Source organism: Opisthocomus hoazin, chromosome 18, assembly GCF_030867145.1.
Source record: "Opisthocomus hoazin isolate bOpiHoa1 chromosome 18, bOpiHoa1.hap1, whole genome shotgun sequence".
In the NCBI taxonomy this organism is placed as follows: domain Eukaryota; kingdom Metazoa; phylum Chordata; class Aves; order Opisthocomiformes; family Opisthocomidae; genus Opisthocomus; species Opisthocomus hoazin.
In genome coordinates, this window is record NC_134431.1 from 17,446,490 (window position 1) to 17,504,730 (window position 58,241).

A 58,241-nucleotide genomic window follows, 5' to 3' on the forward strand; every position below is an offset into this window, starting at 1 on the left:
TGATGGTGGGCAAGGCAAGGAGCCGGAGCCGAGCAGACTCTGCCTGTGCAGAGTCCTCGGGGCTGCTGCCTGGGAAAGAGGTGGCGGAGGCACACGGTTTAATGCACACCTGGATGAACAGAGACCAAAGAGGCACAAAAATGGTCATATCTGTGGTTGCAAGAGTGGGACTGGTTGCAAACCATTGCTTCCCGGGCAGGAGAGGAGCAGCGTGGTGAGGGCAGAGCGGCCAGCGATGCCCTGCAAGGACTCACGCGGCTGGATGCACACACGTTTATTGATAAATACACCGGACACACACTACAAGAAAAATCGAGCGGAGCCACAACTGGACACAAACTGCAAACCTTCACGTTGGCGTGGGGAGCGGCAGGGACCTCCCACCCTACTGGCTGAATGAAGATGTAAACTCTGGGTGATGCCTTCACTACCACGGGGCTTCTCCAGACTGCTACACAGCCAAGCGCCGGCAATGCGTTCTCTGCAACTCGTTGCCTTTTCCCGTGGCCACCTCCCTGCATCCTGAGCGAAAACCATGGGCTGGTTTGGGGGGGAATGTGCTTTCTCCAGAGCCCTGTCAGAGGGCAAACCACAAGGAAGGAGCAGCTTGGCAAGAGCTGGCCTGGAGGGTCTTGTGCAGAAAGGATGGTGGGAAGGGTTTCCTCAGGAGAGGGCGTTGAGGAGCCGTCTGTAGATGAAGCCCAGCTTCTCCCGCAGGGCCAGGAAGGTGGGACGCTCCTCTGTGTTGCCGCTCCAGCACTCCAACATGATGCTGTAGATCTCAGGAGGGCAGGAGCTGGGCCGGGGAAGGCGGTAGCCCCTGGTGATTTGCCGTACCGTTTCTTGGTTTGTCATTCCTGCAAAGAAGCAGAAGATGCCCCTCACTCTAACGTCCTCAGAGGATGCCTTGAAAGTACATCTGCAAAGGACCAAGATGTCAGCTGCTGCTTCTGTGAAATGGTGTCTCTCTGCCACGAGGCTTGCAGAGTAAAGGCTGTGGGAGATCATCACGCCCATGCCACCTTCCCACCCCCAGCTCCTGCATCTACTCTGCAAGCACTGCAAATCCCTCTAAGCAGTCCCCAGAGTGGACAATAACTTGCTTATGCTCTTGGAGCTGCTTCCATATCCATTGTGGAAGGGACAATATGACAATTCACGACAAGTTGGCTTTTGGGGACCATGGGCAAGCTGCCCAGCGTGTGGCCAGAGGAGCACTGGAAGGGGCTGTCAGCCCTACCTTCGTACGGGATCTGTCCATATGTGAAGACTTCATAGAGCAGGATCCCGTAGGACCAGACATCAGACTTGAGGGAGTAGGTGCGGTAGTTGGCTGCCTCGGGGGCTGTCCACTTCACCGGGATTTTGGTGCTGCTGCTGGTGGAATAAATGTCATCCTGAAAAGCAATGGGAGATGGGTCATGAGGGATGGTGTGATGAATACAGCTGCTGTTTTGGGGGCTCTGCTGGGGCTGTGGGATGGGAAAAGAGACAGCAGGGGAATGCCTACAGCATGGGGCAGCTTGGTGGCCTGGGGTGATGGGAGGGACCACAGCATCCCGCTGACTGACCTTGAGGAGACGGGCAAGTCCAAAATCGGCGATTTTGCAGGTGAGTTCTTCTCCCACCAGGATGTTTCTGGCTGCCAGGTCCCGGTGGACAATGTGCTTCTCCTCCAGGTACCTCATCCCGTCCGCCACTTGACAGGCGATGTTGAGCAGGTGGGAGGTGCCCAGGGACTTCCCTTCAGGACCTGTTAACCCAGACAATCCAAGCGTTGGGGGCAATCTAGCAATGTCTGGTTTGGGTGTTCTGGTTTGGAAGGAGGTCCTGCACTGGCAACATGGGATCAAGGGAACGCAAAAACCCTCAAATCAGAGGTCCTGCCTAACCATCCTGGCTGTGCTGAGTGGGAAGTTCAGCACAGCCATGTGCTCCTCAGGAATGGGACTGGGGTCAGCTCTGAAGAGTGCTCTGTGCTGCAATGAGGACGCAGAAGTCCATGGCTCATTCGAAGATAAAGGTGACCTTCTGCTATGCAAATCTCCAGACGGGCCTCTCAACCTGTCCTACCTACAAGCTCCAGCTCCTCCGGCACCAACTGGAGCCCCAGACAAAAACGAGGTCAGTGTCGGGGAGGAGGGGGGTGTACCCAGTAGAAAAACAGGTCTCGGTGGGAGCTGTTTGTCTTGTTTCACTTCCAGACTGATTACTGGGTCAGGAAAAGTAAGGCCAAGAAAAATAAACTGACAGGTGATGAGTAGACCATGGCCTGTTACCAGCTCTGCACATGAACAAAACCATGCTGCTGGCCCAGAGGTAGGCTTGGCCATTTCATTCCTGACAAAGGCAGAGTTGCCCAAACATAGCAGTGGGGTTTCTGTGCACTGGTTGGAGCTGGAAGACCATGGGTGGTTGAAGAAGGAGGGATGAAGGTCCCTACCAACACGCTTGGGCTCCTGGGGACTGATATGGGCCCAGCCTACATGGACACCAAAAGGATTGTGCCAGACTGTGTCTTTGGGTCTCAAGACCATCTCCACCAAGCGCCCATGGGTTGCTCTGCATTGCCACTGGTCTATACAGGATTGAAACCAGGCTTGCGCTCTCTTAGTGTCCCTTGGGTTCGCGTGGCCGTTCTGGGGCACAGAAAGCACCCACGGAGCAGCACTGCCCCAGAAGCCCACTCCCTGTGGTGTCGGCACGGGTACTCACTGTTGAGGTAGCTGTGGAGGTTGCCTTTCCGCATGAGCTCAGTGATGATGTACACAGGCTCATCCAGCGAGCAGACGGCATGCAGCTGGATCAGCTTCTCATGCCTCAGGCGCTTCAGGTTCTGAATCTCCTTGGTGAAGTCTTCTGCCTTCATGTCAGCTGAGGCAGAAAGCCAACACAGCCATTGTGAGCTACTTTGTCATGTGGATGTTGGGAGCTCAGCACCTCCAACTGCGATGAGGACCTTTCTTCTCCTCACAGTTCATCCCTTCTCTCAGAGTTCATGTCTGCACACCCTGTGTCTCAGATCCAAACACCCAAGAGATGTTTTCCATGGGGCTTTGGATCCCAGTTTCAGGATCACAGTCCCATCAGGGCTTGACTTTATCACAAACCCATTGAACTTGATTTGCCTTGATCTACAACAAATCTATTTGACTTGACGTGACTTATCACAAACCCACTGGACAGAGCCATTTTATAAAGGTGCAGCCCAAGCTTCGGTGGGTCTACAGTAGTCCAGTGGCTAGTTGCCAGGTCCTACCACAGTTTGCTCGGTAAGACCGACACAGTGACCAAGAGGACTAAGATACAAAGGGGGGTGAACGATGCAGCAGCAAACAAGAGACCCAGTTGGCCACTGGCAACATCTGCTCCCCTACCTACCTTTTATGATCTTGATGGCCACCGGCACCGTGTTCCTCCACAGTCCTTCCCACACCTCTCCGAAGTAGCCCTCACCCAGCTTCCTCCGCAGGGTGAACTCCCAGCGTGGGCGCTCCCAGCCGTCCCTCTCGGGGGGGGTCTGTGAAGTGGGCATGGCACGCTCGGACCAGCTGGCCAGGCAGGTCCTGCTGGTGGACCCTGCACCAGCTCTTGGTGCCCACCAAGGCCCAGTGGCCACGGAGGAGTGAGCAGATCACGGTGCTCCACCACCCGCGTTGCACTGGTGTTGCAGCCTGGGCATTGCTTTTCCCTCTGCTAAGTGTTCCCTGGGGACACAGAGCATGTGGGGCATCCACGGCATCACCCCTGCTGGGAGCCAGCGGGTGCGAGGGGGGAGACTATTGGAGACTACACGAAATATCAGGAATTCAGGTCCTCATTCTCTCCTCATCAGACCTCAAAGGTGGCTTTTCTCCATCTCCACCAATAAATAAAAATGAGTTAATTAATGTTATTGCATATTATGGCTGATTTAGACTTCAGCTCATTAAGCATTTCTTTTATCTTACACCTTTCAATTTCACTCTCAAATTATTCATATGTTTAATTGGTATTTCTAAGTTATAATCAGTGGATGGAATTCTAATCAGGAAATGAGTCGTCAATTTGGGATTAATACTCTAACTGGATTTATGAGTGCCACACTAATCGGCATGAAAACTACATAAAAGCAATGTGGTCTTCTTATGCTCCAAGAAAAAAATTGGAAGCGCAGGTATTTCCAGACCCAGTATTGAAGGGATTTATAACAACACAGTTTTTAGTCTTTGAGATGGAGAAGAGATTTCAGAAAAGCCTGTGCATTTTGGCTTGTCAAAAATATGTATAAATTCTGTGCCCAGCTTTAACATGGCTGATAAAAGGTGATGCTGGCAACTATACTGGTAGTGTCTTTTAAATTTAGCTTAATAAAGCTCACATCCCAAATAGACAAACAAATTACTCCTATTCTTCCCAAATTTCCCTTTCCTTTTCTCCACCCTGGACATCTCTGGGAGCTTGGCCGTGCCGTGGGCGTACGCACCGCGGGGCTGCAGGGCTGCAGCAAGGGGCTCTGGATGACCTTCCAGTGCTCGGTGTAGAAGGCGAGGAGCTCCTCCATGTCGGGGAAGGGCTGTCCCTTCTGTATGTAGAGGCTGCCCCTGGGGCTCTTGCAGATTCGGAAGTGGCTGACCTTCGCGTGGTTGCGCACTGTGGGGAAGCCCAGGCGGGGGAAAACTCAGCTCGTGCAGTCGCCGGCTCCTTCCCACCTCCCTGCTGACCCTCACCCTCTCTCCCTCCCAAGCACCCGGTCTATTAATTCACCCTAAAGCAACCCAACTCACCCCCGGGGCACCACATCCCACTCCCCATCAGCCCCTCGGTCCCACCTCCCGGCTCAGGACGCTGCTGGCCGCGGATGAGTGAGGCTCGTTTGGACGGGAGGGGGGATGCTTTATTAGCAGGGATAATTCCCCACGCAAACGAACCACTCGGAGAGCGGCGGAGCTCATTGCTGCTCGAGGTGGACGAACCAGCGGCAGCCGGACGGCACGCCGCAGCCGGGGGGCCGATGGGCGGGATGCGGGGCTCACCATGAATTTCTCGGGGTTATTTTTACGCAGATCAGACCAGATGGTCTGAAACCCCCTGAACTCAGGTTTCTGTATGCAGGAGCAGCCCAGGCGCCGGTAATCCGGAGCGGCAGCATGTTTTCAGACAACGCTCAGATGACAAAAGCCGCTGGAATGAAATCCTGGGAGTTCGTGCCATCATTAAGCTGCCGTGAATTGCTTATGGCTTTCATACCCCGGACGGGAGCAACGTGCTTTCCTTTGCCGCAGTAATCCAGCAATCCATGCCTGCGTCTATTAGCTTTCCCCATGCTTTCAGAAAGCAGTCCATTCACTTTAAGGAGACGCTGTGAAGTGCTTTAAAAGTATTTCCATGTTTTTCACCCTGTGCTGGCCAAGCCCTGAGCTGCCCCGAAGGAACATCGCGCTTCCTTTCCCCGTGCTCATTTTCTCCGGATAATTGCCACAAAATTACCTGAGAGAGAGTACTCGCCCTTGCTGCTCTCGCTGTCGCGGACGAGGAAGGAGCCGTGCTGGTTGGGAGGCGAGAGGAGGAGCTGCTCGGCTTCGCTTCGGCTGATCTTGCTGAAGTACCAGCTGCGGGGGCAGAGCAGAGGGGTTAGCGTGGTGTGAAGAGGTGCGCGGATCCAGCCCAGGGGCTCTGCACCTTCGGCGTCGGAGCAGCTCGCTCCCACCGTTTGCTCACCCCCGGCAGCCCCCGAGGCTCGGAGCCTGTGACCGTGGCTGCCACGCACTCCATCGCCAGCCCGCGTCGGGGCTGCTTCCTTGGCTTGGTTTTGTAGACACTTGTTGCATTTCATTGCGACTTGCTGACTGCAAACCGTTTCCTCCAGCAGTGTCTGGTCACTGCTGTATCGACCTGGCCAGGTCTCAGCTCCGTCCGAAAATCATAGAATCCCAGCATGGTCGGGGTTGGAAGGGCCCTCTGTGGGTCCCCCAGCCCAACCCCCTGCCCAAGCAGGGTCACCCAGAGCAGGCTGCACAGCACCGCGGCCAGGCGGGGCTGGAATATCTCCAGAGAAGGAGACTCCACAGCCTCCCTGGGCAGCCTGGGCCAGGGCTCTGGCACCCTCAGAGGGAAGAAGTTCTTCCTCGGGTTCAGCTGGAGCTTCCTCTGCTTCAGTTTGTGCCCATTGCCCCTTGTCCTGTCGCTGGGCACCACTGGAAAGAGTCTGGCCCCGTCCTCCTGACCCCCACCCTGCAGATATTTATAGATGCGGTGCAAGGGGGAGGAGAGCACCGGGGCTGCCAGCCTGCGGTGAATGAAGCACCAAGCCCCTGGTGCTGTGTGGAAGATGCTCTGCTGGGGTTGCACCAGCGTGTCGTGCCACGAGAGCAACAGCTCCGGGCACAGGATCGCTTTGCACTTCCTGACCTGCAGCTCCCGGACACGACCAGCTCTGAGAGCCTGTGAGCAAATCACACGAACGAAAACATCCATGGGGGAATGGCCCTTTGCTGCTCCAGACATGGCAGCGCTGCTTGGGGACATCAGCAGCACCAAGCCAGGAGGGAGGACCCAGCCAAACCCCTCTTCCGTGTCCGATCAGCGCTGAGATTCGTCACCAAATCTCCAGCAAGAGAAGGCTGGCTGGGGCCCGACTCAGCAGGACACACGGGAGCGTGAGGAAGAGCCTGCTTCCTCCAGCCTAATACAGCCGGGACGCGAGAAGCTGACACTTTTGTCATCAACTGGGATTGCCGGCGTCTGAGAAGCCGTGTGGGAAATTATATACGTGACGGGGTTACACAGCCGAGCAAATTAGCACCCAGCCCCGACCTGCGGCTCCGCAGGGTCTGCACGCTCGCGGCTCGCTCCGGCTGCGAAGCCGCTCACGCTGGCTGCCATCCTCCCTCCCGCGCCGCGGCATCCCCCTCGCCTCCGTCCTCGGGCCGTGCACACACGAACGCACGCCTGCACGCTCAGCTGTAGCCTGCCCAGCTGGTCTGTGTGGTGGGACTAAAGCAGCAAGCCGGCCCCGCGGTCCTCGCCGGTGTGGTCCCAGCACGGTCCGAACCAGACTGGATTTGCTTATAAATACCTGCAGGGTGGGGGTCAGGAGGACGGGGCCAGACTCTTTCCAGTGGTGCCCAGCGACAGGACAAGGGGCAACGGGCACAAACTGAAGCAGAGGAAGCTCCAGCTGAACACGAGGAAGAACTTCTTCCCTCTGAGGGTGACGGAGCCCTGGCCCAGGCTGCCCAGGGAGGCTGGGGAGTCTCCTTCTCTGGAGATATTCCAGCCCCGCCTGGCCGTGGTGCTGTGCAGCCTGCTCTGGGTGACCCTGCTTGGGCAGGGGGTTGGGCTGGGTGACCCACAAAGGTCCCTTCCAACCCCGACCATGCTGGGATTCTGTGACTCTGTGCCTTTCTCCGAAGCAGACGCAGGGAGGGGATCGAGGGAGGGTCTTTCCCATCCCATCGGCTGCAGTCCCTGCTCCTGCACATCAGAGCCCCTTCCCAAGCCCCCCTGGCTCCTTTCCTTCACCCCTGCTCCTGGGGGAGCACAGGGCGAGCCTGCAGGGCAATTACCCTGATTACCCTGATTACACACACCCCATCCTGTGCTCCCCATCACTCAGCGTGACTCAGGGGCTGGCACAGAGCAGGGAGCAGTGCTGTCTCGGGGCGCCTTGCCCAGCGTGTTGGGACCAGGCTGCCTTATGCAATGATGAGCCTGGGCTTTCCCCAGCTGAGACAGGGCTGAGGCATCCACCCAAGCTCCACGTCAGGTGGGAGAGGCGCTGACAAGGAGGGACCCCCCCGCTCTGGGTGAGTGGGAGCCGGATGGCAGCAGCAGCGGCACGGCTTGGCCCTGCAGAGCTCCGGCTTCCCCGCACGTCCCAACCCAAACTGCTTCTCCCTGCACTCCCCGGCTCTTTGGAGCTGGCAGGGCTCAGGCACAAGCTTCCCCGGCTCCCTCTCTCCCCTTCATCCCAGAGAGAGTGGGAGAGGAGCTGTTGCAAGCAGGAGCCCGTTTGCTCGGCACCATGAGTGCACCCGTGCACACCATCGCACCCCATCCCAGCTGGGAGCCACCCCATCCTGCGCGAGGGTGATGCTCCCGGGAACGGGGACCAGCATCTCTGCTCCCCCAGCGCGTCCCCCAGCCCTTGCTTGCTGTGCCCAATACCCACACCCCGCTGCTGCGAGCTGCAGGAGCTTCTCAGCAGCGATGCCCAGGGGAGGGAAGGTCCCCGCTCGGTCCCACCACCGCTGATGGCAAAAGCAGGGGATGAGGAGCTCGTGCTCCACTCCGTAGCACACAGCGAGCGCTGCCTTTCCCTGCGTAGGGACACGATTCCCTGGTCCAGCCTCCATCCCCCTGCGGGTCTGGAGCATGGGATACTTACGGCCGGTGAGCGGAGGTGCCCTGGCTGAGGTTGGCCACGTAGGCAGCAGGAACGTAGCCCGTTGCCGGCTCCCCCAGCAGCCGCCGGGCTAAGACATACTCTCCTTCTTCTCTGAGGACACGCAGTTTGTCCCCTGCGCTTACGCTCAGTTCCTCCGCGCTGCGGGCTGCGAAAGCGTATAAAGCGATACAGAGAGAGGACTTGGGGATGAAGGAAACGGAGTTCGGCTCCGAGTGCAGCGAAACGGAATCGGAACCAAGATACCCCAGGGAGCAGCTCTCCGGCACGGAGCGAGGACGGAGTTTGTTCCAGAAGGACGTCAGGAAGGTCAAACGCTTTCGGACAAACTGCTCCATCGCCGGCGACGCGGTGGATGCGGTGGTCTACGCCGCCGCGCTTCTCGAGGCCGGAGGAAGGGGAGATCCCGGGCTCATCCCGCTGTCCTGTGTCCCTCGCACGCGTCTGGGCGCTCGCCGGCCCTTCCCGGCGAACTTCCTATTTCTGAAAGTGAAACTGGTTGATCTGGTGGGACGAGTCTGCAGGTGGGATGAGTCTGCGGGCGGGAGTCCCACGCTCAGACCCGCGGGCACATCTGGGAGACGGGCACAGCTGGAGCCGCTCTCGAAGAAGGAGAACAGCTTGTTGGTTTTTTTTAAATTATTATTTTAAAGCGCGCTCTCCTGCTTGTTGCCAGAGCACCGGTAAACACAGCACTTTGCTCTTCAAGCAGCTCTTGTGACAAGTGGCTGACTCCAGCTAATAGTCTTGATCTCACTTGTGTGGGAGGGTGTTTTTTTTTTCCACAGGAAACTAATTGCATGCACAGATGTGGGAGAGTTAAAACAGAATTAAGGAAATAACCTTAGAAGAGACCTGAAGTGGTTTGGATGTTTGCTGGGTGGATACTGTGGGGTTTATAACACAAGATCCTTTTTCCTTTTGGTCTGCAATGACCTCCCAGGGTTACCCCCACTAAAGCATTTGCCACCTCCCATTCAAGGTCCTGTGCAGCCTGCTCTGGGTGACCCTGCTTCGGCAGAGGGTTGGACTGGGTGACCCACAGAGGTCCCTGCCAACCCCTGCCATTCTGTGATTCTGTAATTCCTCGTCGTAGAGGATCTCTAGGGAATCCACTTCACAGATCCACCGGGATCCGGCGCTTGCTCAGCCTCCGGCAGGGATGGATCCCTCGCAGCATCAGGAGATGCTCGGCTGGTGCAGGGTCTGTATCTGCCCCTGGGGGCCTGTGTGGCAGCCAGAGCCGAGCCCTGGCACACAGCCCCCGGCTCCTGCTGCCGTCAGCACAGCCCATGCTCCTCAGTCCCGGCCACGCTCGGATGCAGAAACACTCCAACCCCTCTGCTAAACCCCAGCAACCACGGGCATCGGCCAAAGGACGGAGATTTCCACCTCACATCTTGCACGTGCTCTCTCATCTGCCTGAAGATCGCTGCTCCGGTGAGGAACCCCAGCGCCAGCCCCCCCAGCCCCTGCCTGGCCTTTGTCACTTAACTGTTCCGTCTAATTAGTGGGAGTTTTGTGCCTGGGAACTCCACTCCTGGCCTCGAGCCCATTATTTCGATCCTCCTCTGCTTGTAATTGGTCTGGGTAGCTCATTTTGGGAGTGCAGTTGGGTTTTAAAAGAGAATGTTTAAGATAAAAAAAGGAAAGTTTATTTTCAGGGTCTAGGCTGCGGACTGAGACTGCATGGTGTATAAAGAACAAACCGGACCCGTCCCTGGGTCAGCAGCTCTGGGCTTGCCGTGCCCTGCGTCCTGGGTGCCCCACGATGCCGAAACAGCCTCCAAAAGCTGGATCTCAATATCTGGATTTGGGGGTCAGCTCTTCCCCCACCCTCTCCCACACAGAGAAGCCCAGGGCAGAGGTAAGGAGTACACAGCACTCCGTGAGCGTGCCCTGCGCGTTGCTGCACAGATGGGAACTAGGAAAAAAAGGCATCTTTAACAAATAGTCTGTTCCCTACTTACCAAAGTAGCCCCTGAATATATGGGTAATTCCCCCAGGATCTTCCCCCACCCGCCCAGCCCGCGGCCTCGCTCTTGGTGGGACGCAGGGATGTGCAATTTCTCTGCGTATTTTTCCCACTTCGGCACGGGGAGGGGAACGGACGACGGAGCGTGGCAGGGTTTGCAAGACGTGGGGAAGGGACATCCCCTCTGCTGTCTTTCTGCGGCACTTCTGACAGGTCTGCTCCTCACCTCACGCTCCGTCAGGAGGGAAATGGGCTGCTTGGTTATGCATTTAGAGATTATCTGATCAGATCAGGCGCGGAACATTTACGCCTTGCTGTTTTGAATGGGGACTTGGTAAACCTGTGGTTTGCAGGAGACTGGAGACCGATTACCTTTGCTGACCTTTGCCAGATTAGATTCTCTAGTGGTACAAGCGATAGACAAGTCCAGCTGATTTATAACACGCCAGGCTTTGGATCTTGATTTGCACCTAAATGAAAGAGCACTTCGAAATGACAAACATCCCTGAGGTCTAAACACTGCCTCCGAGCTGAACGTACCAGACATGCATCGCACACATCACTCATCGCTGCAAACCCGGGTCTGCGCAGGACACGCACGCACAGCTCCCAGTCCCACGCCAGGAAACAGCTGATAAATCACAACCCTTTTTTCTAGTATCTTTTTTATTTTTCTGTTAAGTTCCAGGAGCATCCCTGCTGCCTTGAATCCCTCTGGTAATCTATCATCACACCTAAAAATACAAAAAATAAAAGGGGGGAGAAGAAAAGAACAAGCACGTTCACAAAGGTTTCTGGTCCTTGCACTGTGGGAAGGGAGATGGGAGGACGCAGGAAAAGTGAGAAAGATAAGGAAGGCACAGATATCTAACGGATCAAGTATTTTCTCTTCAGTCCCTGTGACCAGCTGACAAGGCTGTGTTAAACACCAATCTGTCCGCAGATTTGAGGCTGTGGTGGCTACACAGGGACTTTGGTTCTAGCACCACTGAAAAGCACCTCCGAAGAGCAACCAAACCAGCAGCCCTGGTCAGCAGAGCCGGTTACACAGTCCTGGTTCGGTTGCGGAGCACCTGGGAGTGCTGAACACAAACAGCACTCTGCATTCATCCCGGTGTCAAACACTGCACGTCGTGTTCTCCTGCACTAATTGACAGCAACCAGCAGCTCCCCTCCACTAATGAGAGCGCCCATTACATCTAATTAGCGGAGGTTCTGTTCCAGGTCCTGTTACGTTTACACTCGAAATACATCTTCCAGCAAAGAGCCTTTTGGGGAGAAAAAATAAAGAAACAGAAGAGAAACATAAATCCAATTAAACCCCTAGAGGGGCAGAAAGTTGGAGAATGTGGGTCACGCCGAGGAAAATGTTTCTGAGCACCGGGCACGTAACAGTAGGACCCTCGCGGGGTCACGCAACCGAGGGTGAGCCCCTCGCTCCCCAACGACTGGCAAAGCACAGCGGCTGATCCCGGCATCCCATCCCGAAGCACCCGAAGAGCCGGGAGACTTCCCGGGGCCTTGGGCTCACCTCCTCGCTGCTGGCAGGGACGGCAGCCCCAGCCCAAACTGCGCTTGCCAGGGGCCTGAGGTTCCTCTTGCTCTTTTTCTTGGCAGGAGAAAACGGCTGGGCGTTTGTTTTGGCTTTTATGTTTATTTAATTGGTGTTTTTTTTAGATTTCTCCAGATGCTTCCTGGCACCACAGTGCATTTGAGAAAGGTTTTGCCTCTTAATGAGTTGTTTTGGTTGGGTGCCCATGGGACATTTCAGAGAAGGGGTGGCGGATGACGACAGCGTTGCGTGGGAAGAGGAGCAGAGCAGAACAGTGGCATCGAAGCAGCTTCAATTATTCTCCATTTCCTGGGGACCAAGGAAGAAAGCGGCATCTCGGCAGACTGCTGGTCTGTCACCATCTCAGAGGACAGAGCCATCCCTGGAGGCCAGCGGTCCAGGGGCTGAGGGGCTCGCGGACAGTCAGTGCGGAGGGTTCACTGCAGGCAGAAGCACAGTCCTCCTGGGACAGGGAGCGGTACAGGAGGTGCGAGAGGAGGCAGAGCATCGTGGGGTCTCGTGGCTGCTGTTTCTGAGCCTTGTAGGAGTGGGTTGGACTGGCAGGTGGAGAGCAGGAGTGCAGGTAACAGGGCACCTGAAATGGCACAGGAAAGCAGAAAAGCTCTACAGGAGGCAGCTGGAGGCAGAGCAGGCTGTTTGCACGGTGTCTGGCGGGTCTGGGGTACCCGTGACTGCAGCATGAAAACAGCAACAGCCCTTTAAAACCACAGAAATGCTGCTCAGGGAACCTGTAAACGCTCGACTGCTCTTCAAGGATCTGCATATGATGGCAAGGAAAATCTATAGGGACCGACACACCAAATCAGACTGCAAAACAGTGTCTACAGGCTTCTCCTTCCATGTTCTGCTGAAGTTATCAGCACAGCTCAGCCTTTGCTTGCCCTCTCCTGTAATCTAAGTTCCAGAGGATGCTCCTTCTAGTAGACTGCCTGGCAGAAAAACGCTTCTGCATAACTCTTCTGCTCCTGTCCCCAGACTAATCATCTGCAACACGTAAAAACCATTAAACACCTCCTCCAGACTGGCAGGTGCCAGCGAGTTGTTCATCCTCTCTTTCAAGGCTGCAGGGATCTCCGTGGGAAGCAGGCTAAGGGAGCTCAGTCTGCGCTCTCCGTGCCCCGAAACCCAGGGGACTTGAGGTCTGGCAGCTTTCTGCCAGCACCCTGCCACAGCCGAGCAGCAGCAGGAGTCCCCAGGCTGGCAGGAGCTGGCAGCGACTTTGAACACGCACTGGAACATCCTCGCTGCCTCGCCTGGAGCTGAGCAAACAGAGGACAGGTGCTTTCAGAAGAGAGGTGCACGGTGACTCAGTCGTTGAGGGGGAAATCGCTGTCAACACGTAGGCAAATGATGGATTGCTCCATCTCCCCAGATGTCCTGGTTACCTCGAGGAGGAACCAGTCCATCTACTCCATCACTGCGCTTCGTGGTATCTCTCCCCACAAATGTGCTTTGGAGGCTGCTGGATTTGGGGTTGGGATATTAAGTGTTGCTAGAAGAAACCTACCCGGAGTCCCAGGAGAACAGGCCTGAGAGACCTCACCCAGTCCACCTAGTCCATCCTATACTTATGTCTTTCCCCATCTTTGCCAAACCAGTTCTTAACCGACCTCCAGGAATGGATACGCCACAACGTTCCCAGACAACCCACTCCAGTGAGTCACTAATCGTTACTGGTAGAAATGAGTGTCTAACCTGCTGCAGTTAAGCCTATTACCTCTTGTCCCATTCATCACCGGATTGCTCCACTCCTTTCTGCAACAGTCTCTTCTGTATGTGAAGACAGCTCAGGTGTCCGACCGCACACTCAGCAGCACCACATCGATCCACCTCTTGGACCCCAGCCCAGAAAAAACACACTGACCTTATACGAACCGGCAACATGGTCATCTTTTTCTCCATTTGTCTCCAGTCTTCCTCCCCTGTCCGTGCGTGCTGGCGTTCCTGTGGTGCCACCTCAGCTGGCTCTCTAGTGCATTTACCTGGTGGGGATGAGAAAGCAGCAGCTCCAAGAGGAGTCTGCACCATTGCACAGATAATCTTTAACCTGTCCCAAAGACAAGAAGAAAGTGCCAGCTCAAGCTGCCTTCACTGAAGAACAAACTTGGGTTTTACCCTCCAGTTGTAGAGGTCTGAGCTCACAGAGCTCAGCTTCATCTCTTCTTTCCCTGCTCTACCTCTTCTCTACCTGCCCCTGCTTCCCTCCGATCACATGCTGTTCTTGGCTCTGGAGGACAGAGAAGTCCCAGATGCTGCCCATAGCAAACAGCTAAACCCTGCTCCTGGGCTGACCCCATGGAAGACAAACGTTGGGGCACAAAGTTTTACCTGTGTCCGCAGGGAAGCAACTGTCTTCTCCAGTCCAGCCACAAGGGACTCGAGACTCTCTCTGGAGGAAGGGCTTGGAGCAGGCGCTTCATTTCTGGGGAGAGGGATAAAAAGTGAAAGGGATTATGCAAACGTCAGCTTCCTGGATGAGAGAATCATTCTGCCTTCTCCAACACCAGCCTCCAAGTAAGCATCAAACAGATGGGCCCAACTCCCAGATTCACCTGCCAAGAGGTGTCAACCAAACAGCCACCCAGCCCAGATACTTCAATATCACAGTCGGGCTCTGCACTAAAGTGTTGGAGGACCTTGATCCAGCTCAGCATCTATTGAAGCTCCTGACCTCCAGACCTCTGCAGAACACTGATTTCAAAGGCCTGAATGGACTGAGTTATTAAAAACTTGTCTTATGCTTCATAAAACGGAGGTAAAAGAAGTGGCGACAGCACACCTGGGGAAGGCAGGCTTATGCTCGGCAGTGTTTTCTTCTGGGTAGCTGAAGCCAGGAGACCTCTTGCTTCGGAAACGCTGAGAAAGAGCCCTGAATTGCCCACGTGTCTGGCAGTCTTTGGAAGGAAGGGAAAATCTGCAGTGAGCATTCGTGTTTAAAGCAGAATCATGGGGATTGCAGCCAGCGCATGGCAGCGCTGCCCTCCTTCACCACCCACCCTTGACACATCTCTTATGCCGGAGGGGAGGAGGCAACAAAGGTGTGTAACAGGGCATGCAACATGCGTGGATTCCATGGTCTCAGCTGGACATCTGTAGCCAGAATATAGCACAAAGGGACCAGGTAGGATCTGTGGTTTAATGGCAGAGTTTTACAGACTCCCAGATGAATCTGTAAAGTGGTATGTGGTGGGGATCACCATCCCTACGTCCTGTTTCAGTCTCTCCCTCTCAAGCATGAGCGATTGGCTGCTGCCAGAGACAAGAAGCCCTCAGCTAGAAGGACCTTTGGGCAGATTCAGTGGAGCTAACAGGCTTCCTAGAGAGCTGGTCGATGCCCCAGGCCTGTCAGTGTTTAGGAGGCATTTGGACAATGCTCTTCATAATTTGCTGTAACTTTCGGTCAGCCCTGAAGTGGTCAGGCAGTTGGACTAAATGATCGCTGTAGGTCCCTTCCAACTGAAATATTCTATTCTGCTCTGTTCTGTTCTACTCTATCCTGCTCTTTGCATCCATTTGCTGACACACGGTTCTCATGGTGTACCACGAAACCAGCTCCTGGCATTTCCTATAAGCTGACGGCATGTGACAAATGCCAGCCAGCGCCATCCCCACGTCAGTCAGTGCTCGAGCAGCCTCCTTCCCTACCCTCACAGCAGTCCTGCCACAAGCGGAGGTCCACCGCAGGAATCTCTTCGCAGCCGACCATGCCCTGTGGGTACGATGCCACTCGGAAGACATCTCTCTGGAGCTGCTGGATGTGGTCACTGTTGTCACAGACGACACGAGCAAGGGACGTCTGTCTGATCTGAGTCAGCTGCGCCGGCGTGAAGACTCCAGGATTCTCATACCAAAATCTGCAGTGGGTTGTAATCATAGCATGACTCAGGAGTAGGAGAGGAGGATGGGGAGTAAAGCTGGGAGAGGGAGAAGAGTTCCCCTATGTCTCTGTAGCAGCACCCACACCGTTCAAAAAGAGCTTTTATTCTGGTGCTAGGGGTTGCGAAGACAGACTGCCCTTTTCTGAACCCGTGAACCCCCGTGAGCTGCTGGCTGGAGCTGCAGGGTGCCACCACTGCAGGTACAGCCCCGGGCAGGGGAATGCCAAGGCTCAGACAGCTCGGCAGTAGCAGGCTGGGAGATGGGTGAACAGTGCTCCCACCCTAAGTGCATCACCAGGCAAAGACGTGCCTTATTCACACAAGCAGGAATTAGAAGGGAAGTCCTGCAGACATTTTCTAGCATTTTCAGGAGACATTGGGCATGTTCTCAATGGCGCCCAGTGTCCTGCAGTGAAACGAGAGTCGTTAAATCAGGAAAGGACACATTGACAGTAATTGTGGCAAGTGCTTTTGCAAATGCACTGGACAGAGGAGACCCTTCCTCACATCGTAAGACAAGAAATAATAAAAAATTACAAGTTCTGTTCCTCCCTGTAGGGAGCAAATCCCTCCAAACAGAACACCAAAGACTCTGGGATGACTCTGATAATACCTGTCTCCATCCCTCAGCCTTCTGAACTGCGTTGTTAACAGGCACATCAGTGTTGGTCCAACTCTGGTACCAGGGACAAGATCCTCCACCATCAGTGCTGGAAACAGGTCAATATTTTTGGTAGTTCCATATAAACTGCAAGATAAAAGATATTAAAAAAAAAAAAAAGTTAAAAGACTATCAAAGACTGGAGATAAAATAAATCTGATCACATTATAGGAGCTTGTATGCAAGGAACTCATCTTGACAATATTTATAATGGTCTTATCTAAAAGACAATGGGATAAAGGCCTGCCTTGGAAAGAGGCAGCCAGTGCAGATAGGATGCAGTTTAGTCTCACTGGAAAATAGCTCCAAGGCTCAACATGCTCCCAAACTACACCACAGTAGTGCCTGATGACATTCCACTCAGAACCAGACTGATCACTTGGACAGATCTCATTTGTCTTACCCCGTTCTCAAACCACAGATATTTCCCTATCTTAACATCTGTGGGTAGAAACATCTGGGAAGGTTATTTGATGGGTGTCCTGCGAGGAGCAGAAACTTTTCACTGACTGATCTCCAGTGATTTTGATGCTTCCAAGTCCAGGCTACAGTACCTCCTGAGCTTTTCCCTGATCTCCAAGTTCTTTATCTCATTTCTGAGGTCCTCAAACTCCTGTGCAGATGAGAGGTTGCAGAAGACCCTGAAGTCGTTGTAAGGTGGGATGCCATGGTCTCGCCCTCTCTGGATGTTGATAGCGGCCAAGTCCAGTGAGACAGAGTGTGCCATGGAGAAGAGTTTCTCCGTCAGCTCCATGTTGAGGAGTTCGGAGGGGACCCGCATTTTCCCGGGAACCCCAAACAGCCCACGGAGGAGCGGGTCAATCCCACCCTCCTGCGTGATCCTGAAAGGGGAAAAGAAGGCCTTGTGCAGGGGGACGTGGCCTTGGTGGATGGGCTGGAAGGTTTCATTCAGCCGGTACAGGATGGGGTTGATCAAGGTGTGCCCAAAGCGGAAGGCGGCAGTGGCAAAGGCGTTGAGAATCCCCGCATTGATGTTGGGGTTGTAGCCTTTGTACTCACCCAGCATCTTCATCCCAGCTTCCCCAAGGACCTTGGGGAGCCACTGGGCATAGGTGATATGCTGCATCTGGGCACCCACAATCTTCCGTGCTTCGTGGTAAAGAAGGTCTCCATCCCAGTGGGGATTGAGGGCCAACAGCTCTGTCGCAATGCGGTTGTGCTCCCTGAACCAAAGCGTGTGCATGGCCGTGAGACCCAGCTGCTCATTGGCACGGTGGTCTCCTGCCAGGAAGCACGGCACAGGGCTCTCATTCTCATCTCTCATGCACTCCGTGGGTGGCCCCACAGCAAAGGGAAGGAGATGCTTCCCCGAGCTGGGCACAACTTGCCCTTGCTTCAGCAGCCCATTTTGGCCGCTCAGATCCCGCAGCTCCCGTGATTCCTGCTCTGTGCTGCCGTAAACATTGGAGGCATCGATGTAAGACGTCAAGTGGTTGATCTGCTCCCTGGCATAGACGGAGTTCATCAGCAGGGAGGTCATCCCGCTGCCACACACGGGGCTCGAGCGGACAAAAAACATGCAGCGCCCATTCCTCACACGAGGGTCATTGGCAGGGACCATGACGGAGAAGCAAGGTGGGTCATTGCTGCACACCTCGCTGCAGGGTGCTCCATCTGAGAAGCGGGACATGCTGATGGCTGCCACTGTCTGGTCCATGTCGTGGTCCAGAAACTGGCCCCACTGCATGAGCATGTGTGTGAACTGGTCATCAGGGGTGATGGTCTCAGTCCCCACCATGGCAGTGGAGACGAGACGAGGTAAAGGAAGGGGCAGGTCCCTGGCATCTTCTGCCAAGGAAAACCCCCGGGGGAGGTTAAATCCATTCTGGTAGGCAGGTTTGAGGAGCCTCTGGAAGGCTGTGAGAGATGCACCCCACATCGGGTGCTGGAGGTTGTTGCAAGAGCCATCATGGGTCCTGTACTTCTTGTGGAAGCAGATATCGGAGCAGTTCGGTGTGCGGCGGTGGGCAGAGCAGCCCGACAGGTTGGCGATCATGTTCAGGTAGTGAGGGGACACCAAGTCATTGTACCGATAGCCTGCGAAGGTAAAGGCAAAGCACCAGGTCAGACCACGGCCGCTGGAGCCATCTGGTTCCTACCATCCCATGTCATGGATCTGTGTGAAACCACTGCTGGGATCGTCAGGGTAAGCACGGGAAGGCCAGGCCTCCCATCCTGGCATTGCTATGTAATTTGTGGAAGATTCAATGAAGTACAGGATCGTATCAGGCCCACAGAGAAGAAAATAAGGGGAAAAGAGTTTAGTACAAACTGTGTGGAGGCGGAAACCAGAGATGTTGTGACTGGTACACCAAACTATGAGGGTGGTCTTGGTCTCCATCCTGGGTTTATTTTATGTCTCTCTGGGTTATTAGTGCAACCTCGAGCACCATCGACCATCCAAACCCTACGTGACGAGCAGCAGGGAAGCTGTGGGTGACTGCCAGGGCGCTACGCCATGCGAGAGCGCTGAATAATGCTGCACTGTGCAGATGCTGACAGGGCAATGAGGAGGAGAGGCTGGCGGTCCGACCAGCCCAGACGAGACCTGCAGCGAGACTCCTCGCAGCCTGGAATACATCCAGGCAGGCAAAAAATATTTACGGGCCCCAAACGTACACGCCTGCTACATGGTGACTCACACGTATAGGTAGAAACATGCAGTGTATGGGAATGTCCGTTGTGTACAAAGGAATCCCCACAGCAAGCTTTGGCGTCCAGCTGCTGGATGCCTGGACCTCACAAGGTATTTCTGGTGTTGCATTGGCTTTGTTGCTTGCTCTCCTGCCCTGATAAAAAGCACCCGAGTGCTGGAACTCATTTGAGTTTGTAGCTAAGAGGTCAAAGCAGTAGAGAAACAGAGGAGAAAGTCAGGAGCGACATCCCCCTTCCTCTGTTGCAGCACCCAACTCCAGTTTTCAGTATTATTCTCACTGCCACTTGGAGGGCAGGAAACATCTCTGACCACGCTGCTGAGGGGCTGAACCTCAGATCCACAAAGGCACTCCTTTGTGAGCTAGACAGCTAAATATTTTTAAAGATTAAGGCTTTCATAGCCAGCCAAGAAATCTTCAGCAAAATGGGGAATGGAACCATTTTCTTGAGCACGAGGTTGGTACGGTGACCTCAAGAGCAGCCCTCCAGCTGTTATGAAAACCGTGAGATGTGAGAGAGCATTGCAACCCAGACAACACATTGCTTGGCATACCTAAACTTTCTGGCTGTCTACACGTAGTTGTTTTAATTTAATCCTACGCACAAAGTTAAGAACGGAAATAATTTCTCTCCTACCTGTGACGTTCATATCCACGATGAGACCTTGTTGCACGTGTTCCTGAATCAGCTGCAAGGTCCTTTCAAAGATCTCGCCTGCCCTGGCTGTTTCAAGGGTGTAGGGGTCACGGGGGTAACGGAAGAGAGCCAGCAAGTCATTGGGGGTCTTGGGGCGTCTGTTTGAAGGAGTTAGAAGAGATGCAGGAACATTAAAACCAATAGTCTCTGCCCAGAGCAATGAGACTCTGCAGGCAGCAAGAGTCAGGCTCTAAGCCTGGTCTGGTGCTCGACCCCCAGAACTGGTGCACAAGACCAATGTGGCTCGCCTGCACGTTGCAGATGATTAAAGTAAGGGTCTTTTTCCCCAGAAAAATACACATATTTAATATCCTCAGTATCTCTGATTTCTTCTCCTATGGTAATTTATTTTTCACATTTCAACAGGTGAAACCCAGAGTTTTTTGGCTTAATACAAACTCTCCACCTTTTCAATAAAAACTTACATTGCGGTGGAAGAGGAGGGAATTCCCATTCACTCAGGAATTCATTTTTCATTGCTGAAATGGTTAGAATTATTGTATTATTATTTCTGTTCACCCTACACAAAGTCAGTTGCATTTGAAAAATTACTATGCTGGTTATCTTCTTTTCTACGCACTGTCTCTGGAGCCAACTACAGCTGACAAAACGCACGCTGCAGATAAAAGTGACATGAGAGGTGATATTTGAGTATCAGATTTTTCCAGAATCCCAAGTGCCTGTTACGAAGCTCTATCACATCCTTACATCTACACGGTGCTGCTTCTACCTCTGATACCCAAAACAACACCGCAGCTTTCACTCGCAGATTGCCCATGATAAAATGAGTCTTTTTAATCTCTTTTCTGCTTCAAGCCTCCGATCTCGGCCCGTCGCGCACTCACTTGCTGAACAGCTCGGTGCGTGTTGAGTTGATGGCGTGGTCCACGCTGCTGATGGCTTCCCGTATCGACGTGGCTACAAACGTGTCGCCGCTCCGACCGACGTCCGTGGCTTTCCAAGGCAGAAAGAAAGAACAAAAAAAATTCTAAATTCACTTTGATATTAATTTTTCCTCCAAGCTCAAGACGATCTGCGTACCAGTACAAGCCCTGTAGTAATGCCACTGTAGGTCAAACTGCATTTGCATTCGTAACATAAACACCATGAAACTGTTTTTTATACAAACCCCCCAGATATTCTGAAGAAGAAATTAACTGCCTGAAAAACAAAGTGACTTTTTCAGGAGACAGCTGTGGAACACATATTCAGAGTCTGCTCCTCTACAGCTTCTCAAATAAACGCCTGCTTTAGTTCGTGACTGAACTGGAAAAAGAAAATGTAAAAATCCCAGTGGGTTAACCCAAAACAATGCATTTACTTCCCACAAAGGGAACTTATAAAAGTCATGACTTTAATTGAATGCATTGCTCATATATTAATTTTCCATTTGTGGAACACTTCGGTTCAAATTTAGCATTAGCACATCAGATACATCATTTTAAAACAAAAAAGAAAGCTGTTGTTTGAATACCTTCGGAAGTAAACACAGGAATTCTTAAAAATTATTGCAGAATGCATTTTTTAAGCCAGGGCCTGTGTCACACCTGAACAAACCAGCTCCCATTTGGCTACCAGTGTATGCAATAGCCAGCTGGAAAATGAAGTACCAGTAAAGAATAAATCACAGAAGTCAATTTAGGAATAATCTCAAAACACAAAGAAATTTCAGCTTATTCTCAGCTCCTTGCATACAATCTCTGTACAGAAAATGACGCTAAATTCACCTAACAAGCTACTCAGTATTCATGCTGGTTACTCCTGCGTGCTTGAGGAACAGCCCTCGACTTATATTTTTAACCTCCTTGATTGCCTTTGAGTTTTTTTCCCTTGCCAGTTCCTCTAAGCAGTCCAATTTCCCCTCTTGACCTCTGCTTTGCCTAGCAGCGGAGTTGCAGCTCCTCGTTATTCATCACGGCTCCCCTGACGCACGGAGCGGTAGCTGGAAAACGAGCGACTCGTTTCGCACCCCCGAGGGACCGAGCGCACATTTAACACCCCGCATCGGCAGCGACAATGTTGTTCTCCTCCCTCCCCTGGCGTGCGAGGCTACGGCCGGCCGACGACTTGTGAGCGTGTTGGCACATTTGAAGAAGGTTCTCCCTGCCAGCAGCGGCAGTGACGACACGCACGGCAGCTCGGCTCGCGGGAGGTGGGGTAGGACAACACCTTTGGCTCTGTGGGGAGCAACTGCAGCTCAGCTGAGTAATCAGCGAGGAGCAGCTGGGAGGTCCATGGGCTCACACAATGGGGCGACTCCGATCATGCCCGCGTAGGACCCGTCTCCAAAGAAGCAACAGTTATCCATTCAAAGTGTAGGCACCAACACAGCCCAGCCCCTCCTTACACGAGAGAACAAGAAGACTCCAGAGGACCACAGGAGATGCCCTACCAGTGATGGTGAGCTGCATAGCGCTGGAGGTGAAGCCAAAGGTGTTTCTCGCTATGCACTCGTATCTGCCCTGGTCAGCCACGCCGAGGTCTTGAATGGAAAGGGTCCCGTCTTGGCTTACGTGGAACTTGCCACTCTCTGTGATCTGGATACCCTCCTGTTGCACCATCAAAAGACAGAAAACTTGTCAGGGTATGGAAAGCTTCCCATCAGCCCAGCCTTCAGCCTGTTCAGCAAACCCACAGGCAGATGCGATGAACTAACGTGGCCACCAGATGTTAGCATTGCTCTTCCAGAGAAACCAGAAAGCCACCCAGGGACATCTGCCTCTGCCTGGACCCACTGCGAGGAGGTCCTGGCTCAGCTCCTTCATCCCCGGCCACCTGCAGGCACTCGCTGCAGGGCACAGGCACCCACACATTTCTCTGTGTTTCTTACTGGTGCTGGGCCCCAATGTTCTCACAGAAGTTTCACAGCACATAGAAAAGTCTAAATCTTCTGGTTTCGGACAACCTGAAGCCAACGGATTTTTGCTGGCCTTGAACTGTAGACACCAGCCCTTGCTCTGGGGAGCATCGCTGGTCAAAGTGCTGCGAGCAGCAGCACGCTCAAACCCTACCTCTCAACCTGGCTGGGGGCAGAAGTGCCTTCACGTTTTACTTCTTTATTCTCCAGTTTCTTAACATCTTTCTGCTGCCCTGCTCCAATCTAACGCTTACTGTGCTGCCCTCCCAGACTCTTTTCTTCTGCTCCCACTGTTAGCTGGAGCCCAAGGCAAGCTGCAAGGTCACCTCCCACGAGACCTCTGCAAGGTAACTGAGGTCCAAGCATCTTCCCCTCTGATCTGTTCTGTGCCTGACTGGGCTCACAGGCTGGGCAGGTCCCAGTGAAGGTCACAGGTGCTGTGTTTTCAGAAAAAATCTGAAGAGCTTCATTTAATAAATTCTTGAAAAGAGCAGCCAGGCTGCAGTGTGATTGTGAGGGATCATGGCTTTGTCCCATCGAAGCTGGAGCCAACCAGCAACATCCAGCTCTATCAGTGGAAATCCTGGAAATAAGGACAAGCTACTTAGAAAAAAATCAATATTTTCATTTTTTTCCAGGAATAGTCAATCAAGTGTTTCTAACACCCTGGAATGTCACTGGCTTCAAGTTACTCATTGGGAAGGAAGAACAAGAGAAAACAGGAAAGTGCATTGCAAGGCTTCGAGCCTCTGAAAGAGCAACGTCCTTTTTTAGACCATTAAAAACTCCAAATCAGTGGAAATGCTGGTCCTTAAACTTTCATCAAAGACAGTTTCTTCCACATATATTGCACAAACTGATTGAACCAGTTGGGCTGGGAGAGGCGTTTAACGAGCGAGTTGTTGAATGTCCCCACGGAGGAGCCGTCCCGTTCCTGGTGACGGTCGAGCACGTGAGATCATCTCTTACTTTGACCCAGGTTATGGTGGGCCGTGGATCCCCTTGGGCAGCGCAGGTAATGGCAACGTCCTGGCCTGTCTCTGCCACCACGTCTTGGGGGGGATGCAGGAACACGGGTATCACTGTGAGACACAGGGAGAAAGGCACAAGTGCAAGAAACGCATCCAGGAAAAGAGGGAAATCTGCATGGAAAACCTCTCGGCACGGGGAAACCAGAGCTGCTGGGCTCTTCAAAGGGATGCCAGTTTACTCCTGCTCTCTGCCTCTTTACCAAGTCCCCTGTAATTTCTCTTCATTATTTTCTGCTTCTGTGTGTCTTCACTGGGGGCAATTACATCGGAATGTGCTGGCTTCTCTGTCATTTAAAATCTTTCATTAAAGGCTTTCTAGAAAAGCCACTTTAGCTGAAACAAGGATCGCGAATTGATTCAGGAATTGTCAGGTGAGGCTCTCTGGCGAGCGTTAGTCACGTTAGATTAAATAATCGTATTGATCTTGCTGGTCTTAAGATATTCTCTGAATTCTGTGCTTGAAGCATCACTAATTTCATGTTTCTGGATAGTTTCCTTCCCTCCAGTCTACCATTAGTAAAATTCTGCTGTGTTTGTGAACAAGCAGGGATGTTTGCTTATTTAGAACGATCATTTATATGGGAACAAAAAAGAAAATAAAAGCATGAAAGCATTCCTTTGTGACTTGTGTTTTACAGAGGCTTAATTTTAGAATACCTAAATTAAGGTTGAGCCTATGACCTGGTGGCTAACGCTTAAGACAAACGTCTCTGGAGCCAGAGTTAAATCTTCCTGAGAAGGAATCAGGTTTTTTTCAGAATATTTCATTTAAAAAAGAATCTTAGCATTCTTTCTGTAGGAAAGCCAAAATTTAAAGAGTAAAGAAAGAAAAAAATTATTAAGAATTTAACAAATACATTTTTTTGTAAATTCTCGAACAAAATTCCTTTGTTTCCTCTCCTTTACCAAAATAATTTTCTTAATAACATCTCCCAAACACATTAAAGGGCCTCATTTTTCACTCCAAATGGCCTGATATCAGAGCTTATCTGTTGGGCATTAAAAATAATTTCTGATCACAGAACCTTGCCCTAATGTTTATTTGTGCAGATGCCAGCTGACACCTTCCCTTTCCCTGGCCACAGCAGAGGAGTTTCATTCCCACAGTTACACTTTTTCTAGACTACCAGATAAATTTTCAAGGAAAACTGCAGTGGCTTCTTCCAATTTACAAATCTTGGCACTCTGGAAACCTTTTTAACATTTCCCACTAACTGATGGAGCTCTCAGGGCTAGACATCTGCTCCCAGGGAAAAGCAAAACTCCATTCCATAGGGAACAGGGCAATTCCATATACATATACATATGTATATATATATATATATACACACACACACCCCCACACACCCCAATGGTCATTTAATAAACACATTTGCCAGCCCTGATTTCCCACAGCCTCACCAGCTTACCTCGTGGGGTGACCGACAGCTGTACCGGGAGGGTCCTCACTCCGATGGCACTGATGGCATGGCACTCGTACTGGCCTTGGTCATGGAGAGCAACCTTCATCACCCGCAGGGTCCCCGTGGAGAGGACGCTGTGCCTCCGGTCATTCGGCAGTGGCCCACCTGGTCAAACGAGCGGTGCAATTTGTTGATTGTCTTTGAGATTTCCCATTACTGAAAGTATCAGCGTGACAGCTAAACATCTCATTTCCTTCCCAACATGATATCAGCCACCTTTGAAATACCATCTTCACCTTGCGAAGTGAGAAACAGGACAGATGCTGCTCTTCTCACACCCAGGATCACGACTGAGTTGTCTTGCCTAAGCAACTGGAAAGGAGCTGGTACCCTTTCCCCATAAGCCTTTCCTTAGTGCAGACTGCAGATTTACTGACACCTGATGGACAGCAAATCTGTGTTAAATTATACAAACTGGTTGTTTAATCAAATAAGTGGAAACATTTAGCATTTGGTATTTTTATTTTCTTTGGTTTGGAAACTGCATTGTTTCAATATTTCCTCTATTTAAGGAGAAAAGTTCAAAATTAAAATGCTACACCAAATCCAAACAAAATTATTAGGACTTCTCCATTTAGCAACTTTTTTTTCAATATTCCATTTTCCTCCAAATAAGGGCTCTATTTATTCATCCCAAATACCAAAAGGAATTTGAATCCCCCACACACTGTCAAAAGCGGGTCTGAGAATGAGCAATGCTCCATCACTTCTCCTCCTGTTGTCTTGTTCTTAGCACGCCTTCTGTGAGAGCACTGTAAAGCCTGGTTGGTTTTGGATTGCTGAGTGACCTCGCAAACCTGGTTACAAGGCAGTTGTCAGCCTTAGTTCTTGTCACTGTGCTCTTTTCCAGCTCTCTGAGAGATAGCTCCTGAAATCTGGGCAGTGGAGGAAAACTGGTTAAAGGAGATGGAGAACATGCTGGTGAAGGAGAATTTCAGCTTGTCCTTCTTAACTCCACATCAGGGCTATTGCTGTGGAAGCTGGAGTACAATAGCCATGAATTCTCCGCAGCACTAGACTATTAATTATGGCTTGTGAAGCATAAGGAAAAGTCTGAGGGCCTCTGGGCCAAGCGTTCTTGGCTTCTGTCCCAGAAAGTGTTGGATGGGATCAGTTCAGTGGAGCCAGTGCTAACAACCATCCGAGACTTTAAAAGTTCATCACCACCTGTTGGCCAAAGTGGTTGTTCCTAAGCTAAAAGACACCTCAGAAGTGTGTCACCACGTCAGTGGTGAACGGTGCTCTCCTGCAGTGCGCTCCCCGAGAGAAGCAAGTCAATGACGGAGAGCTGGTACATGGTGATACCCACCGCCTTCAAGTGTCCGGACCCTGCCTTCTCAAAGGAGGTAGGAAGCCACCACAGGAGGCACTTTGAGGCTTTCCATGGGTTTCAAGCTGATGAAAAATAGCACCCTCCTTCCTACTGACACGATGACTTAGTGTGTCAAAGACCTAAGAGGCTCTCTCTTCAGTGCTTAACATCATCCTTGGTGATCTACAACATACCTCCCAGTGTGACTAGGTCTGGGCTGATCACCATCTGTCCTGTGTCACCACGGCAATTCATCGCCCTGGAGCAGCAGCTAGGCTGTTCTCACCCACATCCCGTGGATGATGGCATGGGAGAGAAAGAAAGGAGTCAAGTGAGGCAGTACCTGCCCTCGTCCAGGCAATCACGGGTGGAGGGTGACCCTCAGCAGAGCAGGGGAAATCCACGCTTTGTCCCTCAGTTACTGTCTGATCAGTGGGAACGAGAAGAAACCTGGGAGAATCTGGAGGGGAAAGCAATGACTGACAGCAAGAAAAACTCAGGCAGCAAGCTCAGGTTAATTCTCACTTCATGGGAGCAGAACCACTCACAGGGCTTAAATACTTCCCCCTGACCAAACACTGTATCCCAGAAACGTCACCAGCCTGGGACCCCTCACCTTGCACTATGATCCTTGCTGTCGCCTGGATGGATCCCTCGCTGTTGCTGGCATTGCAGTTGTACTGTCCCTGGTCCGAGAAGGTGACGCTCTGAATGAAGAGTCCTCCAGAGCTGGTGATAGCAAAACGGGAATCCTCTGGTAAAGGAGAGCCCGTGCCAAGGGTCCAGCTGATGCGAGGGTGGGGGTGCCCAGAGACCCCACACTCCAAGGTGACGCTTTCCCCAATCAGCACTTCAGTGTTCTGCGGCTGGATCACAAAAGTGGGCTTGGCTGGAAGGAAACCAGTGCTTCAGAAACCAGAAGCTCTGCTGCCGGCTCAGTTATGGGTAGTCATTGCTTGGACTCCTCATGCAACCCAGCCGTCAGTTACCCAGCTCTTCCCTGACCTCCAAATCCTCACTATGAGCAACTCCCCCAGCGCTACTTCTTCCTACCACCTCCTCCCTCCCAGTTGTTTAGTGCTGGAGCATCCCCACTCTGGCGTCCCCTTCACCCTCGATACCTCTGTGCTGCAGAATTCATCCCAGCCTCCAAACTCCCTCCCCAGCCTCAAATTACCCACAACATCTAAACCTCCAAGTTTCCCACTCCTGCGAAGGAATCCCCTAAAGCTCAGATCACACTACGCTGCTAGCCACTCTCTTCCCCAGCACACCAAAACCAACTTGGCACATACAAAGCTGGGATTGACTCTGATTTAGCTCCACCCCCAGCCCCAACCTGAGCTGGACCTTCAAGGGGTGCACAAGGCTCAATTACACGGGGTGCCAAAATAGCGCAGCACGACTTCTTGGGTCTTGACCTCCCCAGCTATGTTCTTGGCCATGCACTGGTAGATGCCTTTGTCCGACTCCTTGGTATTCTGGATCATCAAGGTCCCGTCTTTCAACAGGTTCAAGCGGTTGTCGTCTTTCATGTCAATCTCGTTACTGAAAAACAGCCACAAACAGGCAAAATCTGGAAGGAGTAAAGGCTGGTGGTTTTCCCCCAAGTTGCTGGGGGAGTGGTGGGGCTTTGCATGGATTGCAGTAAATTGGTGTTCCTTGGAGCTATTCTGAGACTTCATGCAATTTATAGCAAGAGTTATGATTTACAGCACTGAACTTCAGCTCCAGCTCTCCGATTTACTCCCTGGGTGAGCTACTTTTTCTCTCACCACTGATTACATAGGACATTTACAGCCCATCAGGAGAGCACGCTGTTCCCATGCAATAGCACCATTGCTATTGTCAGGACATCTAGCCCCGGAAAGCTTGTTCTCATTATTTACTAAGTGCAAATATAATAATGAATTAATATTGTTATTGTGTGCAGCCATTTCTATTCGAACGGGCTCAAAGGCCTCAGGGGGGCAAAAATCTCTGAGTAAGTCACTGTGGGACCCCAACACAACTTGGACCCTAACCCAACCTGAGAGCTGTGAAACATCTTCCTTCTTTCCACAATGACCTGCGAGTCCTGGATCCCAGCCCGTGGCAGAAGGTCCCGCTGCTGCATCCCATTTGTCCCAGCACGCAGGAATCTTGGATGGCTGCAGATGACTGCAAAGGGAGAAGGGACCTCTCTTCCCCTAGGACAAAGGCTGAATCCACTATGCAAACTGATATGCTTGCTGGGCATTTATTTAATTCCCCTGATGTCTACTCACTCTAGTCATATCTCGTTTGTGGAACATTTATTATCATTACTCCTCTTACAATGCTATCTTTGGGAGCCTGCCAGCATTTCCCTAACAAAACCTTCCTTCCAGAGGGACCTAACTCAGCCATAAACTTTTGCTCTGTGCTGAAACTCTGCCTGGCGGGGAGTTAGCTGAAGAAGCATACATTGATCATTTTTATTAATAACTGAGCCCTATTCAGGCTCCCACAGACAAGAAGCTCGTAAAGCACCAAAGTAACTTCACTTCAACAGCAGCGGGCAACTGCTCAAGCACAGAATATTTTACTGTGTCACATTTTCCAGAAACCCTTCGGCATCTAGCATCGCCGTATATTTTTTCAGTGTTGCTGTACAGAATGATAATCTACACACCCCTTTGCAAGGCCTGTCTTTCAGTGGAGCACAGTGATTTTTCCCTTTGGAAAAGAGCCATTCTCCCAGCACACGAGGCCTTTAGTGAGAAAAACCTAGAGACTAAAAGCATTTCAGCAGTTAATAAATGGCAAGCGTGGTGGCTTAGAGCAACATGAAACACTAATTTTATTTTTTTTCTGATCAAAAGATAATCACTTTCAGCCTGCAGAGTATGTTCATGGGAAAGTTATAAGTTCTTGGAATCCATTACAAATGTGGATGAAATACTTCATATGCAGATGAAAACACCACTTGGATTATGTGGTCACCAGCGAATGCTATTAAAAGGAGGGTCAATACAACCTATGGAATATCCATTTCTTCCTTTTTTTTTTTTAATTTTATGTTGCATTAAACAGATTTTGTAATTGCAGGATTTTTGTAATTGCAGAGCTCGGTGCTTCAAAACTTTTGCTACCCCTGGGCTCACTGTGTGCGACTTACTTGTTGTGCAGCCAAATAATCGCAGGCTTTGGGTTGCCTTCTGCCCTGCAGGTGAAATAAACTGTGTTTCCCAAGAGGACGTCGACATCGCGCGGCTCTGAGGTTATGCGAGGCCTCTCTGCAAAAGACCATTTTAACACAACCCAGTCCAGAGCAGCACAAAACCACCTGCAGCCCAACCAGAGAGCAATGGGTACGGCAACACACGCCCTGCAACCCCCAAGCAAGCAGGGACCAGCCCTAGGCCCAACGGCATCTGCTCAGAGCCACCCCAAGGCTTCTCCACAACATCAGCAGAAACGACGTCAGGGAGGGAACAGCATCATTCTTCTGAGCCCGCTAAAAGCCCCGGAGAATCGAAGTGGCTGCTCCTATTGCCAGTACGTTGGGCAGTGGATCAGCTCCCTGCACAGCCCCAGGCAGCACTGGGAAAAACCAGACTTGGTGTATACTGGTTCACTATAGCTGCCTCAAGAATTGGTCCCTGGCTCCCCCAGAATAAGCGAAGAAGTCAGTGGCATCCTCACTTGGTTGTTTTTCTGCCCCTGGCAGCCCGCTGCTCTCTTAAGTAAGCTTAAGGGACAGCCAGGTTATGTGGGAATAACACACAGAGCAACTGTCTGCTCCCTCTGAGCACAGTGCCAGCTCTCTGCAAATCACACCCCTTCCCTTTCAACAGCATTTCATCCATTACGTCCCCAATTCACCAGCCCATCGCTATCCAGCCAAGCTTTTCACTGTGTGCTTCACTTTAAGGTGTACTCAAACACTAAGCAAGTGAAACATTTAAAGGCTGTGCTAAAATAGGAAGGAATCTATGCATGTGGTACAGAGTGCTTCATCTCGATTCAGCAGAATACTTACTTGTACGACAATCTGTACATCCACCAATAATCCAGTAAAACCAGCTGAATTATTCATAGGATTAAGGAAGAACCTGCCGTCTCTTCCAGAAGAAGACCTGTGCTCTCATGCCTCAGACTGCAAGCCAGCGGCTTGGCAACCAGCCTCCACGCTGCCAGTGCGGGACCAAAGCCCCCACAGCCCCGCGGTACAAGGGGCTGATCCAGTGCCGACCTGCTCACATCTGCTAATGAGTGGTGGGTTAACGTGATGCCAGCAGGCTTCGTACCGACTCAGATATCAGCTGCCGGCATCATTAGAGCTTTATGCTGAACTATGCATCGCTTGCCTTCCCCAGCTGGCACAGCACCAGCGTAAAAGCCTAATGCCAGCAAAATCTTCCCACCAGGTGCTCTGGCTAATTTGACAGACATCCCACTGTGCGCCCATGCCTAAACCAGAACAAATTTACATTAATGGCTGTACCGTGGCACCGGGTGTAGTCGGGGACAGCTCGTTGTGCGGCACATCCACACGCAGCAGGTCCTGCTCCATGTGTCCCCAGCTGCCTTCTCTAGACCCTTCCTACTCCTCCCTGTCCCTCGAGGTTACAGCCCCATTTGTGCCATTTCAACTCTTTGCATGGCTGTGCCCTAAATTAAGCTGTGAAATGGTCAAGATTTTTTTTTTTAAATAATAAAATCGTAGGAGAAAAGCAGAACGCATGGGAGAGTTCTTTAAAATCCAGCTGATCTCACAGATCTGGCTCAGAGCACGGCCATGCACCCAGCTGGACTGGCACATCCAGGAGGGATGCTCATAGCTGGCCTGGGCGAGCGGGAACATCTCCAGCTGAGCCTACCAGCAGTGAAGTATCAGAGAGCCACAGATGATGCTTGTGCTATCATCCACCAACGCCTGCACTTAAAATTTTTGCCTTTTTCCATACGAAATATTTAACTCTTTATTTTTCAGAACAAAACCTTTCATTTCCAAATGGTGTTTTTCAGCGCAAAATTATCTAAATTTGAAGAATAACAGCTGAACAAACGCAAGACCTTACCGCAGTCGAACAAAGCGTTCAGCTGCACACCTACTAAGAGTTTGCTTCGGTTCGGAGTTGTGTTTCCAGCCACTGCAGCTCTCCACTCCTGTTCAGCCCAACACGGGACATTTCTTAGCATCACAGAATCACCATTCTTCTGGTTGCTGGTTTAACCACCGGCCCCAGAAGGTCCTTTACTGGCCCTACTCTGTCTAACAACCAAGAAGGCCAGCCAAAACAGAGCAGCTTCCAACCCCCACGCGACTGTCAGCTTTCTCTGCGTCATCCTGCTAACTCGTGTGACCCCACTGGGACTTGCCCATTTCAGCAGTAAAAGGAGGGGGAAAGCGAGATGCCAGGATGGGGAAGAAGGAGGGAAGGGGGTGGAGGAAGCAACCCCCAGACCAAAGCCCAGCTCCAGGCGGTGAGGGTGGCTGGCGGAGGGGTTTGACCGCACTCACCGCAGTTGAACTCCCGGGCGGTCAAGGTGACGACGGAGCGGCCGTGCAGCTCCCGCGGGGCCTCGCAGGTGGCGGCCGTCTGGATGCTGCCCTGCTCAGCGTATTTCTTCAGCAGCTCCGCCAGCCACATCAAGTCGCAGTCGCAAAGCAAGGTGTTGGAGTCCAGCCGCCTGCAAGAGCCAGGAAAAGGCCGTTCGTTTCCCAGCCTCTGGCTGCTGCCTTCTTCTCCAGGACACAGGAGGGGAACGGTCCTCTGGAGTGAAGGATCGCTAGGCTGTTTTTCCACGTATTTGATTATACCCCAAATGAAAATTTGAGATATTTTGTTCCCACAACATTTAAATGGGATGTTCAACCAAGTCGGAAGGATTTTGTTGAAAACCTAACACTCCCAACAGTCATTCCAGTTTCAAATGAAAATTATTCTGTTAAACTGGATTATGCATTTTTGGCTTAATTTGAGGCAAAGAGAGACAGTGAAATATTGAGTTTTCTCCCAGGATGGTTATTTCAACCTTTACAGAATTCCACAAGAAGTGCAGACAACACTGCCTCTGTTAGAGCTTTCTATTTTCTTTTACACTTAGCTCCAAAAAACTCCCACTTGATTTTAGTGTGCATCGGATCAATCTCTTTCCGTGACCAGCTGTTAGAGGCTGTAGCATTTCTGCACAACTATACGAACTTTTATTACTGCAATGCCTGAGCCATGCCAAACGGAGCACTGGTGACCTCCGAGCGCACCCATGCTTTTCCCTCCACTGACTTAGTTTCTATGTGCAGTGCTATGCATAAGGATAAATTAAGATTATAGGGGGATTAGTTTATGCCTCCCACCCCCTGACAGTTTTACAGTAGATGGGTCTGGGCCATTGAAAAATATCTGGAAGAAAGGTCTAACATTTCCAGGGACTAACACTTGTGAATGTGAGGTTTCGCACCAGGCCACAACAGAGCATTTTATAGACGCCCCACCTTCTGCTCTGACACATACAGACAACATTTCGCAAGTCATTCCCTGTTAAAGAAAAGCAAGGCATTCTACCTGCTTGCAGAAATTACAGAGGGCTCCAGTGAGAAACACATTATTTTTCTGCAGTTTAAAATTGTGGCAGAACACCAAAATTCTTTAGTTTTGGCTTTTTGTCCCAAAACACATCATAGAACTTCTTTCCAGAGATCATAAAAGACAAACAAAGCTAAGCTCTGGGGGGTGTAAGCAAGCAAGAAGTAAGCTTAAGGGACAGCCAGGTTATGTGGGAATAACACACCAGGGCATTGCTGCATGGGATGAGAATCGTGCCCCTCGGCACCCCTTCGAGTACTTTCAGTCTTTGGAACAAAAGCCTTTTCTTTTCAGAGTATGATTTTTCCTTCCATGTTAGATACTGATCTGAAGACATGATCGAGGTCCTATCTGTGACCTATCTGTGACTTCCTACACTTTTGAAGGATGTTTTACAGGTTCAAACCACTGTGAGGACTTTCCAGGAATGTTTATTCCTGTGGCATTTTTGAGCTGTAAGTAGATTATAGTTGGATTATAATTAGCCACTAGCATGAAGAAACTACTAACTGGTTAAATCCGCCCTCATGTCCAATCAAAACTGTTTTATAAACTTAGCAGTGGCCTTAGATGTGCAACAACTAAAAGCTTTGCCAACCAGGCACATTTTTCCTCAGGTCCTGGCTATCTGATCAAAGATAAATAACGGCTCTTTGCAGGCAGTGTTTTTTACTTACAGCCGTTTGAGGGATTCCAGTTGAGAGAATGTCCCTGGATGAATCCTGGAAATCTTGTTGTTGTGCAAGAATCTGCAAGCGGAGAACCCACGCCAAAACATTATTCAGTATTTGCACTACATGGATGATAACATCCCAGGTCACAACCCAGTTTAAATACAAAGGCTGCTCATCAAAACGCAGCTTAGTTTTGAAATTCACTGTGTTTGTTTCCATGAGCTATAGGGACTTCATTCATTTCTGAGCGCAACGCAACACACCAGCGCGGAGAGCGGGTGTGGACTGGAAACGGTGACTCAGGATGTAATGTCACAGGTTTAAACGGGAACCTTAAACTTAATCTGCTTCACACTCTGCAAAGGGAGGAGAAAGGGCACAAAATCCCCACAGACTGGACCCACCCTATGTTTTCTGTAGCTGGGTCAGCTCCAGTTTGGAGGGGGGACCAGCAATTTCACAAGGGCAGCTATTGAAGTAAGGCTCCAGCAGAAGGTAACTCATGCCCTAGACTCAGTGTAGTTATTAACCCCAATCCATCAGTAAATCTAATTCAGACAAGAACAGCATAAGCTGGGCTTATCTCTGAACACAGCTGAGGCAAATTCTCACTTCAAGAATCTTAGCACACAGATAAGTCTCCCCAGTTCTTAGGGAAAAAACCTTCATTGCACTAAAATGCATCAGTGGGGACCAAGATGGGATAATTAACTCTCTATTCCCACAATGGAGGGGGAAATTTAGTTACAGAATCACAGAACCACAGAATGGCAGGGGTTGGAAGGGACCTCTGTGGGTCACCCAGTCCAACCCCCTGCCCAAGCAGGGTCACCCAGAGCAGGCTGCACAGCACCGCGGCCAGGCGGGGCTGGAATATCTCCAGAGAAGGAGACTCCACAGCCTCCCTGGGCAGCCTGGGCCAGGGCTCCGTCACCCTCAGAGGGAAGAAGTTCTTCCTCGGGTTCAGCTGGAGCTTCCTCTGCTTCAGTTTGTGCCCGTTGCCCCTTGTTCTGTTGCTGGGCACCAGTGGAAAGAGTTTGGCCCCGTCCTCCTGACACCCACTCTGCAGATATTTATAAGCATTTATAGGGTCCCCCGTTTACGGCGATTACATCTAAAACTCATAAGAGATCATTGACAAAAGATAGGAAGCAATTTTAGTAGATGGTGGAACAGGAAAGAAATACAAAAGCAGTAGAGCTTGCATGCAAATGTCTGCGTACACGTGTGTTGTATGCCTAGTTGGACGCTGACAAATCTTCCTCTAAAATTTAAATCCAGAATTTTTGTTGGATCAAATACAGAGACTGAGATCAGCCATGGTGTGCCGATCCAGGTCTGAATTTTCCTAAGGGTGTTTTGGTCTCACGATTTTATTTTCCTATCACGTATGGACATAAGGCACATTGCCATGCAGCATAGACGGGTCTGTTGGTTTCACCACAGAGTGGGAACCACCGTGTGAACTTCTGTCCTAGTGGCTACATTACTACTAGAAGCAATCTTGGGGAGCAGGAGACACAGGACTTTGTTTCCTAACTGCTTGCAAGAAGGATGCGTGTTTTTCTGGTTAGACTTTCTTCTGACTTCACTCCTTTTCCATCCCCTTTTTTCGTACACACTGCCCAACAGTGACTAATGTTGACCTTATGGTCAGAGTAAGATTTCATTTGGCTTGGCCAACTGTAGGGCTTTCTGCAGATTTACCCCTACTTAGGTGGAAACATGAACATAACACAACATGGGAAATTCCCTTCATATTCTCAATAACCTTTCTACCTTGCAAGTACGTAAAATCTCCTTCTTCAAGGAAGCTTCTTCTTGCATTTCCCTCCATTTTGAAGGTCACACTTCATGCTATCAAAGCCTTTACACAAAAAGAAGGGGTTTTTTTCCCCTTCTCCTCACACCCAAGAGAGGTCCCACCTTTACTTACAGCCTTTCAAGTTTAGGCAGGTCACTGAAAGTCTCCGGCTCCAGACTTTCCAGGTTGTTGAAATGCAGATAGCTGTCACACAGAAAATCACAAGGGGCAGGGTTACAGATTGCAGTTTGAAAGACAGAAGATCAATCCACCATTGCCCACCAAGTGGTCACCACACATCTCAGGGCAGGTATCAAGAAGCCAGCAGCCACTTTAGCGTCTCCACTTTCCACGTGCAAACGCAGTGGCCAACACTGGCTTTTCCCTATGCTGTCAGTTTTACTCTCTCTCTTAATGAACTAAAACACACACAGAAAGGAGGACAGATTTGCTGTTCCCCAAAGCCTAAGACCACCACCATCACTGTGAATTGCCTGCTGCATTGTTCAGGGTCAGGATGAAACCACTGCCCACAGAGAACCAGTAGCAGCTGCTCCCATCTGAGCACCATATAGGAATTTTCCCTGCCTTTCCTGTAGTGCCTCGGCATTCCACAACACATCCTTGGATCGCTGGGGAGGAAGAAATAGCCCTACCACAAGGCACTTGTTCCCAGCCGAGGAACTGCAACATTACTGAGTGGGATCATGAGTTTGCTGAGAATCAGTTTGTAGAAAAAGGCCTTGAACAACCTGATAACACTTCAAAATTGGTCCTGCTTGTTGCTGAAGGTGGGACTGGAGGCATCCAAAGCTCTCTTCCAGCCCGCATTTGTCTCTGATTCTAACAGGGGCTCCCAGCACGTGCATCCACCCAGCGAGAGCAGAAACAGCTGGAAACGGTTGCCACTGGGATATTCTGTCTCCACGGAGGGAAGGCACAGCCTCCAAAGACGGTGTGGTCAGCTGGAACACTTGGATCTACACGGCACATTAACGTGGACAGCCTAGTTCTCACTAATACAGGTCAATGTTTTTAATTCCACTAAAATCTGAAGAGTGACCTGCTGTTCCAGGGGCCTGGGAGACCTTCTGCACTGCCCCAGGTCAGCCCTCGCCATCAGCAAAGGACACCTGGGGCCCACAGAGCAACACCCCGTGATACCTGAGCCTCCCTGTTCCCGCTAGCTGTGACATTCACCGGCACAACCGACACGTTCCCGACCTTTAGATGCCTTTCGGTATGGTTTCAAAGTTGCCTAAACTCTTCCCCCTTAATTGACACAGGCATAAATTTCACAGCGGACACGATTAATCATGGATCTACAAATACTCCTTCTGCTATTGTAGCTGACTGCACTGAGAAATAATTGCCTAAGCCGCCACATGGCTGTTTGATTTGTAATGGAAGGATTCATGATAAATGGTCCACTATCAGAGCACAAACCGAGAGACTGTGACTCAGATTCTGCAGTGGGGGGCAACAGTGGGGAGAGCCGTACGTGTTTTAACAAGCCTCAGATGTCTGCTGTCGTTGCTTTGGACCCTGAGGAAAGCACCCGATACTGCCCATCAATCAGGGGATACTTTTTCTTGAAAAGCTGGCTTGTGGGGTACAGGGAAACGGGGTAGGATTTGAGTAAAGCTAATTCTTTTGGAATCGTGCCTGCCTGAGATTGAAAACAGATGGGACTTTAGGCGGGTTGTTTGTTGGTTTTGTTGGGTTTTTTTTCTTTTATTCGTGACATCAAGTCTGGAACGCTCATTGTTAAAATATCACTGTGGCCAGCATCATCTCCTCTCTAAGCACAGCTGAGCCGGTATCTGCTTCCGATGTTTTCTCCCAAGCATCCTTGCTGAGCTGGCTGATGAAAAACCATCTTGTACACCAGGCTGGTAGCACTCCTGTTATTAAGCTTGCCTGAAACTTCCCGTTATACTCTGTCCACTTTTACAGTCAGCCTGGAGAACAAGCTGCATCCCACCCCTTCTACAGCAAAATCCTTAGTTACATTCCAGCCCTACAAATGCCATCATTTGGCACAATCCAGGAATTAGAATGGTTTCACCTTTGGTCCCAGTTCTCCAGTGATGCAAATAATTCTTATACTTCAAACATGTATGCTCCCCCTCTCTCCATATGTACACACGTATCTTACACACATGCACATAATATATCATGACCCCAGCACGGAAAATCCAATCCCAGTTTAGCAAGACTCTTCTAAAGAGTCAGACCTCAGTCCTCCCATACACCTTGAGCACTACGAGTCAAAAAAACAAAACTTCTTTGGCTGAATAAACAGCACAGATTTGCAATCCACAGAAGGGGAGCTAGTAAGGAATGTTAGTGTCACTGTGGTGGGCTCCAGCTGCCAGGCAAACACGCAAGGCTCCTTTCACCCCAGAGTGCCATGCAGCTCGGTCATTACTGTGTTTGGAGCCATCATCTTCCCCCTGCTGTAATTTCCAGATGCTTTACAACATGCGAACACCACCACTGCTCCCACAAACGCCTCGCTGCCCCAGCTCTCAGCTTGCACTCCATCCATTTGTTTTCAGCAAAGGTTTAGGTAAGAAACTCCACCATCACCCTCCATTCAAGCAAAGGGCCAGATCCTACTCTCTGCTCCAGGAGTCCCAGCAGACAAACACAGCAGGCCAGCTGCCTTCTGCTTCAAGCCATCCTCCAGACCCCTATCTCCTCCCATCATGAGGTCCTTGGACGGAAAGGGCGTCAGAAGCACAGCTGGGATCCTCCTATGCTCCAGAGGTTTACGGTCAGGAGAAAACTTATGGGATGTCAGCAGGAAGAGATCTCAGCGTTAACTAACCAAAATCAGTACTGGGACCAGCTGTTTTCAGATGAAGCCAGTGCAGTCTTGCAAAGCTGGACGATAAAACAGTAGAAGCCTCATCCTACTCCTTGCTAAGAGTCTGGTACTCTCCACCACTGGAAACACAGCACTTGGGTTAGAGGAGCCAATAAATCAGCTCTTGCGCACATCACATCCAGCAACAAACAAGGCTCGTTTGTACTTACAGCTGTTCCAGAGAACGGAGCCCGTTGAAGGCATGTTGCTGGATGCTCTGAATTTCGTTTTTATAAAGGTAGCTTTCAAAAGGAGAGAAGGAAAAAAAGCATTAGGACAACTGATCGGCAGCTGTGTTTTAAAAGGACACGGGAAACATCTATGAACCTCAACCCAAAGCAGAGCTTTCTGATTGGATTTAAGGGCAATGTTTTATAGCTGTGACACTCCTCATATCCAGAAATTCTGACCACAGAAAATACATCCTTGACTGGCAAACATCAGAAGTGGGTTGTTAAATTTGAAAATCAACTCACAGGTATTTCAGGTTCTCCAGATTTTCAAAGGATCTTCTCACAATTTGTTTTATCTGATTATTGTTCAGCAGCCTGTTCAAGAAAGAAAACCACAACTGGTGAATTCAGCACGTGAGACTCATGGCATTTGTGTTCCTGAATGCCCACTGAAAAATCCTGAACCTGTGTTTTCCAGAGTTTAAGCTTTAATGGGGTTAGAAGATCAAAGCCTGGATACTCACACCAGCTAAGTCAATGAGAAGGTTTCTCACCCAGAGGTGCCAAGTGTTTCCAAGATGTACAATGTTCAAAGACTTTTCTTTACCTTTTGCCAGAGTGGTTTTCACCCCAAAGTTACAATTTAGGCCAGAAAAGGGATGAGGGGAAGGGAGACAGGCAGAAGGAAGGGGAGGGGAAGGAGAAATTAAACCACTGCTGCCACTGTTGTACAACAACGATGATTTTTGAAGGTCCATGGTTGTGTTCAACATGTGAGCAGGGGCGTGCAAAGCCAGTTTTTAAGCGTACAAACACAGTTTAAAATGCCAGTTCACAGTGGAGTTAGAGGAGCTATAAACTGGTAACACTTTGTTCTAACCACTTTGTACACAAATATGTGCAAATGAAAAATAAATAAATCCAGATCTGATTCCTGAGGCTATTCAGAGACAGCCTCTTTCGATCTAGAGAGCCTTGTGCCAGATTTTAACACAAAACCTATGGACAACATCACACTGGCAGGCAATCTCCGACTTGTATGTGCAGTTGCCATGACTGTGCATGCAAATGCTGGCCGGTGCCAACGACCAGAAACACAGCTCAACCTTGTAAGAACCACGCTGTCTGCGACAGCGGTAACCACGCAGCTGAACGCTACAAAAACCTCTTCTGCAACCACTGCCAAGTCCAACACCGAGAAAATGAAATAGATCACTTGTAAATAGCTCTTTAATGTACGACATTTAACTGTTCATCGTGGCTGCCCAACCGCACTCCTGTGGGTCTTTCGCTGTGGTATCCCGCTGAGGTTCAGATCTGGCAAAGCTCTCTGCAGCTGTAGAGCTGGTGGAGCTTATAGGCCAATAGCTCAGAGCAAGGATTTCACCAGCTACACCTATTTATGAAATTCCTAAATGGGGACGTGGATGGAGAGGAGAGCTGCAACTGTGTACTGCAAAGATTTTTCTAGTGTTGTATGAAAAACTGCTACTCCCTCTGCAAGCAGTCAGACCTTACAACGTTGGGTCAGACTCAACATGTGCATTGGATGTGCATTTTCTATTTTACAAGCTCCTTTTTGTGATAGCTATGCTCCTCAGAAAGGATTTGACACCAGGCTGCAGGTGAGAAGACAGTTCAACACTTTCCCAGCAGTAAAGCCCAATCTTCTGCCCGCCTTTGCTGGAGAAAATGGAGTAGACCGTGCACCAGCCAGCCCCTGGCACTGCAAGCAAAGGTCCCCTCCTGGGAAGAACAGTTTGTGCAGGTAAAGGATGGAGAGAAAGACAAAGAGGTGGGGAGAAATGGAAGAAAACGTGTGGGAAAGAACATGAAATCAAACGCCTTGGGGATGCAAAGGTAAAGATGCCAGAAACACACACGTGTTATGGCAGCTTCACAAGTTACCGGCAGGCACCTGAGCCACACCAGCTTTCCACCACCTTGTTCTCAGGCAGAGTATTACACTCAGGGTCCAAAAGGCACCTAAGAACCTTGAGTGCAAAGAAACCTTTGGAAGTCAGAACAATAAGAGTCTGAGAAATATCTCACTATCTTTGATTTTCTTACCCTCTCTTGATTAGCTACCCTGCTGCCATAGACGTGGGTGCCACTACCAAACCGCACATTGCCAGGGCTGTGGACAAGCAGCCCAAAGAGGTTAAGGCAGAAACTTGCTGGGAAGTTTCTGCACAGCTGGAAGCAATGGCTCAATACACACGGCTGAGGTTAAACAACCCGATTTCACTCATAAGGATGCAAAAATGATGTCAGGTCCTTGGAACACACGATTGACAGCCAGATATGCTGAGTGGAAATGCAGCCCCTGAGCACCAACCCAAAGGTTTATTTGATGACTCAACACCCAAGGACTGGAAATAAGTGCTCAAGAGCAGCACGGGAGAGGGCTTTTGTCTATTTACCCACAGGACAAAGACAACACAGGCACCAACTGCGCACGCTTCCTTCCCTGCCCTCCATCAGCACGCTTTCATCTCCAGCCAGGGGAGAAGGAAGGCAGCTTGTTCTCTCTTATCTGAAACTTGGCCCCACTTCTGAGGATGCTAGATGGGCTGATAGACGGGTGCCAGCTCCGACGGCATTCCCACGGACGTGAGCACCTCTCCCCTGCCACGCAACGGGCATCAGCCGCTCGCTTCACAGGGGACATGGGACAATGACCAGGCGAGCAGGTCCTGGAGGCAGGGTCACACCAACAGCCCAACGCACCGCAATGGTCTGGACTCCTTTGCTGACCCTTTAATTCAACGAGTTTGGACCAAGACTGAAGTTCAGGGGGGGATTTCAAATTGCAGCGTGTTGTCTGACTGCGTTTTGGTGCTATCTAAAAGCATTAACCTGGTCTGTTTTGTTGTCTTGGCTATTTAGGACAGCTCAAGGGGGTGTAATCAGTGATTCAAGCCAAATAAGACAAATTCTGGAAGTTCAGATGGCATACACTACACAGGCCTCTTATTTCATCGTCTGATACTTAAAAATCTGTTCATCTCCCAATTAAAGGTTAAAAAGCGTATGGAAGAAGCCATCTCTGTTTCCTGTCTCAGGGCTCCCCATTGTAATAGAAGGATATGTCCTGGAAAAAACTCAAAAGTGAGATAATTTATGAAGTCCATCATAGTCCACATATTCCAAAGTGCTGCTTTCAGAGAAACCCACAGACAAGAGAGCACATCTGGCTCCTACAAAGACTTTAGACGGTTTGCACACAGCTGTCTGCTCCTCGACTTCTGTGCAATTCAGCCAGGCAGAGGAGTGTGCAAAATCCTGGCGTCACCTGGGTATTGATCCCAGCTGCAACCACCAGCAACCCGCCCAAATTCCCGCTAACGTTGAAGAGGACTGAATGCTAATGTCTACTGCTAACCAGACCTGCTGGGAATAACGTGCTGGCAGACAGAAGCTGGAAAGATCATTATCGATGCGTGTCTTAAGTATACCCTTTAGCAAACCACGCTAAATTAAAAATATCAAAAGTACATTTGCTGGAGCTTATCAAAAGACAGCAAGATGATGTAGCATTCCCCTTCGTGCCAGCTGGTGAACCAGGCTCCAGATGAGTAGGCAGACTCAATCATACAGGTTTTATTCCTGAAAAATTCTTCTGGGAGGTTTGAGATATAAAAGCACCATGAGATCTGGCCCAGATTCACTAAGAGAACATTTTATATTCAGTTTACTTTAGGTTTTACGTCCTGACTGCCCCTCCCTGCTCCTTCCCCGCCCTCTCTCCGGGTTGCCAAGCACAGGCTTAAGTTGTATAAAATGAGTCGTTTTCTGTTTTGAAGAGTGTATTAAATGATGTGACAGTACAGAACTGAGACTCTTTCCTCTTTTCATTTGACAAACCACATGCTACAGCCGTTGTGACCTAACCGCTATTTTTTTTTCTCCCACCATTAATAGAAATCATCACATAGTATATTTAAAGGGGGAGAAGTGGTGAGTTTAATGTTCAGCCATGCATTCTCCCTTGTTGACAGCATGATCTGGAATAGCCATTTCCAATATTTGAGGGAGAAACTTATATTCTGAGATCCAAGCAGGCTCCAACGTCCCCTCCTTGCTGGCAGAAACACATTCTCTCAAGAGCTACTAGAGGGCTCAAGACAGAGTGTCCATATTACTCCTGTTGTTCACCCTGAAACCCTTTGAAAGCAGCTTCTAAAGGAGAGCTGCAGAGCTCACCAGAAGTGCCCTTTGCTCTCCCCTAAGCAGAAAGAGAAATACAATGTGAGCAACAACGTCGACAGGGCAAAGGTGCAAGCAGAAGCGCATGCCACGATGTGGTCTCCACAGAGTGCCTGTTCTCTAGGTTGCCCATGCCACAGGCAGAAAAAAACACATACTGGGGGAGTTAAGAAGCAGTGCTTTGGTCCCAGGGGTGGATATTTCTACAGACAATGTGGGAGAGACTGCAGCAGCAGCAGTCCTTTGGATGTGATGGCCTTGGTTTGAAAATACAGCAAATGAGCAGTTGGGTCAACGTGGCAGGGTGCTGACCTCCTGTGGGAACACTTAAGGCGACAGTCAGGCAGGGGTGTTGCCACCCACCCCACCCAAAGATGACCTAAAGGAGCAAAGACTGGAAAGCAAAGAGTTGCTGTGCCTCACCACGGGCTCGCAACGCGCTTGCTCACCACCTGCTGTGAGCTAATGTTGGGTTAAGTGATGCCGCTGGTGCTGGCAAACTCAAGCAAAAGAGCTGCTGAGGAGCTGTGGATACTTTGTGGATGGCATACAAGTGTTTTCCCCTCCCTCTCCCTGCTACGTTTTTTTTTTTTTAATGAAGGGGACATATTAAGAGTTTAAAAATACACAAAGGAGATCCTGACACCAACATCTGCACGGGAACTGAGAAGAGGCAATAGGAAGAGATGAGGAAACCTTACAACTCTCAGGCCTTTAGCCCAAGAAGACTTCTCCAATGCACACAACATTGAGGACAGCTGCCAAGCAGGCTCGCAGGGTGCAGCATTCAGGATAACTGCTCATTACCTCTGGTGCTGTACCAGGAGTCCCCAGCCAACAACATATAATGACTGTATCTCCTCCACAGACAAACAGGGCTCCTGTTTTCAGTTTTAAAGTAGTGCTCTGTAATTTATCAAATCTCCACACCAGAGAGAAAAGAGAAGAAAGGGGAAGGTCTGAACTATTGAAAAGCCCCACTGGACATCCATGGCAGGCTCCTCTTCCGAGACTCCCTCAGCCCACCTCCCCACATCCAACGCTGGCTACAACGGTTTCCTTATCAGGGTGGTTTATAAACTGTCAAACTTGGATATAGCACAGCCATCCTGCCCAAAAGGAGATGCAGAACAGAAGCTTCACCAGAATCTGCTGCCCTTCCTCTGCCCGGTCAAAGCATTGTAGGAAAAGGCTCTTTTAAAAGCATTTATTTGCTTAAGGAATGTTTATTTAAGTCCCACGGCAGAAAGCTGCAAGCTCAGAGCTCTGCATATGGAACCTGAGCTACTCTGTCCTTCAAATCCTCTCGTTCCAGATATTCTGGCCAAGCTCTCCCAGCAAGCCTTTCACAGATTTAAAAGGATTTTTTCTCTTTATCACTTGAAGACTTATATGAGTCCTCAGGCAAAAGTTTACCATCTAAGAAACATCAGCAAATTCTTCACTTCTTGTCAGTTTTGATGGGGGAATTGGATGAACCAAAGTTCTGGGAGAGAAATTTGCTTTAGGAGTGCGAGGTCCGACATTCTGTCATTCAGTTATCAAGCTCCTCATCCGTGGGAGTGAACTACTGTGAGTGCAAGAATAACTGATTTTTCCAGTTTGCTGGCCAAAACTGGAAATACAACCAAGCATATGAGGTACTATCTAAATGGAAAGATTTGCAAAATCAGTTGATTTTCAGAATTCATATATAAAAATGCAGTACTTTGTTGGAGCAGTGTTTCACCTAGTCCAGCATTTCAGCTCTGACGATGGCCACAGGACAGTACTTTGGGAAAGCAGGAGAGCCTGTCCACCATCTGCAAAACACGTCTCTCTTACTGCCCCGGCATCCGTATTCATGAGATTAGAGATGTTAGGGGGTACATTCATACCTACTCCCTTTAGTACCTGTTCACGGAGATGCTGTTCTTGAGGTCCAGGAGGGTGTGGAGACAGAAAGCAAGAAGAATGGGACAAATTCAAGCAGCACAAACAGGTATCATAGAGAGAGGTCTTTCCACCTCAGCCAGGTTGCATACCTGTATCTAGCTTTAAGCAGCGTGGCAGGAGTCAGAAAGACAGAAGCAGAAGTGTGCCAAGGACATGCCCAGACCAAGGCACCAGCAGGGCAGGAGCTGGGATCTCTCACACAGCTCCACGGGTCGGGTGGAGCGTCTCTCCGAGGGCAGGCCTGCCAGCATCCTTAGCTTCCCCAGGGCTCGGCTGCAGCTAGCCTGGCGGTCCTGCCGCGCTGCGCTGCCTGCCAAACATCTGTCTGCATCTCACAGAGATGACATAATTTGGAACAGTTTGTTTTCTCGACTCGGGAGAGCTTCAGGGCTGGAAAAGCAGGTCTGGAGATCAAGACGTCTCAGCAGAGCTTTGTGATAAGGCAAACCCCTACAGATTTGGAGTTTATTTTCTCTTCAGATATTTTAGTCACTTTTCTCACCCTAACCTGAATGACAGAAATCCACCAGCATTAATCTTCTGGATCTTTTCTCTCTGTTATTTTTGGTAACTAAGTACCACGTGGTGCTGTTTGACAGACTACCATGGGCTGTTCTTGTGCTCTGGATGAGCACGTTGGCAATGAAGCTTCCTACCAGTCTACTAGCTGACCACCTGCCCCGCGAGCAGGGGCCTGGGCCATGACCAGGGTACGCTGAAGCATCCTGCAGTCATGGTTTGGCCAACCAGTCCCACACACAGAGTGGAACAATCCTTAGCAAATGTGGATTTTTAAAAGCTAGCTATTGAACAGGTCTCTACGATAAAGTCCTGCTGTGTTCCCACTCTTTCCACAACTTCTTACAATTGACTAAATGCCTTATTGCCCAGGTATTCCTTCTTTCAGCACCGCCGTCTTTACCAGATCAGGGACTTCAGATCCCTTAAGGTCAGACGGAAAAAAAACCAGTCTGGACTTTCTCTTGCCTTTTGGGACTGTGAATGTACAAACCCAGGAAATCTGAGCATGTCTGTCGTGCAGCGCAGGTTCCCAAGCTAGCCGGTTTGCCTCACGGAGAGATTCGAGCCTGGACCTGGAAATCTTATAGCTGTTAGCACCATGTTACAGCTCGAAAAATCAGATCAGAGTCTGAACAGCCCGATTACATCCAGCACAGCACTGTGCTGACACAGCTTCTGTTCCTCATTTGGGAGCTGGTTTGTTTTCAGCTTCTTGGCTACAGGGTGCAGATGCGCTCATATCCATCCCCAAACCCTCAGCCCTACAGCGGCAAGAAGCAGCAAAGGCTCCCACTATTTCCTTGGAGCAGAGTGAGAAGCTTGTTAGTAAGAGTAGTAGTATATCGTACCCAGGTGAGCGTGCCTGCTCTGGCTGGGACACAAGGCTGAAGGAACTGCTTTCTACCCCCATTCCTACCTGCAGGAATCTGTAGGCGTAGGCATTTATTCTAGGGCAAGGCACAGGGACAAGGCTGCATATGCAAGGATGCTCTCTCACTTCAGTCAAAGTCACGTAGAGCAACTAATGTGGTTGATGCATTTGAGGAGGTCATTGAAAGGAAGAAGATTTCAATGCACCCCTCCACTACCTTGATCCCAGGCCAGAACTTTTTTAATGGGTTATTCTAACATTAGACCTGCTGAAACATCCTCAGGCAGTGACAGTATGCACCAGGATTTTAAATTTTTCTTAAAAAAAGACAGGTTAATTGCCAAAATAGAAGTTATTAAATTGCATATTTAATTAAAAGGGTAAGAAACATGATCCAGGGTAGAACAGAGAGAATTTTAAAGCTTTAGCTGGATATGCACAACTTGGCTGAAATAACTAAAAGCCCAAGGCCATCTTTAAGCCGTTATAGTACTAACATAAGCAATAAATGGATACCCTCACCACAGGATCACCAAGTGGAACTTACAGTGTGTTGAGGTTCTTCAGTCGCCTGAAGGCTCCAGGTTGTATCTCCTTAATGTGGTTGAAACGTAGATCTCTGAAAGCAAAAAACACAGTGAGCACACTCATAACACAAACAAGCCATCAGCAATCAGCATCGTCCACGGTGGATCTTGGAGCAACCTCGTCCAGTGGAAGGTGTCCCTGCCCATGGTAGGGGGTTGGAACAAGATGATCTTAAAGGTCCCTTCCAATCCAAACCATTCTGTGATTCTATGAAGGAAGGAGGGCTGCTGGGAGAGTCTGTCGCACCAGGCCCACCTGAACTGAGGTGCATTACAAGGAGTGTGGCCAGTAGGTCGAGGGAGGTTCTCCTTCCCCTCTACTCTGCCCTGGTGACGCCCCATCTGGAGTACTACATCCAGTTCTGGGCTCCCCAGTTCAAGAAAGATGAGGAGCTACTGGAGAGAGTCCAGCAGAGGGCTATGAGGATGAGGAGGGGACGGGAGCATCTCTCCTCCGAGGAGAGGCTGAGGGAGCTGGGCTTGTTCAGCCTGGAGAAGAGAAGGCTGAGAGGGGACCTTAGAAATGCCTCTAAATATCTTCAGGGTGGGGGTCAGGAGGACAGGGCCAGACCCTTTCCAGTGGTGCTCAGCGACAGGACAAGGGGCAATGGGCACAAACTGGAGCAGAGGAAGTTCCAGCTGAACCCGAGGAAGAACTTCTTCCCTCTGAGGGTGACGGAGCCCTGGAACAGGCTGCCCAGGGAGGTTGTGGAGTCTCCTTCTCGGGAGATATTCAAGACCCGCCTGGACAAGGTCCTCTGCAGCCTGCTGTAGGTGACCCTGCTTCGGCAGGGGGTTGGACTGGGTGACCCACAGAGGTCCCTTCCAACCCTGACCATTCTGTGGTTCTGTGATTCTGTGAAATGGAGACAAATACCAGGGAAGGAAGTGGAGGAGGAGTGGGGAGGATGGCTGGGGTCTACTACTGTCTGCAACGTCAGCCAAAAGCCAGGACAACCCTACATTTACAAAATTCATTTTAATTTCATAAAAAACTAAAGACTGAAAGGACTCCAGTGATCATCACCATGAACACCGGACAAGGTCTGTTGCTCAATATGCCAAGCTGACATGCAATGACGCTTGCATCTCATACTGATGTGTAGAGGAATGCACATCATCCCATGCACCCATTTTTTAGCTCCCTAGCAAAATTATCTTTGCCCTAAAATGGTTAAATCTGATCAAATCACCTAATATAATAAGCATTTCACTTCACATTCTGCTCTGCAATGCTGCAAGACTCAGAACAGCTTATCGCTGCCTGTATTCTAAATTTGTGCCAACTTCAATTAGAATTAGTGGAGTCCAGGGGATTCTGGCAAATTTCAAGGGCTGTCCATGTAACTACATCAACTCGTAGCCCTAAAACATGGGGTTTTGATTGCTAATGAGATAATAAAATAAGAGCTAAGTGGTTTAACCTGGTTAACCAAGTAGAAACACTTCTATAGGGAATGCACATTGATTTGGCACCTTCCATGGTCCAGTGTATTATAACAAATCGCAAGAGACTGGCAAGTGGTTTTTGCTGCTAGTTTCTATCTGAAGAACAACAATGAAGTTGCTTTTTCGTCTCCTACACTGCCTGATATCTCACATTTAGAGGATACACAGCTATTTCTCAGTTTAAGGCAGCCTTTTAAGGGCATTTGCTTTAAGAGGTGAGAAACAAATGAACATGCTGAATTGCCCGTAATTCTGGTGCTGTTACAAAGCACTTGGAGGCAGAGTTTACAACAAGAATTCTACAAATAGCTACAAGTTCAACACTTATTTTTAGAACAGGCATCAACAAGAGTCGTGGCCTTTACAAAATGAAGATTAGGAAGAGGTGCGTTCACTGCAGGAGGCTGCAAGCTTCAGCTGACAGAGAGGGTCCAAGGGGGCTGAAACGTCTTTGAGCAAGTACTCAAGGATACACAGTCTGTAGAGCGGCTTTTAAGGTGTAATATTTATTTAGCCTAACAGTTTGCAAAACTAGTTATTTTATGTCAAAAGATTCCCACTAAATTTTCTCACTTGTTAGGCAGAAAACACATGGCATTTTCACTTAGAGTTACACTAAAATATTCAATCTCTGCCTCGTTACCCCTCCGTTACCACTGAATGCAACAGACCACATGCCAGTGGAAGTTGTCTTTTCTGTTGTGTTTTTCCCTTTCTGTAACTTTTCAACTCTGAACAGAGGGATGGGAAGACCAATGCAGGGAGAAGTCTCTCCCCTTCCTTAGTGGTAAGCATTGCACAGAGTAGAGTTAGAGGGCGGGAAGGAACATGGCTTCAATATTTAAAAAAAACGTGTTGGAACTGTAATTTACCAGCACCATTTGTCCACTGCAAACCGTGGTCCCGAAGGACCACCCTTTGGAATTGCAGTTTTTAACACTAACTTCACCTTTGACATTTTCTGGTGTGTTTGGCTTCACTTGCCCTGCTTCAGGTGTGTGTTTCTCGCTCTTCTTGTTGGAAGGTGTGACACCCCCCTCTTCCCTGACGATGGAGAACTTCATTTCAAGAAAAGATGTGAATTAGCTGGAGACAATCCAGAGGAAAGCAACGGGAATGATCTGAAGTCTAGAAAACACGTCAGTGAGGATATTTGTATGGATTTTTCAAGGCAACGGCTGACACCATAAAGCCAAATACAATTAAACACTGGCAAAGGTGATAGCACAACACGCTGACTGTTCTCCACAGCCTCATTAACAGGAAATAAGGAAAGACTAGACCATGAATAAAGGTGAAGAAATGCAAACTTGATTTATACACTGCAATGCACAGACACCAACTCTGCCTGCCCCGGGGGGCTGTAAAGAGCCGTGTAATTAGCCCAGGCAGCTGGCTACAGGTAATAGGGAACATAACAAAAATCGGAAGAAATACACAGGGGTCAGGGCTGAAGCTGTTGATGCTCATGGAAGGCAGCGGGAAGCAGGCAGTGAAGTGTAAAACACCACTTTGGGTCACAGACTGCAGGTGGGGGAAAAAAAAAAAATCAGACTATTTTAATGAACAAAGACAACTGCAATCCTTCACACCCCAGCATTCACACATAAGCGTGTGGCTTCCACAGCTGAAACAAAAAGCAAAACCCAGAACCACAGGTGCCTGAAAACACCTCTGAAAACCCAGAAAAATAAAACACAAGCTCCTCCACTCCAAGGGTTGTTTTCACTATCGGTCGCTTGCTGAAAACAACTCCTTGGAAATGGCGCTGTGGAAGTTTGCACCTGGACTCCAGCTTCCTCAGTAAGCCCGACCTCCTAGGCAGCGGGTTTCTTTTCACCTGCGAGAGCAATAAAGCAAACCTGGGCTGCAGAGCCTGGCAGGAGTGACCCTGCATCACTGGGAGAGGGCTCACAGCTGGCACTCGGCTGGACCATCGCTCGGTGGTGCTCCTGCTGCTGAGAAGCGCGGGGATGGAGAGATGCCTCCCGACAGCTCCCGCTGCTGAGTGAGCAGCGGGGGTCTGGTTTCATGCAGGAACTTTTCCCCTACACCATCCGCAGGGAGCATATAATAAAAGTTAGCTTATTATTTTAATGAAACATATCAATTTTTTCTCTGTTTTCTGTTCCAAATAAGACCTTCAAATGAGTCCCTGGGCCCCAGCTGTCTTGCACTCCCTTGGAAAGCTCGCTCTCCAGTTCGCTCTCCATCACACAGAGGCAACAGCTTTCCCCCTAAACAAAAAAAGGGAACTGAAACAGTGCATGTCTACTCTGGGCACTTCATTTCAAGAAAAGATGGGAATTAGCTGGAGACAATCCAGGGGAAAGCAACGGGAATGATCTGAAGTCTAGAAAACACGTCAGTGAAAAGAACTGAAATGGCTTACTTAGCCAGGGATACCATAACTATGTCAGAACTTTACTACAAACAGAAAAGGGCAAATAGTCACTGACTAAAACTGCAGATTCAGATTCTTTAAAAAATATCTTCAATAGCAAAGCTAATAAAAAACTCAAGTGGACTGCAGGCGAGACAGACATTAGCCACATTCGGTTTAGGAAGGTGGATCCTGCCCTGGAGGCTGAAGGATGGATGAGACTATTCCGCTCTGTGTACCCAAGACAGCAGTAAAAAGACACTAGTGTGGATGTCCCTACACAGCAAAGAAAGCCCCTGGAGACGCAGAGGAACCCACATCTTCCTCCTGCATTAAAAAAACACCCAATACTCTGGCTCATCCACAGTGTTTTTCCTCCAGATCTTGCCTTAGCCTGAAGCTTAGCTGGTAACGGATGCCATGTAAGGCTGCACTGGGCAATTCCTGGCTTGCACGCATTTGATTGAGAACATTCCCTACAGAGTTTGTCCCCTCTTACACAGAAACGCTTGTTTCTCTCTACTCCCAGGGCACGCACTCTGGAAACTTCACATTTCTTTTCAGGAACAAGTGTGCTTTTCAAAGGGATCCACCCCACGGCTTCTCCCAACGTGCCAGCCCGTTCCAGCTGCTGTGTGCACCAGCAGCTGGGCTCCCTCACTCCCGCCTGCCTCTTCCCACCTTGGAATCTGCAAAATGGGGGCGAAAAACCCAAATCCCTTGTGATTTCACTCTCCCACACATTTTCAAGGTCAGCAGCCTGGGATTACAAGACACCTTTCCACAAGGAACAAAGGGGATAGCTGCTGCTAAAGGATCCCAGATCCTTTTCTACCCTCACATACACGGTGCCTGGAGGCTGTCCCGCCCCACGCCATACTGATCCCTCCAGACAACACCAGCTCGACTGGCTCAGCAGAAAATCTCACCAAATCCTCGTGCCAAAGCACCACAGCTCTGACAGGAAACTGGGCTGGCACACTGGGATAATCTAGGATCTGCTATTGAAACAACACAACTTTTTCTGACTCTGGGAACTCTTAATCCCACTGCAGAGGCTTACCAAGAATTTGCAAATGGATGGGGAAACAGTTCTTTACAGAATGACACTTGAATCTTCCTGATCCTCTCAGCTGCTATCAGAACAATCATTCCTGAAAGCATTGTGTTTAATAATTAACAGTGATTAGCATATAAAGCAATCAATGGCTTTTACAAGAAACTTCCACTTCTGTTTAATCCATTTAGGCTTTCACAGAATCATGTATTACTACGTTAACTAAGCAGATAATTAGCTACAAGCGGTATTTTACTGCAGTTCCATGGAAATTACTGGGTTTGTTTCACTGAAGCATCTTTTGTGTTCAAAACCTGGTGCACAGCAATGATGCTGACAGTTCCGGAGCATTTCACCCAGAACTGGTTGAGTAAGTGGCAGCCACCCAACCACTATCAACAAAGACACAGAAAGTAAAGGTGGTTTTACAGAGATAAGACAAGAGGTTTCTTACAGTATTTCCTGGGGAAGGGAGGGTATGAAAGAAATCCTAAACACGTTTTTGAAGTCAAGTTTCCCATATGTAAGAACATTAATCAGAAAGATGCTCGTTTCTTTTACTTCTCCGCAGAACATCGGAGTCACCTCTGCAGGTTCCCCCATCCTGCCAAGCAGCCCCAAGTCCTGGCAGACAGGAAAACAGCCTTGCTGAGATGGAAATGAAGCCTTCCAGACTCACTGTCATCAGCTCCCCAACTCAGGAATGTCCCTCTTGCACACGAGTCTCCAAATGGCTTTAATAAATGACAGCCTTCCAAATCCCTACATGGACAGCCGAGCGTTGCCATCTCTGCTAGGCAGATGAGGAGACCGCAGGGAGGCTCAGCGCTGGGGGGGTTTCCAAGTCCTGGCTCTTTTGGGGTGAACCAGCTTAAGACATGAAGATTTGACTGTTCAAAGAGTGAAGAGGAAGGAAAATGTGTTCAGCACGGAAATACTAGTAAACGAGACCATACGATCACGGGTGAAACACTGAAGAGCGAGCAGATGCAGACCACCTCGTGCTGCAGAACCAGACGATGCTCTCTGTTGCATTGCCACACCGCTTACATTTTGAAGTTTCAGGGATGAGCACACTAGATTTTAATTAAGAAATTACCACAAGCATTCCTGAAAACAACTTTTACAGATTTCAGCTGCCACAGACAGGGGTCAGATTTTGAAAAGGGCTCCCTCTGCGTCAGCTGGGGAAAGACTCAGCAGTCAACGCACCAAGCTGTTTTGATCCCACCTTCTCCGTGCGCGTAAGCCGGCGTCAGTGCTGCACACCACAGCGTGGCCCTGAAGGCACCACCAGGGCAGGAGGGGTCTGCTGGTGCTTCACCCCTGGAGGAGTCATTTCATCAGCTGCCACAGAGCACCCCTTTAGCTCTTGCCAACAAAGGCAGGAGCAAGGAATACCTCCAAAACATAGTTTTGGCCCTAGACGTATATTCAAGTAGGGAGATCACACAACAAACCATCAACCTCATCAATCTTAGATAATTGGAGCTATTTTGTCTTAACAGTGGGTATGGAGATTGGGGTCAGATCCTAATCAAATCAGCTAAGCCTATTCTTCAGCACTCATGTCTGCAAGGAGCAGGACACTCTCAATATCGGGCATATTTCCTTTGCACCGTCTACTCAAGATACGTCCCACGTCAGATGAAGACAACTTTCGCTCCTCCTCATGCGTGTTGTGACTCTGATCTGGAGGGATTAAATGAAAATTTCCAAGCATGATAGATTTACCTTTTTCATGGAGTCTAAGAAGCAGTAGCACCACACCAGCTTAAATGAACTGCTGGGGCATGCCTTAATACCAAGTCTCATGTAGAATAGGTGTCCGCTTTTTTCTTTTTTAAGGGCATGACCATTTCAGTCTTTACCCAGAACACACACACATTCTTTCACCAAAAGATACTGACTTCTTCAAGAGCACAGGAAAAAATCCTGGTATACCTATGGGGAGAAGGATGTGGTGAGGTCAATGAAAATATGAATACTCAAGTGGGAGCCAGATGATGCAGCACTGTGATGTTCAGTGAAGGCAGGATTTCTGAAGGCTTGAGGTAGCTACAATCCCAAGAGTTAGGATGCTTTCATCAAAAGATGCTGGAATGTTTCTAGGAAGGAAAACATGCTTTACATACCTTCCCTCTCCATTTTCCTTCCAATGAAGGGACTTCTATAAACAGAACATACAGAAGACTTTGGCCACCTCTAAAAGGTTTAATGAGGATTAAATATGAGTGCAAAAGAAGTCAGAAAGAGATCACACCTGGCACATCCAGAACGCGTGGGTGTGTGTTTAATGGCTGCATATAAGACTATCACACGCAGAGGAAATGAGTAATCCGTTCTTCAACCCAAAGCGCACGACAGAGACCACAAAGGGAGCAGCATTTCCAAGAACTCATTTGCTCAGGAAACCTTTTCCCAACAAATGTATAAAGTTCCTTCTCAAAACTATGCTCCTTTAGACAGACCAAGAGAGATACACCCTGTCCCACTACAGCCCTCCCTACTGCTGCGTAATGACCTGTGGGAGGAAGCAAGGAACCGAGCGGCCACCAAACAAGCAGCACGACGAAGGGAAACAAAACTTGTCACGCTGGCCGTGCTTACCCTGCCCAATTAGCAACCAGGTCTGTGAACAACTGGGTCACCTCCAGTTCATGCCAGCGATGCGTTCAGATCCCAGATACTGTGCCGCCTTTGCTTGTGCCCTCAGCTATGTTTCTCTACAAGTACTCATTCATTATGTGCTATGCATAATGCAGAAAGCAGAATAACCTACGGATAATTGGACTGCAACCCATTAGCTGCCAGCCAGAGGGGCACTTCTTTCCATGGATTTCTTCTACTCATGTCCACACGTTTCACAGTTTATTGTTTTAAATGTCACACTGTAGAACAAATGACTTTGAAGGTTAAAGACCTATTGAAATTTTCTGAGTGTATGTTTCACAGCTGTTCCCTTCCTTGGGCTGCTGGCGAAAAGCACTGCTGGAATCCCAGCGGTAACCAGCAGATCACATCTGGATAATCATGTTCCCGTTGAACAGACAGCAGCCAAAAATTCGTTTGCAGTTATACACCATGAATTTTTATAGCTTACTTATCTGTACACGTGTAGCCATTCCTGCCATCCTATTCTCTGCTCAGGATAAAATGCACAGACTTCATTACCAAAGAGAAATCGTCTGTTGCCAAAACCAGACATTGGGCCAGATCCTCAGCTGCTCCCACCTGGGATGGGGAAGGGAGGAGGGAAATGGCGACCAAAGAGGAGCCAGTAACAGCTCATCCATCCTGGAACTGGTTCCATGCCAATCCCAGCATCGCTTGGAGAAGGCTATGGGCTGCCCGAAGTTACGCCAGCTGGCTACAGCCCCGAGGGGGCCATCTGCCAACGGGGCTCGTTGAAGCACAGCGTGTGCCGGCTAGAAGACTTCCCCACTCTTGAAGGATTGTTAGAGAGGGGGTGGCACGGAGTCACGGAGGTCAGAAAGTCCCAAACTCCCAACTTCAAAGCAAACTCCATCTGGAAGCTGCAGCTGTTCTGCGAGGGAACTGAGCTGGAGCCTGGGATCGGTGTTTGCATCTGCAGTCACAGACTCGGTCCTGTTCATACCAAAGGGCAAACGTGGAAAATATCACAATCCCACACTTTCCACTCAGAATAACTCCACGATCAAGACTATTCTTTCTGTGATTCTGAATGTTCGCTCTGACACAACACTCCTCCCAGAAGAAAGATTAACATACCACAAAGCTGGAATAGTCAGGGGCTTGGTTAAGCAGCGTTCTTTGATCTTTCACAATGAAAAAAACTTCAATTATTCAAATGCTATTTATAACAGATAAAACGGGATGTTGGCTGGCAAATGCATTTGCATACATTAGATCTTCAAGATAGCCAGAAACTCAGGATTTTCACTTGCCACACACCATACAAAGGCACATGATCTGCCAACAGAGAGCACTTACCAGGCTCATATGGCTTTGTATCTACAGGGATCTCTGTTCTTCAGTATGGGTTTTGCTTATAATTATGCAGACAGTATTAAAAGAGAATAAACCAGATAAATCTCCTTCAAAAATACTGGTCTATAAAGGCGGTCATCCCATTTTAGAATATCACTACTTTTATATCTCACACCTCTATCACCTAGTTAATGTTTAAAAACCCAGTTTCCCATCCAAGATTGTGGCTATCACATTAAACTCAATAAACCAGCTTTCCAAATGGTTACGCAGACAACACACAGACCATTTACAAGCAGTGTACACGTGAACTACTTAGAGCAGGGGAGAGGGAATCAGGGTGACTGTATACACTGCACTGGAAAATCTGGTCACCTTTCTAGATTGGTTTTACAGACAACTACATGCGACCTACATTACAGCAAGATACTATCTAGAATTTTACTAAAGCTGCAAGGACAAGCCATGGACCAGAGTTAGGTTTTTCTTCCTGCAGCACAGAGAATGAAGTGTGGAGTTGCCAGGGGGGGTTTAGAAATACACCACTCCAGTACCAAAAAAAAGTCGGTGACCACAGTAAACTTCTTCCCTCTGCACTCAAAGAATCTCTCCCAGAAACACACTCAGGCCATCCAGTGTGAGAGTCAACATCTCATTTCAAACAGAACAGAAATTAAGCTTTACTGAGCTCAGAAATATCTCAGTTCAGCCAACAAAACAAATTGTTCCCCCAATAAAATCTATGTTTAAACATGGAGAAACAAGTTATTTTACACTAAAATCAAACAGCTTAAGGATCTCTAAAATATTTTCATATCTCAAGACGCAGGGGAAAAGGGGGGAAAAAAAAGTTTGGTGACAATTTGGCCAGTCAGACTCTGCAAGTTGCTGCAGAGCAGGTAACCACCATCCAGTTTGTGACAAGCCACACAGTACTGACCGGTTCCACACTGTGGAATACCCACCCCGCCAGCAGCCTCGGGAGAGAGCAAGTCCAGATTCTGACCTGCCCCACGTCAGGGTGACTTCCAGGCAGCCCAGCTGCAATCAGTTTTCCCAACAACGTAGCTCTGGCAGCTGCAGCAAGCGTAGACATTTCCCCGTGTGCCACTAATGCTAGAACCTCTGTGGTTTCCACCCACCAAAGCAGATGTGGATGGCAGCAATTAAAATGCCAGCACCCTGCCCACTTCTTGTTCCTCAGGCTGCCAGCAGAGAAACTGCACTAGCAGTATTAGTGGGCTGTTTACAGGAGAAATGCTGCTATAGATGTGCTGGCTGAGACCAAATTTGGTTTGTTACAGGGAAAGGCTTCTCAAACTAGTGCTGAAAAAGCTTTACGATCAGCAGCAGCTTAAGGATGATGAGTACAAACAGAAATTTTTGACAAGTCTTTCCCACTACTTACAAAACAGGTCTTTCGAATCAAGGGATCAGCTAAGAGTAGCACAAAGGGAAGTATTATCTTAAAGCCACCTGTAAGTTTAGGATTAACTACTTCAGCATCACAGCGAAGTGCTCTTCTGGATCTATCAGAGAGCGCTGTCTTGGCGTCCCCAGGCGTCACATGCCCTTTTCCTCTACTTTTTCTGTTCGAATGGACTCAGTCAGCAGCTCCCTCTCCAACAGGTACTTTCATTTCTCAAGGAATCTGTGAGTTGCCACAATTGTTGCTTTCCAAATCAGCTTTAAGTTTGGTTTGTATAGTTCAGATAGAAACTGGAAAACCAGTACGTAAAGTCTAGGAAAGAAATGGAGTTGTATTATTAGAAAAGTGTTTTTTTTCAGTAGAGACAAAAGCCTGAACTGCTGTATTTCCTCTCTCCCCTACGCCCATATACAAAGCCCTCTCACATGTACACTGTGTACCCTTCCATTAGCTCAGTTTAAGACTTGTGACCTTTGATCCTCCGAAACTGTCTTCCAGCGATCACCCTAGCATTATTCTTGTTAAATTTTTCAGTTCCCTTGATTGTCCTGTTAACAATTAACTAATGCCAAAAGCAGCAGTTTCTGCTTTATGCTTTAAAAGCATGAAACAGTTTGCGATGCAGACAATTCTGCAGAAATAAGAGAGGATAAAAAGCATGCTCTTGGCCTTGGCTTTTTCTTTCTTCTTTCTAAAGACCAAGCAGGTAAGAGAGACAGTAGAATGAAATAGTTACTCACAGTATGTTTGTCTGGGGTGGGATATCGGGGATGGTTTCCAACATCAGATGCATGCATCTTACTGTAGTCCTGAAGCACAGGCAGCGACTAGGACAGGAGCAGGAGAAACTAGGCAAGAGGAGAAAACACAGAAAGCCTGGAAGAGCCGAAGAGGTGATCAGCATGATGTTTGCTGGAGTGTATTTGCCTCGATTCTGAACTGCAGGGAGCTGACAAAAAAAAGTTTCCCAGCCCCGAGGTCCAGGAGGAGGGGACTCATCAGCATGTGTTTGCAATTAAATTAAGGCAGTTTGACAGTCCAGCCGCCCACCCTCCCTGCCCTTATGTACATCACTGAAGATCAGGCTGTTCCCACCCCTCTTTAACGGCGGTGCTGAAAGACAAACTCTTAATTTTGATTTATTTTTGCCTTGTTTTTTATTTTGAACCGGTGCTGAAAGACAAACGCTTAATTTTGATTTATTTTTGCCTTCTTTCTTATTTTGAACCGCAAGTTAACTCC

General features: G+C 49.4%; 2 protein-coding genes across 4 annotated transcripts; both read right to left on the bottom strand.

Moving 5' to 3' along the window:
• Positions 1–490: 490 nt before the first annotated feature.
• SRMS (src-related kinase lacking C-terminal regulatory tyrosine and N-terminal myristylation sites) lies at positions 491–8,724 on the bottom strand. The gene is made up of 8 exons (XM_009933876.2): positions 8,369–8,724; positions 5,470–5,591; positions 4,466–4,632; positions 3,382–3,520; positions 2,716–2,874; positions 1,572–1,753; positions 1,241–1,397; positions 491–857 (listed from the first exon to the last, which is right to left on the bottom strand). The coding sequence occupies exons 1-8, from the start codon at positions 8,722–8,724 to the stop codon at positions 664–666; spliced, it is 1,476 nt and encodes a 491-aa protein (XP_009932178.2). The 3' UTR covers positions 491–663.
• A 2,320-nt stretch (positions 8,725–11,044) lies between these two features.
• On the bottom strand, positions 11,045–57,907 carry LOC104328816 (peroxidasin homolog). 3 transcript variants are annotated; one of them, XR_012765815.1, is made up of 23 exons: positions 57,740–57,907; positions 46,670–46,741; positions 38,889–38,960; positions 38,583–38,654; positions 35,673–35,744; positions 33,740–33,811; positions 31,997–32,166; positions 29,648–29,765; positions 27,887–28,056; positions 27,125–27,397; positions 26,852–26,968; positions 25,143–25,301; positions 23,672–23,784; positions 22,238–22,394; positions 20,691–20,799; positions 19,786–19,943; positions 17,028–18,531; positions 16,426–16,560; positions 15,580–15,788; positions 14,714–14,828; positions 14,263–14,356; positions 11,893–13,916; positions 11,045–11,095 (listed from the first exon to the last, which is right to left on the bottom strand). XR_012765815.1 is itself a non-coding variant. In XM_075438848.1 (23 exons), exons 1-22 carry the CDS (start codon positions 57,901–57,903, stop codon positions 13,821–13,823), a joined length of 4,221 nt encoding a protein of 1,406 aa, XP_075294963.1. In that variant the 5' UTR covers positions 57,904–57,907; the 3' UTR covers positions 11,061–12,508; positions 13,799–13,820. The 3 variants fall into 3 exon arrangements, 2 of the variants coding, with proteins under 2 accessions (XP_075294963.1, XP_009932179.2); XM_075438848.1 differs by having other exon boundaries at positions 11,061–12,508; positions 13,799–13,916; XM_009933877.2 differs by having other exon boundaries at positions 11,061–13,916.
• Positions 57,908–58,241: the final 334 nt, after the last annotated feature.

Coding starts and splice junctions, on each gene's coding strand:
- LOC104328816 (XM_075438848.1), bottom strand. CDS start 57,903: ATGCTGATCACCTCTTCGGCTCTTCCAGGCTTTCTGTGTTTTCTCCTC. Junction 25,302..26,851: donor GATTGCCTGGACGAGGGCAG/GTACTGCCTCAC, acceptor TCGTTTGACCAG/GTGGGCCACTGCCGAATGAC. Junction 15,789..16,425: donor AGGCTGAGGGATGGAGACAG/GTATTATCAGAG, acceptor AACCCACTGCAG/ATTTTGGTATGAGAATCCTG.
- SRMS (XM_009933876.2), bottom strand. CDS start 8,724: ATGGAGCAGTTTGTCCGAAAGCGTTTGACCTTCCTGACGTCCTTCTGG. Junction 3,521..4,465: donor TGCAGCCCTGCAGCCCCGCG/GTGCGTACGCCC, acceptor CCCACTTCACAG/ACCCCCCCCGAGAGGGACGG. Junction 858..1,240: donor TGGACAGATCCCGTACGAAG/GTAGGGCTGACA, acceptor GCTTCTTTGCAG/GAATGACAAACCAAGAAACG.